Below are 72089 nucleotides of genomic sequence, written 5' to 3' on the forward strand. Positions count from 1 at the left end.
AGCCATACCCAAAAGTACATATATATATATATATATATATTTGTCTATCTTTACTTGTAAAATATTAAAAGTTCACATCGGGCGATATATTTTTAGTCTGGGATATCTATAAATAATTTTTAAGCACTTAAATATTATGATAGAAAGACTAAAGAAGTCGCAAAGTAGAACATGTAATATTTGGGTTCAGGCAAGAAATTCATGCCTCATGTATGCAAACTAGCTAATGTAATCTCACAAGAGCAGGTCCTGCCACGTGCCATGCTTGCTGAAAAAGCATTATTTTTTGGGGCCGTGCTAGCCGTCGGTCTGTCGAAATCCGGACAAAAATCGATCGTGGGTCCCACTCTATGTCGCATTCAACAGCACTGGCATGCTTAGTTCACGCGCGGGCACGGATGGTCCTATGCTCGCATCAATGAGCTTGCACTGCTGTGCGTTGGATGCACTCCCCATGTCCACGTGGGTGGAACCCACCAAAAACTGCTGTAATAATTCTATGCTATACCCATACACTAGTGTACACACTTGTTAAAACTGTGTAAGCTGAGCAAAAATGTAGTACTCCCCCAATTCATATTAACTGACTTAACTTTATCTAAATATAGATATATCTTGTCAACAAACATACTTAGATATCGTATCTAGATAAAGTTGAGTCAATTAAAGAAATGCATCAAAAAGTGGTTAAACAATAATTTTCTTGTAATCTGATTTACAACAAAAATTACCTACAATTTTAATAAAAATTGGAAAAGATTACAACAAGAACCGCAAAGTATCACAACAAAACATTAATATGATTGCAAACAATGCAAAAATGATGTAGCAACAATTAACTTTCTACATATTGAATTACAACAAAAATAACCAACTACTTTTTACGAAAGTCACGTACGATTACAACAAAATATCCATGTGTTTGCAAACAATGCAAAATGGTCAAGCAACAATTAGTTTGCTACGGATTGAATTACAACAAAAATCACCAACTATTGTTTACAAAAAATGCAAACAGTTACAATAAAAAAATCCATATGTTTGCAAACAATGCAAAAACGGTCAAGCAACAATCAATTTGCTACGGACTGAATTACAACAAAATTCACCAACTATTTTTTACAAAAGTCACAAATGATTACAATAATAACACATCACTAACATGAAACCATCGTCCATGGCAGCCCAGACTTGCCGATTCGAGACCACTGAACACGAACCCGGCTTGCCGTAGCCCCTAAGCACTAGATCGTGTGATTCTAGGCCATCCCCACAGGTCTTAGCATCTCCCCAAAATCATGGTAGTCACGGCTAGCGGAGGGATCGAACGACATCGCAAAAGTAGCTCGAAGGTCTCCATCTTCAGGTAGGATAAGTGCCGACTAGATCAGAATGGCCGCGAACGTGCTCGGACGAACCAACAAACAACATGGCGAGTGCTTAAGCTTTGCAAACTAAACAGCAGCTAGCCATGCGCCCATGCACCCATTTAGGTAGCACACATGACATCATCACCCAAATTAGACTACTCCCTCATGTATGGTGCTTCGGCTGGCTCGAAACAAATCCCACAAATCCTCCCATATATGCAGAGTCGACAATCCCGTTTATATTTTACTTCAACCGTCCAAATCCTCCTTACTCCTAAAATTTGTTTATTTTACTTTAAGCCCTCCAAATCCTCCTTCCTCCTTTTAATTTAGCTGTGCTGTGCACAATCCCGATTAATTTCGGCCGTACAAAGTACTTGCATGTCACAATGTAGGGGTGGCTCCCGTTGGCCCCAGTCCAAGCAATGGTGCTACAACTTGGCTTATTGATTTCCTTGGCTGCTTGTCCATCAGGCAACTTGCAAGACTATTTATACCGGTAGTACTCGGTTGAAGGGAGCAAGGTGGGACTATCAAGTATCAACCCACGTCCGATGTGGGACTATTCACGTGAGAAAATCGAAGCTTTGTTTTTTTGCGTGCAAGTACTGTCGTGAATATCTGTTAGGCCCAAGAGGGCAAGAGGAAGGCCCGTTGTGCATGGGCTGAGTACAATGCACGAACAAGGTTCTTCTGACGTCGCCTCAACATATCAATCGAACTGAACCGTTTTCGTGACTAAGCGGTGGCATTGCTCGTAAATTCGTGTGAAAAATATGGGTAAATCTAAAACGGACGAAAATTTTGGGGAGAAACCTTACTTCCTTTATTAGTAGGTATAGATTTTACCAATAAGAAATTTGACACCACTAGTGCCACATAGGGTGGAGCTACGTTGGAGCCTAACTGGATCGTGGCCCGCCCAGGATTTTGGCATTCCTTTGTTCCCCTTTCTGGGCCGGCCTACCAAGACTTCCTATTCTGAAGAAAAAAAACTCTTCCACCGCTGCATCTTTGGCCCGGCCAAAATTATCGTTGAAGCTCCGCCACTGGTGCCACACCAACAATAACAAATTGTCATACAATCTTATATTCCATTTTTCATACCTGCTCACAAATATTATGTTATTCTATTTTGTGCATGTGCCCACACTTGTACGCCAACATTGACCAATATACATGGCTTACAACTCATGAACCAGCAATTTTTCAACGACATCAACTCAGAAAACTTTGAGACCGGCGGTAAGTTAATTATGTGTCTTCTAATGTCTGATCAAACCATTCTCAAAGAACCTTAATCTACCATGCTAGCTAAGGCGATGAGGAACTGAATGATTTAATCATGGATTAGATACATATTAGATGATGAGTTAGCTAAGGCAACGAGGAGCTGAGTGAATGTATTGATATTGATTTGGTATTGTAAATATTTATATTTTTGTGTATAAACTTGATCAAGCTTTTAAAAAAGTTGACTTTTCGCTAATTCTTAGGCGCCTTACATTTTGGGACGGAGGGAGTACAAGGGAGAATGAAATGTTGGGCCCTCTCCTAGGCGTGGGCTCTAGGCCGCCGCCCAAGGTCGCCATGGGTCAGAGCCGGCCCTGGCGGCTAGAGATAGATGTCAGCAAGGGAGAGGTCAGATAGGGTTCAAAGTGAGCGGTGGTTTGGGGGAGGAAGACAGACACCGGAAAGACTTGTGGAGATGTCTCTGGAGGAGAAAGGCCAGAGGAAAGAAATATCTGGAGGGATCAGGATTCTAATCGGTGGATAATTAAGCGGTGGAAGGTTGAGAGAATACCGGGAGCCTAACAAGTAGCCAATCTGGAATGACCACATATTATGCACATGTTTGTATCTTGGGATGTCAAACAATGTTGATGTTGGAAGTTTTCATTTACTATGCATATTTATTTTCTAATCGCGAAAAATGGGCTTTCTAATGAAGCGTCCACCAAGAAAAAATTCCTATATTTGCCCTCCCAAATTTTCGAAAAATTATACAACCCTATTAAGTAAAATCTATGATTTTGGCCAATTTGAAAGTAATGATTCTAGGACTTTTTTATTTTGCCATAGAGATTACGGTTCGATTCAGAATCATGATTTTGAGAATGTATAATACAAGTTTGCTATTGGGTTCAGGCTAGAACTCGTGTAGGATCACCGACGCCTTTTGGAGCCAATGACAGGAGACTCAGGGAGCGTACCGGTTGTAGGTGTTCTCACAATTATTGTATCCTACCAAACAATTTCTAGCATGCAACAAATAAATGAGGCAAATACACTAGAGAAAAATATCTTAGATGGTGAAGCAGGGGCACCGAGGATGACGGTTGTCAGAAGGTCTTAGCGCCCTAGAACAACAAATACTAAAGTGATGCACGAGACGGGTGCAAGCTCGAGAAGCTAGAAAGTATGGAAAAAAAAAACTAGACCATTGTTTCACCGAACTTCTCCCAGTCTTTGTACTAAAAAGTTTAAATAACTTAGTTCGAGAGAGTGTTGAGCTTCATTGGTTAGTATGCACCAGACGTACAAAAGATGAGGTTTCTTTCCCATCCGATAAATTGAAACCGTTGTAGCTTGATACTGTGATAGATGTCACTAAGCTCGTGTAGGATCACCAACGCCTTTTGGAGCCAATGACATGAGACTCTCCTGGTAGACATGGTCCGTCCCATGAACATGAACGTGGAACGGCTTCTGCATAGCGCTCACCACCTGGCCCCTCCTTAGGTTGTAGACGCCGACTCGTTTCTGTCCAAAGGTCGTGAGTACGGCGTCACCCTCGTCGCTCACGTGGGCGAGGGATATAGAAAAAAAACGGGCCTCCTTGATTGAAGAAGCTAACGTTGATGGTGTACCTCAACCCCCACGCCTCCTCCTCGTAGCTCTCGAGCACCCACAGCTTGAGCACCCCCTCATCTGCCGCGAACAGCGACGCGCCCAGCGTCCCGTCTACTCCCACGAGCCGGCCGAACATCTTGTCCATGCGTGTGTCGCCGTCCACCGGGCCGCGCATACGGCGGAACTCCTCTGAGACCGTGTCGAACACCACCGTGCCCATGCTGCGGCGCCATAGCATCCAGTGGAGGCAGCCGCGGTGGGTCACCGGTTCGTCGACCAACGACCGGTCGGTGTCCGTCCACAAGTTGGAGGGCCCGAGTCGCCTCGCCGCGTGCTGGCCCGGCGCCGCCACCAGGTACTCGTAAATCTTGTAAGGATGGTCTACGTTGTGGCAGAGGACGCGGTACTCGGCCGTGGGCGCGTGCCGGTAGAAGCCCACGAATTCCACATTACCGAGGTCGGCAGGCAGTCGATCTGTCCAACTCTCGAGTCGCCGGATTGCATACGAAGTGGCTGAAGCTGTTTCCGTTTACACCGAAGCAGATGCATGACAAGAGGAGTAAGCCGTCGCAACACCCGGTGAGGTACGTATGCCGAGAAGCGATGCCACAGTAGAGAGGAGCTGCCGTCGATTCGTCGGTGTAGGGGAACGGCAGCGCCGATATGGCAGCGCCGTTGCTGACGCAGGTGCTGTTGAGGATGAGAGAAATGGGTGCACGCCGGTGGTGATCGTTGATGAAGCTAGGGTCGGAGAGGAGGCTACGCCACAGCTTGCAGACGGCGCGGAACCGGAGGACGGACTTGGCCGGCAGGTGGAGGAGGATCTCCACTAGGACGTCGTCGGGTAGCGCCGGTGCTGTAGCAGTGTCGTCCGTGGACTCCATTGACCGGCTGCTGCTTGTGCCGTCGCCGTTCTGATCCATGGTACGCGAGGTACCGTAGTTGTTACGGGTGTTCAAGGTGCGAGTGGTGTTCCATAGACCAGCGCGCCGAGTAGTCCTCGACGACGAAGCCACACGCACGTATCCGATATTCCGTCGCGAGTTGAACGTGTATGGTGTATAGCTAGCAAACCAGAGCTAAACATGCTAGCACCTAGCACCAAACGCGCACGCACACAAGAAGCGATGGATTGCCACAGATCGAGCCTGTCTTTGTAATTACTTATATAGTTATATATGTATATACCCGGGAAGCGAAACAGCCAATACGACACGGTATTGAACTCTAGTACTAATCGGTTCGATACACGGAACCTATTAGTACGTACGTGAACACTGTTTTTTTTTAGGGTGACCTGAACGCTGTTTTTTTTTTACGTGATGTGAACACTGTTAGTACACTCTGCGCCTAAACTGAGTTTCACAAGAAAGGAGTCACGGACAGACATCGCGGAAAAGGCCCAAAGAAGCACCGAGGGCATCTCCAGCGACGCGACGTATTTCGGACGTCTGAAATGTCCGTTTACGTCGCGCGGCGGACGCGAGACAGACCGTTTTTGTCCGCGCGTCCGTTTGCATCTTGGGGAGGCTCCAGCGGCGCGACGCATGAAATATGAAGTTTCGAAACAACAAAATAATATTCAACAAAGTCATAGTTATTACATTTAAATTTTAAAAAGTCTGCATGCAAATAAGATAGTACTCCTCTAGGCATGATCTGCATGGCCAGCCAATGTCTATTGATGCTCAATCAGATCCGTTTGCAGCTGTTTGGAGACGTTCTCGTCAGTGACTTCTACATTCCTATGTAGATAGTCCTGCCAAGATGAAGCTCCAGGAAGTGGCGCAACCAGCTCACCTTGGAATTCCCAGTGGTTCTCATTGCGGCCATCAGGACGCTCGTTCTCAACGATCATGTTGTGTATGATCACGCAGCATGTCATCACCTCATGCATGGTCTTCAGCGACCATGTTCTTGTCGGGTGACGGACAATTGCCCACCGAGCTTGGAGCACACCAAATCTACGCTCCACATCTTTCCTGCAAGCCTCTTGCATCTTCGCAAACCTTCTCGTCTTCTCGGAGTTTGGAGTACGGACAGTCTTCACCAATGTGGCCCGGTCGGGGTAGATGCCATCGACAAGATAATATGGCTTGTCATATGCATTTCCATTGATCTCATAGCTCACCCGGGAGCTTTGCCTTGCATGAGCTTTCGAAAACCGGTGATCGGTGCAACACATTGATATCATTGTTGGAACCGGCCATGCCAAAGAATGAATGCCAAATCCATAAATCTTGAGATATGACAGCTTCAAGAATGACAGTTTTTCCCTCCTCATGCCCACTGTACGCACCCTGCCATCCAAATGGACAGTTTTTCCACTGCCAGTGCATGCAATCTATGCTGCAAATCATTCCTGGGAAGCCTCTAGACTCGTTGATAGAAAGGAGGCGCCTTGTATCCTCAACAGTTGGCTCCCTACAGTAATACTCTCCGAACACGGCAATGACGGCTCGGCAAAACCTGTACATGGCCTCAAGACAGGTGCTCTCACCCATTCGAAGATACTCATCGAATATATCCGTAGCCATTCCATATGAGAGCATGCGAATAGCCGCGGAGCATTTTTGGTACGAGGTGAAGCCTAACGCACTCTGTTGCATCGCGCTCGCATTGAAAGTACGGGTCGTAGTTTCCGACGCCCGTAGAATGACCAAGAACAGTCCCTTGACATCCTGTGATCGGCGCCGGAACATTTTTTCCGGAAAGATCGGATTGGTGAGGTGGAAGTAGTCCTTGTGGAGGCGGGCCTGCCCTTCCACTCGTTGCGCGGCAGGTTTTTGGAGCGCCCCTTCACTGAGCCCCGGTGTTGCGGCCCCGGGTTAGAGGTGAACTCGTGGATCATGGAGGCCGCAGTAGGTTGCCAATGTCCGCGTGGACTCATCGGACTCCTCGTCGGAAGAGGAGTCGACAACCTCCGCGCGGAACTTGTCCAACATCTGCCACATGTCCATCTGCGTGGGTACAAACTGCGGATCAATGGCCGCGCACAATAGCGCCGAAAACACGAGTAGAAACCTACCGGCGCAATTGACCGAACAGGTCATGGGCGGCGCGGAAGGGCGGCGCAACCGGGAGCGTTTCGGCCGAAAACAGCCGGCACGTACGCGGCGGAGCACGCTCCCGCTCTCCCGCGCGGCAAGAACGGGAGCGCACGCCGACTACTGCGGCGCTACGGCCGTACGGCGGCGCTAGGGGTGGGGGTGGTGCCGTAGCACTAGGGCAGGAAAGAAGGGGAACAAGAAGCAAATCGAAGCGGTCGATTTCGCTGTCCCTGACATGCGGGACCGGGTAAGAAATGGAGGACGCTCGGCGCGAACGCCGGCGTCCGCGGAGACGCAAACCTGGCGCATATTTGGGCCAGGTTTGCGTCTCCGCGACGGCGCCTGGTCACTTTGCGTCGCCCGGCCGGAACAGGCCCCGGACGCATTTCCGGTCACGGCGAACGAAAACGGATGCTCATCGACCATTTGCGTCGCGCGTCTGGAGATGCCCCAACGGGGACAGACTTCGGCGAAAAAGGACCAAGTAAAATTGTAAAAAGCTTACCTAGCTGCTTTTTTTTTGTAATGTATACTAGGCCTATATCTGTGTGGGCCCCTAGTTTTCTGCCCCACTAGTCCACCCTCCCCCCTCCCCCGTCTATATATTACGTGTACATGTATTGTACACATTACATATATTGTGTACCCATATATATAAGATAGCCACGTCCTATATTAGGGTGTTGAGCAGTTGTCCAAACTTTTTTATTTTACATGGTATCAGATTAGGTTGATCTGTCATGTTTTCCGCCGCCGCCACAACGTCGTGCCACCCCACCGCTGTGTCTCGTCCTGTTGCAGGAGCGCTGTTCTTGGTGTCCCACCCGCTCTCTTGGACGCACGCAAGGACGCCTCCCATGGTCGCACCTACGGCCCAGCTGTTGCCCGTCCGCGACTCCTTTGACGTTTGCCGCTCCTGCATCCCCTGGAGCCTCGTTGGTACCCTATGGGATGCCATCTGCCTCCCCAGACTCGATCACGCCGCCTCCATATGGTGGCCCCGCACCCACGATCAACAAAAACATTAATGTTCTTCTAAATATTGCCCAACTATATAGGGTTTTAGGACTGCAAACGGGTAAGTCTAAAGAAAATTTTAGCTTGTGTTGTGTTGTGATGCAGCAAAAGGTCTATGCTAATTAACTGTGTTTTTGCTATACGTTCTACTTTTGAGATTCTAAAAAATATACCATGTTCAAGCCTCTAAAATGCAGTTGAAATGTCAATCCGAATACTGCATTTTGCTTACTGTAGAGGAGTATGTTGACATAATGAAAGCAGTTGGTATCATTGACCATGTGAAGGTAATCTGAACTGCACTTCAAGATGCAACAAGATGACTTCTAGAATGTCTTCGCTGGTGGTGTTTGGAGGAGAATTGAAGGTGCCGGTGCTAGAGAGGAGAAGTGTTGGTGGATGTGGAGGAGAAATTCCCGAGACAGAGGTATATATAGGGAGGACGAGTGCTGAAACGGCGGGAAAGAAACGACGGGAAAGAAGAGAGAAATGGCGGGGCAGAAGAGGGAAATGGACCTTTGCCATGTGCTTTTTAGAATTGCACACGGCAAATCTTTGCCGTATTCTTTTTGAAATGACACACGGTAAAGACATCTTTGCCGTGCTCCTTGCTCTTTTGCACACGGCTAAGGTTTGCGCCAAAATGCTGCCGACATGCTGCTTCACGTGGGAAAAGTTGGCGGGATGGGAGGGGCGTGCGTGAGACAAGGGCCTTTGTCGTGTGTCTATTAGGGGCACACGGCAAATCCATGCCGTTATGATGACGCCGTCTTGAGCGCTCGCCTGGGACACGTGGCGCCGCCTTTGCCGTGGCCTAGACCTTCGCTGTGTATCTTACTCGAGGTTCGCCGTGTTCTACTCTTTGCCGTGTTTTTTTTTGGACTTTTGCCGTGCTGGTTTTTTGCCGTGTTCTTTTCCCAGAGTTTGCCGTGTTTTTAATCTTTGCCGTGGAACCTGGCAAAGCTTGTAATTGCCGTGTTCCGAGATGTATGGCACACGGCAAAGGTTGGACAACACGGCAATTGCCGTTTTTCTGGTAGTGTCTGTGTGTTCAGAACTATTGTTCAATTTGTTGTGAGTATGTTACTATTGATCTGCTTTTGTGTACATCCGCTCGGCGCTTGGCAACCTCACCCAGCTTGAGTATCTTGACCTCGGTTACAATGGCCTCTCCGGGGCCGTTCCTCCAGAATTGCATGCGCTGCGCAAGCGCAAGTACATAAGCCTCAACTCCAACGACCTGAGTGGCACCATACCTCAAGGCCTCTTTAACAACACACCTGATTTGAGTGTCACATGGCTTGGCCGGAACAGATTTGCCGGAGGCATACCCGAAGGCCGAAGCGATCGGCTCTCCGACGAAGCTTGAAATCCTAGTCCTTGAGCTCAACCTTCTTACGGCACTCGTCCCCGCTGCCATCTTCAACATGTCCCCGATCCGAATCTTCGGTTTGGTGAACAACAATCTTTTCAGTACCCTCCCGAGCAACAAGAGCTTTAACCTCCCTATGCTGCAAAAATTAAGTCTTTCTCGGAATCATTTCACTGGCAGCATCCCGCCGGCACCGGCCAGATGCAAAAACCTTGAGGCTCTTTCCTTGTCCATAAATAACTTCACTGGTCCTGTACCAGGCATGGTTGGCGACAATGCCTCGGCTTTCTACCATCATACTTGCGGAAAACAACCTCGTCGGTAAGATCCCGGTTCAGCTAAGCAACCTCACCGACCTTGTCATGCTTGATCTTAGTGCCAACCAGCTGCAAGGAGAGATTCCACCCGAAATAGGCTATTTGAGAGACCTCAATTACTTCAGCTTTTCTATGAACCTCCTAACAAGTACCATTCCTGAATCCATCGGCAATATATCAACCATCGAGCACTCTCGATCTGACACTCAATGCCTTCACTGGATCAGTCCCAAGTTCCCAACCACGTTTGGGAATATCCGTAGTCTTACGGACCTCTATGTTAATGGAAACAATCTTAGCGGCAAGCTAAACTTTCTCCATGTACTCGCCAATTACAAGAACCTCACAACACTTGGAATTTCAATGAATTCGTTTACAGGAAGCATACCTGGATATCTCGGAAACCTTAGTTCACAGCTCCAGTACTTCATAGCAAGTTCTAACAGCCTAATGGGGTGCATTCCAGATACAATTGCAAATTTTAGCAACCTTAGGACAATTGATCTCGATGGAAACCAACTGAGCGGGGCAATTCCTGTATCCATAAGCACACTGGAAAATCTCCAAGAACTCAACCTTTTCAACAACACCATGACCAGTGCCATCCCAAAAGAAATTTCCAGATTAAAACGCCTAGTAACATTGCATCTTGATAAAAACAAGTTGCCTGGCTCAATACCAAGCAGTGTGGGCAAGATAAGCGAGCTGCAGTACATGACATCTTCTCTTAACTCGCTATCCTCAAACATACCCTTGAGCTTGTGGCGCCTTTCAAAGCTCATCACACTTGATCTGTCATACAACATGCTGAGCGGTCCACTGACTATGGATGTTAGCCAAGTAAAACAAATTTCTCAAATGGATCTTTCAAGCAATCTCATGATCGGTGGCTTACCGGATTCCTTGGGAAGGCTCCGGATGCTCGACCTATGTGAACTCGTCAAACAATTCATTCCATGAACAAATCCCAAGCTCATTTGGAGAGCTAGTCAGCATAGAGACCATGGACCTATCATACTATTCGCTTCGAGGTTCCATACCAAGGTCACTGGCCAATTTGACCTTTCCTCACTAGCTTGAATCTCTCCTTCAACAATCTAGATGGTCAGATACCGGATAGTTGAGTTTTCTCAAACATCACACTCCAGTCTTTGAGAGGAAACACTGCTCTTTATGGCCTCCCACGAGTAGGCATTCACCCTGCCAGAGCAATCATAGATCACGAAAATCATTGATGAAAATTATGGCTTCCTTTACGGTACCTTTTACCACACATGAGGTGAGGAGAGATATGATTTAAGTAACGGTCATGATTAACATAATTAGATTAGGACCAATAGCCCAACAAGACGTAGATAAGGAAATTTATTATTATTAGCAGTACTGAAAACGGCCCAACAATCGGCCCAGGCGACGCCACACCATCCCGTCATCCTAGAGCGCGACCATGGGATTTGCGATTTTAGCTACCTGCTTGGGCATACTAATCAGAAAAAAGATCAAGAAGCACAAAAATATTTCACTTCCCTCGAAGTCCAACATAATCAACTATCGGTTAATATCATTCCATGAGCCTGTTCGTGCGACAGCGAACTTCAGTGAGAGCAATCTGATTGGATCTGGGAACTTTGGCAAAGTCTTCAAGGGTCTGGGTTATTCAATGAAAAAATTATCACCTGAAAAATTAGGTATTTCAGTTGTTAGTTGTGGAGTACTAGTTTATTTTGGTCGCAGTACTCTGACTGAACTGAGAAGAAAATCATCATATCGAGTGAAATACCGCTCAATCCATTTAAATTCGTTTTGAATTTGGAATTGTTGGTTTGTTCAACATAAACCATATGTGTTTCCCCTCCACTATAACTTTTTTAGAGAAATAGGGGCATACCCCCGGCTCCAATATATTGAAACCAGATAACCAATTTACAATATTCAGAAGTTTTATCATAACAGCACCTAAACCTCTCTCTGGGCAAGCCAGCCAGCAGAATTCAAAGTATCTTACAAACCATATCAATGCACCAGAGAGAAAACATCTAACACCAAAACAGCATCAGAGAAAGAAAGCACAGCAGATTGAGCCCTCAGCACCCTTTTTTCAAGCTACTGACGATCCATGACTTGGAAACATGCTCCATCACCCACCAGGATCAAATCATTCGCCTCCAGGGTCCTTGCCAAATCCTCTGCAGTAATCATCATTGGCCCAAAACCTCTCGAGTTGTTCATGTTGCAAACTTCCAGTGTCGCTCTTGCCTTTTTCTGTGGGATCACCCGGGATCCGGCCACAATATCGGTGGTGGCAGCCTGGCCACTTCCTCCACCTTGTTCAACGAGACATCAGCCCTTCTTTTTCTTCTTCTTTGAGCAGAATTTTCCACTCGAGCACAGTACTGCGGACCAAGCGTCTCCACAAACCCCGCATACCAAACCATTGAGCTCTATTGAAAACATGATCATTTACGGTAATCCGAGATAGTTCTCAAGACAACGACAAAAATCATATTATATTTCTTATATTTTTTCCTATCATTCCATAAAGCAGCAACATCATGCATATTTGAGATTTGAAAGTCAACACCCAAAGCATTAACAATTTCTTTCCAAATGCTAGCAGCAACCACACAATCAAAAAACAGATGTTGACAAGATTCTATTTCATTACAAAAAACACAGGTTAAATCATCAACACTCTGTCTCTTGACCAGATTATCTCTAGTAAGGAGCCTGTTGTGGGAAAGCAACCAGAGGAAAAAGTGAATTTTTGGGGGTACTTTGATTTTCCAAACACAGTGGATATCAACAGTTTGAATTCCCCAAAGTTAACAACAGCATAAAGAGATTTCACACTATAAACCCCACTTGCTCCCCACTTCCAAATCAAACAATCTGGAGAATCATCAAAATGGATAGTTTGTGCAATTTGCTGAATTTCCAACCATTGCAACATCAAATTATGGTCAAAGCATCTCCTAAAAGTCATTTTCAAGGACACACCATCCCATAGATCAACAATAGTTTTATTTTGCTCATTCAAAAGGAAATATATTTCCCAGTATTGAATAGCCAAAGAGCAAGAACCAAACCAATGATCCTCCCAGAACTTAATATTCCTACCATTCCCAACTTTCCATTTATATCCCATCTTAGCAGCTTTAGCAGCCCAAAGCACCCCTTTCCAAAAGGGGAGGCTCCATTAGCGGAACAAGAGAAAATGTTAGGATTACACACATTATATTTATTATCTATTATCTGTTTCCGGACTTTGTTATCATCCAAGCGATACCTTTTGATCCAGGAAGCCAAAAGGCACATATTCATTTCGATAAATCGGGGATGCCCAAACCTCCATAGTCTTTTTCCTGGTGACCAAACCCCAATTAGCTAAATGATACTTATGATGCCCCTCATAATTATCCCACAGACAATGTGCCATCTGAGAGTTAATAAGAGAAATAGCCCATTTTGGGAATTTGATCACACTAAGAAGATAAATGGGAATACTGGCCAAAACACTCCTAACCAGCTCTAGTTTGGCAGCATGATTGAGGAGTTTCCCTCTCCAGCCAGCAGCCCTTTTGAGGATTTTATCAACAACAGGTTGAATGTCCTCTTTTTTAAGTTTGCAGTGATGCAGAGGAACCCCCAAATATTGCAGAGGAAACTCTCCCAGCTTGCAACTTAAAGATTGTGCAAAAAGCTGTGCATCACTTTCTAAAACATTAATGGGGACTAGATCACACTTATGAAAATTAATCCTCATACCAGACATATGTTCAAAACAGGCCAAAATCCACTTCAAGTTAATGGCAGAAGCTAATCTATTTTCAAGGAAAAGCAAAGTATCATCAGCATACTGCATACTAATGATCCCTCCCCTTCCCAGGTTTTGCATAAGTCCAGCTATCTGCCCTCCGAGCATGACTTTGTATAGAATCTTAGTGAAAACATCAGCCATAAAATTGAAAAGAATGGGGGAAATAGGACCCCCCTGTCTGACACCTCTGCTAGTAAGGAAAAAATGACTATTACAATCATTGATCCTAACACCAACAGAACCATTATGTAAGAGCCCTTCAATAATAGACATCCACTTGGGGCTAAAACCCCTCATTTTCATTACTCTTAAAAGGAAGTCTCTATCCACTCTATCATATGCTTTTTCATAATCTAACTTAAAAACAAAGCCACTATCCCCTCTGTGAACAACGATCATGAATTACCTCATGGGCGGATACCACACTCTCAAGAATGTATCTCCCTTTGATAAAAGCAGTTTGATTAGGAGAAATAAGCTTCTCACTAACCACACCCAACCTATTTGTGGCACATTTAGAAAAAATCTTAAAACTACAATTAGTCAAGGCAATAGGTCTGAATTTCTGTATAATTACAGCATCAGTCTCTTTTGGAATCAGAGTCAACAAAGAAAAATTAAGCCTAAATAAATAAAGTTTCCCCTCATTCCAATCTTTGACCATAGCCATGAAATCAGCTCTAATGAGCTCCCAAAAATGTTGATAAAAGAGAAAAGAAAAACCATCAGGTCCAGGAGCACCTTCAGCATAAGAGCCAAAGATAGCCTCCTTTACCTCTTTTTCAGAAAAAGGAGCATCAAGCATCTCATTATGACTTTGTGACACCAAATCCTCTGGGTCCCAAAAATCATATACTAGATCAATATCAAGACAAGGTTCTTTGCAGAAAAGGGATTTATAGTAGTTGACAGCAATATCCAACATACCTTTGTTGTCTTCCACCATCCCCACATCACCTTGTAGCTGGCAGATCTGTTTTTTTCTTCTCCTTTGGTTAGCTACAGAATGGAAGTAGGCAGTATTACGATCCCCTTCCAAAATATATCTTTCTCTAGACCTTTGCCTAGCCTTAATTTCTTCATTACCCCAAATTCTAGTGAGTTCAACAGAAATATCTTTCATTCTTTTTTTAGAAACAGGGGATAAACTTTGTGTTTTAGCAAGAATATCAAGCAAATCATATTCAAGCAACCAAACTTTGTTTATTTTTCCTTTGAGCAGATTCAATATTAGCAGCCCAACCTTTTAAACCTTTTCTAGTATTCCTAATCTTGAATTGCCATCTCGTCAATGGAATTTTGGAATTGACATGGGGATTGCCAGAACTTGGCAACCACCTGATCAAAACCCTCAACATTAAGCCACCATTTCTCAAAACGAAATTGTTTAGTACAAGGAATTTTCAGAGCCCCAGTGTCCACAATAAGGGGAGTATGGTCACTTCCCACCCTAGCTTTAGAGGCTAGACTACTAGCAGGAAAAAGGGAATCCCAACAGGTAGTCACAAAAACTCTGTCCAGTAAAGCCATAATCAACTTATCTTGATTATTAGCCCAAGAGAATTGCCTACTAGGATTTCTAAGCTCCATCAAATTAAATTTATTGATCCAGTCATTAAAAAGGTTAGCCCAATGCTGGTTGATGTTTCCAGTGTTTTTCTCACACTTTTCTCTAATGAGATTGAAATCACCACCAACAAGGGTAGGACCATTCCAACAAGCCATGATGTTATGCAATTCATTGATAAAATCTAGTTTATGTTCCTCATATGCAGAACCATACACACCAATAACTCTCCAAATGACATTATCCTTTTTTGCTTTAATGTGCACAGAGACACAATAAGAAAGGATATCCCACTTAATGACATCAAACATATCAATGCTAACCCCCACAAGAATCCCTCCAGCAGTTTTCACAGCAGGTAACCAATTCCAAGAAAACTTTTCTCTTGGATCTAATTCCTTAAGCTGCAAACTAGAGAAATCTTCTTTTTTAGATTCAGAAAAACATATAATATCAGGACATGTCTCTCTAATGAGGTCATGTACTCTAGTAAGCTTGTCGGTCTGTTAAGACCTCTAGGGTTCCATATTAAAGCTACTACCATTTTAAAAATCAGTTTTCTTCTACCCTTTTTCCTACTATGGACTAATGTCCAAGGTTCATCATCATCAGGTACATCACTAATGCAATCCTCATGATCAGAAACACCTTTTCTTTCCTCTTCAAAACCTACCCTCAGTTCTTCCAAAGAAAGACTAATGTCACTAGGAAGAAAACTATCAGGGTTGGAATTATGAAAATCAACAAGCCTTTTAGTTTCAGCTTCTTTAATTTCATCAATCACAGAATTAACATTAGAATTTCTATGTCCCAGGATAATGCCAGCATTCTTTGCATTATCATATAAAGTAGGATTATCAAGGGCAGCAAAAGAATTTGAAAAGCCATGAATTTTGTTACCTTTAGGTATTTCTAGGTTTTTGGCCTTCTTAATATCTTGAGCTTTCTCAATAGCTGTCTTACCATCCCTTGTAATCCTGGAACTCATTCTTGTAGCTTGCACAGGCCCCCACTTCTTCTTTTCCTTCCAAGCCATAGGAGGAATCACATGAACAGGATTGTTGGGCACCAACTTATCAGCATTCTGACCACCATCATCAGCCTCATCATCACTCTCCTCATCAAAGTGTTGAAGAAGGTTCTTCCCAATATTTTCCTCAGCTCCCCTCAGGACCAAAGCATTATTGACTTGAACACATGGTTCTTTGCCAAACACTTTGTCTTGAACAGATGATTCCAACTTTTGATGAATAGCAGGTTGAACATCACTTCTACCACCGGTGAGGGATGGAAGGTTCTGTTTCCATCTTACTATTAGTTCCACTATTTTTACCCTTTTCCAGGCTCTTGAAGTCATCCCCAATCTCATTATCATCATCAACTGCATCACCTACATTACCCTGTCCAGTATCTTCATCATCATCATCTACATCAATAGCTTCACCTTCACTTTCTACAATGAAATTGATCAGGAAAAAACACTGCTCCATCTCAAATAGCTTGTTTGCTGGGATCTTGGCTTTGTCTCTCACGGCTACTTTAACCCTGACCTCTTTGTAGAAGCTTCTGAAGATGCCCTGCCAGTCAATGTTCACAAGCACACCCAGGGAGGTGGAGATTTGACAGATAGTTTTCCAAGTCAACCACTTGGCAGGAATACCAAAGATTTTCACCCAGATTTCCTGGAATTCTTCAAATGGTTCAGCTTCCCCTTCCTGAGTTCACAAAGTAGATTACCACTCCATCTTTTTTTAGGTTAATGGAGGGGTACTCCACTAAGTCCTTAATCCTTTTGCTAGGAGGAAACCTAACTAAGAACTTCTTGGGACCAATCTGTCTAATCTGCCAAAACCAGTTTGCTTTCCACATATCATTGAAGCATTTCTCAAGTTCCTCAGCTGAAATTTCTCCTTCTTTAACCACCACCACTCCTACATTATCCATGTTCAACCACTGCACAGCTTCTGGACCTTCCACTTCCACATGAAAGAAACCCAAACCAGGATTTGCACTCCCAGTATTGAGCAGTTGGAAGAAGAGAGTACCACATGAGGCAGTTGTCCATATGGTGTCCAGTCTTGCTGCATATAAAGCACCTCTTGATCCTAGTGCATAGGCCAACATAGTGTCCCAATTCTCCACAGTTGTAGCAAGTTACAGTCTTGAACTTGGGATCCAGGATAGGCCCAGGACCACCAGAGACAGATAACTGAAGATTAGCACCACCCCTATCACCACTTTGTTTTGATCCATCTGAAGCAGCATTCTTCTGATTCTTCTTCTTGTTCTTCCCAACACCAGATCCTTGCGGTTGCTGTGAAGGAACCATGCTAGCACTGCTACCTTGACTGTTGGATTGTGGAAGACTAGGAGGGATCCCTTGAGGAATCATCATCGCCGGATTGAAACCAGTAGGCGGAATCTGCTGATTGCCGAAGAACTGCGACCACTGGCTCATTGGCATATTCCACATATTTGGCTGCATCATCGGAAACATACCTTGACCAGCTCCCAACTGCTGCATCATCGGCGGGGGAACTCCGACTTGACCCCAACAGGCTCATTGGTAGCTCCAAGCGATGTAGCCGCAGATGTTGTCGCCGCTGGGGGTGCACGCCCACCACCCGAACCACGACCAGCCCCCACACCACCAAATCTGCCCGCGCCACGACCACCTCCCGCCATTTTGACCACCTCCACGAACGATTACTTCCCCTCTCCCACACCCCACAGATCTGAGAACTTGATCACTTTTGGCTTGGGTAGAAATCCACTTCTAGCAGGAAAACAATCAGCCGGAGTAAACGATCTGTTTTGGACCAACTCCTTCCTGACCCAGACCAGGGTCGGAGAGCTAGGCGAAAACCTAGATCAGACCAGGAGTTTTTTCCTCGACACTGGCTGCGCAGCCACAGTTATATCCACTTCTGAAGACGCATTTTCAAAACCCGCCATCCCTGAAGCTCCACGAACGGCTCGATTTCGCTCTGGAGGGTCCAATCGACGGCCACCAATTGCCGCCACCAGAGAGCAGCTGCGCAACGGGGCCCGCCCCTGAGGACAATCTCCAGCTTTCCCCAACCTCTCCGGCGAGCAGTACCTCGTCGGAGATGGGTTTCCTCGCCTGATTTTCTCCCTCCGCCGCTGAGCATCAGCAGACACTCGAGGACCCTCAGAAATTCCAGGCCGCATACCTTCACCACCAAATAGCAACGGTGACGCCCTCAGCGGCGAGATCCGAGGCGTGGTCGTCACGGCGTCCAATTCTCTAGATCCTCCAGCCCTTGCTCCGCCATTTGACGCCGCGGGTCGTCGGGATCCTTCATTTTGATCATCGCCAGCGCCGCAGCTACCTGCTCCTCGAGCCCCTGCCCTGAGATTTGCGGTCTCCACCCCTTTACCATCTGCTCGACAGCCCACTCCGAGGCGAGGCTGATCTGAAGGATCAGGAGCTTTCGCCGCAGTAGAGCCATCCTTCGCTCCTCCGCCATCACCGCTTCCTTCTCCTTCCGCCTTATCTCTTCTCCCATCCGCATCTCCTCGGCGAACGACGGAAAACCCGCCGTCCACTTCGGAATGGACATGCTCCTCCGCCGCGCGTACCGGAGAATACCAGCCACGGCAAGCACTCAGGGAGAGGGAGGAGGCGGCGGAGATGGTGGTGGTGGTGGTGGGAAAGCGAGATCGCCGGGGAATCGCCAGATTGCCTGAGGAGTCTATTTTCACTGACCTCTGTTGTGTCCACTTGCCCTCTGCGCTTTCTTGTTTGCCGCCTGTGGAGGTTTGGCCCCTCCACTATAACTCCATGCCCCAATTTATTTGTCAGAGATTTTCGATTTCTTCTCCCCTAAATATTATACTTATAGAAAATGTTTAGACACAATCAAGTTTAAAATTTAAATTTTGTTCGAGAATCTTCGATCTCCAGTATTTGACTAGTTATCATCGGTGACCACGGTTACTGGAAATCTTTGGTACCAATAGGCGGATTCAGCATCCCTGCAGGGCATTTGCACGAGCTTGCTGGATGGGTACTACCTTATATCAATGCATTTTCATGGTCATTTGAAAAAAGAATTAGCATCTTAAGCCTTTAAAAAAATGTAGTTTGCCCAGGCTTCCAATTATTCTTGGGTCCGCCACTGCCCATACCCAAATCATTGAAATCATCCGATAAATTTCTGTGATTTCAGTGGTGGCCGAAATCTGATAGAAACTATATTTCACAATAATTTGATATTCAGTCTTATAGGTATCTTGAAAAAGAAAACCATTTTCCAGTAGAGGCAACTTATTACACTACACCGTTGTAACGCATCTAGTACTTTCTTGTTTGGCTCTTGTAGGTATTATTCATCCACCGGTATAGTGGAAACATGCCACTCAATACGGCTCTCACAATCTCCTCCAGCTACGTACTCAGCACCATCACATGATCTACGCACAACACCTGGCCGTCGGCCTCCCCGACCCTTCAACCAACCTACTCTACCCCAGCATGCTCCTCTTCGCGATAGGCATTGCCGGCAACTTCTACCACCAGTACCTCCTGTCGCAACCCAGAAAAGGAGGCGACGATGATAAGGGGTACAAGATCCCCAAGGGTGGCCTCTTCGAGCTTGTCACCTGCCCTCACTACCTCTTCGAGATCACTGGCTTCTTCGGATTCGCGATGATCTCACAGATGGTCTACACGGCTCGCCATGGCCTCTGGCACCGCAGGCTACCTCATCGGCCGAAGTTTCGCCACCAGGAGATGGTACGAACCCAAGTTCGAGGAGTTCCCGGCGAGTATCAAGGCTCTGGTGCCCTATATCTTGTAGTGAATTAGAATAGTAATTGTAGGTTCATCCATTCATAAGTAGTCTGAGATTTGCCAAAGAGATGAATTAGTTGCTTGGTGTAAGAATTGTGATCGGATGATGGAACTAATGGTATCGTCGCTGATGTTTTGATGTTCTAATTGTGTCACCTGACCAAAACTGCGGTTACCTGAAAACGTTCTGAAATCGATTAATCCCCTTAAAAAATCGGCAATGTCAGGGTCTTGCGATGAATAAACTGGTTTCAGAGATTACAACATGTATAGAACATTGAAATGCATTGATTTGCGTATAGAGATGGGTGTAGGCGTGTGGCATCATAGCTGGGAGAAAAGACCAAGTATTGTACTCCAACAATAGAGATTATACTAGTAGTATAAAAGAAACGCCTATTAGCTAGCTGGACTTTTACTTCCAACCGGGAGTTAAGTAATTATAGAACAGGCGTTGGAAGTTTTCAACTGGTCAGTCAAGGAAGAGGATCCTACGCCGTTGAACTGAATCGATGGTGACAAGTTTAGTTACTACCAAGTCATATGTTGCTTACACGGCAACAAAGCCGAAATGCTGGACGTGTTGAAATGAATAACCTTAATGTTTCATTAGATAGCACCTTCTTTTTTAGAAATATGGTCAAAAATAGCCTGGACCAGTAAAATTTAGATTATCCGTGAGTTAAACCTGATATATCATTTTTGCCTTATGCCGCACTAAAAGGAAGTAAAGAAAACATCATGACCCTAAGCAACTCCACCATCTAAAGAAACCTACAACAATGCAAAAGAGAGGTGTGGCACCCAGCATCCAAGCTTGCCGATCATGTGTTGAAGCTGTAGTTTGACATATCTAGTCTTTGTTAGGCCGACCCAATGTCGCTATATCGTTACTGCTCTTGCCGAACTACTCCAACTATTAGATACTTCTACCAAACAACTACCCCAAAAGAACGATCTCATGGAAAGCGGTGGTATAATATACTTAACATACTTAACAGCCCCTTTACGTCTGGCATGGATAACACATCCCATCACGCCCAATAGGGGCGTGGATAAATTTGGAATTAATGGTGCGGGGATTGAGACTTGAACTGAGTACCATTTAGATACTTCCACCAACCAACTATCTCAAAAGACTGGTCTAATAAAAAGTGGTGGTATGATATACTTAACACTAGCGAGCACCCTCCACTAGCCCTCCAAAGAGAGGTAGCCATGCAAAAGGGAGAACCGTTGGTGAGAGAGATCAACGACTCGATAACCTAGCTTTGGACTTGCAAGGGAACACACCATGGATATGCATGTGTTGGACACGAAGATCTCTGGTCCACATAATGTCGCCCATCCGCATCAGACCAGTCGAGCCTAACTATATGGTTACCACTCTTGTCAACACCATCCACCTGCTCGGTGGGGGGAGTAAGCCCCACAGAAGGGAATACCATAGCAAGATAACAAAGAGTTCAACTAAATGACTTATGCTTGCCCTCTGCTCACCCTTTGAGGGCAAGAAGATTTGAAGGAGAGAGTAAACTTCGTGAGATGAAAGACATCCAAAGAGATGAAATCAAGAACTCGTTAACCCGACATTAGAGGGGCGGATCTAGTAGATACGAAGAGGATGGAGCAGAGGCGCCTAGAGGAGATAGCTCATAGGAGCACAAAATGACCAAATAAGGGGAGCGGGGAGGCTAAAGAAAAGATAGACGAGAACGCCTTAGCCGAAATTACAATGAGCCACGAAAAATGCATTTTGGCCTTTTGGTCTTAATGATTTTGAATCCAAGCCAGACTCTGAGAGTTTGGAAATTTTTGTCAGATTTCATCAAACTTCAGTTCGAATTTCAGTCACATTCAAGCAGTAATATTTATCATGTGGCCTGGCATTGAAGACTGAAAATACTAAAGTTTTGATTATTTATTTAAGTGCTGCTAAAAATAATTACGTTTGGTCGAAATATTTTGGTGACTCATGAATCCAGGGAAAAATCTTATGAGAGATATCAAATTTCATCAAACGTCCAAGCGGAATTTTTTGTCATGTGGTCGGATATGGAAAACTAAAATTGCTGAAGTTTTGAAAACTTTTTTCAGTGCTGCCAGAAATATTCACACACTGATAGTTGAGACTATAAAATGATCATAGATCACTTGAGAACACAGTTTCTCCATGTCAGAATTCAGGCAAATTCAGTCTACTCCATGGCATGTGTGCCTTAAGTAGCAGAACAAGAATTTACAGTGGCGACAAAGAGGAACAGAGAAAAAAAAATATTAAAGAATAAATTCAATAAAACAAGACTCACATATGCACGCTACACATGAATTTGTTTTGCAAGATCATCACCCAAATCTTCAAATTTCCCAAGCCGATTTGAACAAATTAGCACTCGCTGATGAGCTCCCGTATGGCCCGCATGGTGGCCGGGGAGAAGATGAAGCTGCTTGGGGACAGGAGCGATGATGCAGCACTCGGAGAAGTAGAAGGCCCCGGATGATCATCACCACACGGCGTACGCTGCTGCTGCCCGAGCGCGAGAGCCAAAGCTTCCGCGGCCGCAGACGTTGAGGCCCCATCGTAGTCCCGAGCTCCGGACGCTGCCGTCGATGTCGACGAAAATGACTGCTGCTTACCCGTGAGCCGCTGCACCACAGACATGAACTCGTCCGGCGCAGCATGGATGATCCTCGGCGTGTGCTCATAGATAATCACCGGCCCAGCTGGTCCGCCGTCAGAGCTGCCAGCGACGACGCGGGGTTTCTTGGACGGCCGGGTCGTCAGGCTCAACGGCTGCGGCCTCCGGCCCTGGAGACCAGTTGATCTCTTCGCCTTGGAGTTGGACGAGGACGAGGACGACATGGCGGCGTGTGACTGTCTGATACTGTGATCTATGTGCTTACGCTGTCTTTGCAAGCGGATTCGACTTCCTCCGACGCATGGCGCCATTGAGGCTTATATATAGCGGGGGGCGTCGCCGTGTTAGAACACCATGCATGGCGCAAAAGAAATGGTGAGCCGAACTTGGACTTGTTAATTTCCATATCCGTGCATGGCTGCAATTCTGCGTGCACGCGAAAAGGTCAGAGGCTGGATAAACTAGTGTCGATCCCTCCGTATGGAACAAGTTGGTGGTTGCGTAATGCGTAGTATATCAAAATAACGCTTTAATTTGCTAATTCTTGGTCGACTCCTAGGCTAGCTATATGACTGTTGAGCTATTCGTGCTAGCATAAGTTGCAATATGAATTGTAACTGAGATTTTTTTAGTGTCGGGTTTAGGGTTACAACTGATAAAACGACCGAAATATTTGATTGCTTCGTGATTCGTGTTACTCATAAATTATAATGCTGGTTGCAAATACCCCCGGATCATTGGACTGCTTCGTGATTCATGATAGTCATGCGTTACGTCGTGGGTTGCAACTATGATTTGATGACACCACTGGCAATCAGCATAATTCTGAGTCGACTATGAATTAATCAAATGCTTCAAAATTTGTATGCGATCTCTCGTTAGATAAAAATATCCTTACATGTGTACAGTGCAACATTTGAACGTTACGTTTTGTATGATAATGCATGTAAAGAGTTTAGAATATATTTATGTCACATTTTTTATGGCAAATACACTATGATATTGTTTTCACCAACCCAACCAAAAAAAAGTGATTCACTATTCCCTCGTCATGTAATATAAGATGCTAATAACATCTTATATTGGCTTTAATATCATATACTTCCAACGTTCGGAATATGATTTCGTTGATTTATCTAAATTTGGGTGTATGTGTATATTAAATATTGTTAGGTACATTTAAATTTAGATAAATGGTTGGCATCTTTTTCGACCGGAGAGAGTATTATTGAACGGATAAAGTAGTTTTGAGCCACCACTCTTCTTTTCGGAAGTCCCCTCGAAAGGGAAGTGAGAAAAGAAAAACAGATGTTTGATTAATTAGAGGAATAAGTAAACCAGATAAAATAGCACTAGAGCACCATCGGATGCCGGTCACCACCACACCAACATGCCAAATGCCTCGTCTGCTTTTGGAGCGGAGCTAGTATGATATGCACTTAGCAGCCGGCAGACGTATGCATTACAATCGGTATGAGTAGTTAATTAAGTAATGTAAGGTTAAGATTGCATGACAATAGCTATTGAACACAGATGGAGTTCAATTATAAATAGTACGTATACGAGGTAGTCGGCCGGTTAGTTGACCCTGATGATGCTGCTTCTTCCTGGACGGAGCATGCTGGACGCATAGCTGCATTTAACACGCGAGTTCAATGTTAGAGGCTTAGCTAACCGGTGATTATTATCATACGTACAGGATAATGCATGGAAAGAAGGAACACCAACCAGGAAAATACTTCATTAGTTTAACTAGCTTGCTCCAGGCCAAGTATGTTGCAAGCATGCGTGAGGAGACAAGTATGAGACGCTTCGGTTGTGCAATATAATCTCCTTTTTTTTTTTTTGCGAGAGTGCAATATATATAATCTCCTTGCATGAATGAAGTCTAGTTTGAACCTTTTATGTCCCTATTTTCATTCATCGGACCCGCATATGTTTGAAATATTCACTCGGTTTATCAGAAATAAAACTTTGTCATGTCACCAACTGAAACAAAATAGATGCTCAACTGAAGCAAAAAAAAACTTTATCTTGCGTATGAGACGCTGATTTTATGATACTGTGTACTTCATGTAAAATATTAAATTATTAACTGAGATTTGGTTTCACATCTGTTTGTGACTGAGACCCGTACGTGGTCGTCGACCCCATATATCCAGAGCGTCAAGGGCAAGGTGGTCATGGACGCCTTCCGCTTCGCCGACCCGGCCTCGACGAGTATGCTGGGAGAGCCCAGGCGTGCAGACCACCTCCAACGTCAGCGGCGTGGTGCAGTCGTCGGCCGGGGCGCTCGTGAAGAAGCTCTGGATGCTCTACTACCCGCTCGCCATTGGGCACCGGATAGGCGAGGGAGAGGAGCTCATGCTCGCGCGCCTCAGCCGCAAGCGCTGGCCCAACGGCCTCGTGCTGCCAAGGTTCGATGACGAGAAGGACGCGGCGGTGGTGAGAGCGATGCTGGACCTCGCGGTGGAGTACGACGCGCAGGTCAGGAAGGAAGATGGGACGCCTTCTGAGAGGCTGGCCGTGGTCAGGGCGGGGAGGACGGATGCCAAGAACCAGCTCACGGAGAAAGCACAGGTGGCCATGTCCGCCAACATCGCCCACACGGTCGTGTTCTAGCTAGGTGGTACTTTGCGTGTCTCTTCTATCCAGACGCACTACTGCTGCTGATCGATGTCTTTCGAGTAAATTGAAAATGCCAAGAATACTTTCATGATAGACCTGACATGCATATGTGTTGCGCTTACTCAAGACGGTTTTTGTGAGCTGTTTGTGATAGATAAACTGCACAATCGAATAACTCTAATAGAACTCGGCTCTATTTCAACAAGTTATTTTCCTTGGTCAAATTTTAACAAAGCATTTACTCTCAAATAAGTTGGGTAGCCTAGAGGTGAAACCCATAAGATCTAGTAACCAACTTATAGTTCTGGCACATGGATAGCAAGCTTCTGCGCGGCTCTTTCCATTAATTACTAGTTCTTTGGTGATACTCCAGTCTTTCAGATCTCTCTTTACGGACTCCTCCCATGTTAAGTTTGGTTTACCCCGTCCTCTCTTGACATTATCAGCACGCTTTAGCCGTCCACTATGCACTGGAGCTACTGGAGACCTGCGCTGAATATGCCCAAACTACCTTAGATGATGTTGGACAAGCTTCTCTACAATCGGTGCTACCCCAACTCTATCTCGTATATCATTGTTCTGGACTCGGTCCTTCCTCGTGTGGCCACACATTCATCTCAACATGCGCATCTTCGCCACACCTAACTGTTGAACATGCCGCCTTTTAGTCGGCCAACACTAAGTGTCATACAACATTGCGTGTCGAACCACTGTCCTATAGAACTTGCCTTTTAGCTTTTGTGACACTCTCTTATCATAAAGAATGCCAGAAGCTTGGCGCCACTTCATTCATCCAGCTTTGATCCGGTGGTTCACATCTTCATGAATATTCCCATCCTTGTGCAGGATTGACCCCAAGTATCGAAAGGTGTCCTTCTGAGGCACCACCTGCTCATCTAGGCTAACCTCCTCCTCGTGCCTAGTAGTACTAAAACCGCACATCATGTACTCAGTTTTAGTTCTACTAAGTCTAAAACCTTTCGATTCCAAGGTTTATCTCCATGGTTCTAACTTCCCATTTACCTCCGTTCGACTATCATCGATTAGGACCACATCATCCGCAAAGAGCATACACCATGGGATATCTCCTTGTATATCCCTTGTGACCTCATCTATCACCAAATCAAATAGATAAGGGCTCAAAGCTGACCCATGGTGTAGTCCTATTTAATCGGGAAGTCGTCAGTATCGCTATCTCTTGTTCGAACACTTGTCACAACATTACCATACATGTCCTTAATGAGGGTAATCTACTTTGTTGGGACTTTGTGTTTCTCCACGGCCCACCACATGACCTGTCACGGTATCTTATCGTAGGCCTTCTCCAAGTCAATGAACACCATATGCTGGTCCTTCTTTGCTCCTTGTATCTCTCCATGAGTTGTCGTACCAAGAAGATAGCTTCCATGGTCGACCTCCCAGGCATGAAACAAAACTGATTTTTGGTCACGCTTGTCATTCTGCTTAAACGGTGCTCAATGACTCTCTCCCATAGCTTCATTGTATGGCTCATAAGCTTAATTCCACGGTAGTTAGTACAACTCTAGACATCCCGTTTGTTCTTGAAGATTGGTACTAATATACTGCGTCTCGATTCTTCTGGCATCTTGTTTGCCCGAAAATGGAGTTGAAGATCTTAGTTAGCCATACTATCGCTATGTCTCTGAGGCCTCTCCGCACCTCAATCGGGATACAATCAGGGCCCATTGCATTGCCTCCCTTCTTCCTTCTCAATGCCTCCTTGACCTCAAACTCCTGGATTCGCCGCACAAAATGCCTACTAGTATCATCAAAGGAGTTGTCCAGTTGAATGGTAGAGCTCTCAGTCTCCCCATTGAACAGCCTGTCGAAGTACTCCCACCATCTATTCTTAATCTCCTTGTCCTTCATAAGGAGCTGGTCTGCTCCATCCTTGATGCATTTGACTTGGTCAACATCCCTCGTTTTTATCTCTTGGATCTTGGCCATCCTATAGATGTCCTTTTCGCCTTCCTTCGTGCCTAACCGCTGGTAGAGGTCCTCATACACCTGACCTCTTGCTTCACCCATAGCTCGCTATACAGGTACTTCTCCATGCGGCCTTCTTTGCCATCTTGTACTTCTCCATGTGGTCTGCACTCCTATCTAGGTACAGGCGTCAGAAACAATCTTTATTCTCCTTAATAGCCTTCTAGACATCAATGTTTCACTACTAGGTATCCCTAACTTAACTTCTACTTCCTCTGGACACTCCAAACTCCTCTGAGGCCATCTTACGAATACAGGTCATCATCGTCATCCACATATTTTCTGCATCACCTCCTTCCACCCAAGGGCCCTCTTTAATGACCCTCTCCTTGAACGTCTGAGCTACCTCCCCCTTGAGCTTCCACCACTTAGTTCTAGCGACTTTCGCACGCTTATCCCGCTGGACACGGAGTCGAAAGCGGAAGTCAGCCACCACAAGCTTATGCTGATGGACAACACTCTCTCCAGGTAGCACCTTACAATCTAGGCACACACTCCTGTCTTCTCTCCTTGAGAGGATGAAGTCAATCTGGCTACTGTGGTGGCCACTACTAAAAGTCACTAGGTGTGATTCTCTCTTTTTAAAGAGGGTTTTTGCTACGATCATGTCGTACGCTAAAGCAAAGCTTAGGACATCTTCCCCTTCTTGATTCCTGATGCCATAGTGAAAGCCCCCATGCACCCCTTCAAAACCTATGTTAGATGTACCCACGTGGCCATTAAGATATCCTCCTATGAAGAGCTTTTCGCCACTGGGTACACCCCAAACCAAGTCCTCTAGGCCTCCCCTGAACTTCCTCTTGGTGTTCTTATTGTGGCCTATTTGCGGGGCATAAGCGTTAATAACATTGAGAACAAAGTCTCCAATTACCAGCTTGACCAGGATAATCCGGTCCCCACATCTCTTGACGTCTACCACTGCAAATTTGAGGCTCTTGTTGATCAAGATGCCTACTCCATTTCTGTTTGGAGTCATTCCCGTATACCACAGCTTGAAGCCGGTATCCTCTAATTTCTTCGCCTTCTGTCCCCTCCACTTGGTCTCCTGAACGCAAAAGATATCAACACCTCTCCTCACCGATGTGTCAACTAGCTCCCGAAGCTTACCTGTCATGGACCCTACGTTCCAGTTACCTAAGTGAAACCTTCTAGGCTCGGCTAGCTTACTTACCCTTCGTATTCGTCGAGTCAAATGCGAAGACTCTTGCTCATTTTCCACTACACCTGAGCGCCGATGTAGCGCGCCACTAAGGATGCGACGGCCCGATCCTTGCTCACTTGCCACCGTATCCAGATCAAGAGACGGCGCGCCACCTAAGGGGTGACGACCCGGCCCTTGCCCATTTGACACCACACCCGGGTTCCCGTATGGCGCGTCTCTAAGAGGGTTACGCCCCAATGAAAATATTTTGGGTTTCATCTCTATAAGAGTGGCTGAGTTTTTTACGTTGGCTCACCAAGCCTATCACAACCCTCCTCCTTTACCTGGGCTTGGGACCGGCTATGTTAGGACAACATAGGCGGAGTAAAAAAAAAAACCCGCTGATATATGCAACATCAAATTTATATTAGCATTAAATTTTATTTTACGATGAACGGAATGAAACTAAATTGATTTTTTAGATGTAATTTTTTTATAAACTTGGTAAATCTGAAGTAGGTTGACTTATCACAACCATAGAACTTCAGCTAATTTGGACCAGAGCCAGTATATGTAAAAAAAGAATAGAAGACACTAGTGTTGAAAACGTTCTTTTTTTCAAGGGCACGTATGAATCCTCATGATGTAAGCATTAAGTTTAAATTTAAAAAAGTTGTGGGCTACAAAACAAAGCCAAATATTTGGATCCGTGATGAAAGTGCTATTTACTAGTATTATAGATCCACACATTCGCTGTTTTTTAAACACACGAAGTAGTTGTTTGTTAATGAATTTCTACATCTACAAAGCTTACAAATGTTGCATGTGTGGGGTTTTTTATTTAGGCTATTAGGCTCTGAAGCAACCGACGACCGCAATTGAGTAGCAATTGACAATATTGGGTTGAGTTGGAGACACATTTTCATTCAAAGATCTATATGTTCAACTTTATAGATTTCTCATTGTCGTCGCCTCATAGACTTCGAATATTTTTATAGAGACAACCTGAATCAGCCAACCACCATTTAGATTGTCATTAGATTTTCTTTATTGTGGAAGTGTGTATCAGGATATTCATGGTTGTAAATATTACACATATACACTATAATACATCTAAGCGCCACAAATTTGTGTTGAAGGATTTAATTTTGTATTGTTTTATTTATTTGGTTTATTTTAGACGGAATTAAGTCACTGAAGTATCCGCAACTAAAAACTGGAAAGTGGCAAATTTTCTATATTTTTCATATTTGATGTATGAATTGTCTAATACTTAACATTGTCTTTCACTATAACAAAATAAAGGTATGTGGTTAATGGGGTTCCATAAATATAGTTGAGATAACTTGTTAAGAGTGTATGTTAACATTCTACTAGTGAAAATACTATGGGGGTGCATTGCACCCGAGAGCCAAAAGTCCGCTTCCTAGTTAAGATCTCCTATTAAAACTAGTTGTATGAATGTAAACAAGTTTAGTATAAAGAAACTCGCCATGCGTCGTCTAAGCGGTAGATCCCACATTCCACTATGGATCTTCATCAAAAGTATATTATTTCTGATTTTTGGTGCAACTTTGCGATCAGAAATTGATTTATGGAGGTTGATTTGTATGGCATTGATGGTTCTGTTGTAATGGACGTCAAAGAAAAAAGGCATAAGATTAACACATAATAGAGTGTTGAGTCGGAAATGGAAAACCTAATACAACATATTCAATGTAGTGTGGTGATACTTTATGACATTCAGCAGTGCTTGCAATCGATGAAGTAGTGGCTCAAGGTTGTCAAGGATGACTAGCTCAGAGAAACTAGATGTCAACCTAGAGGGGGTTGCATCACATCGCTTCTATCCTTTTATACGAATTTTTGCTTGTCGGTAACATTGTATGGCTTGCAAAACATAGCAATAACAAATTCTCCCTCTAGCCCCATTTAATTGTCGCAGCTTATACGATGTCCTTGTAATTTTGTTTGTATCGTCCACATCAATTATACGGAGCCATAGAGGGAGTAGCATGTTAACCTGGTAACAACGCACTACTATGGTATTCATTCGCTCTTAACGGCGTAGCCATATTATTAAATGGGCTCTTGTAAGTAGTGGTTATGGGGGGGGGGGGGACATCTAAGAGCATCTCCACCCGTCCCCTCCCCATTCAGCGTCTGGCAGAGCCGTTTTGTCGGCCGTACGGGGATCCATGTGGAATTTTGTATGGGGGGCGGTTTTCCTAGCCATTACCCCCACCCCCCACCCACCCCAAATGGCCTCCCAAATGGCTGGAAATGGCAAAATAAAATTCATAGTTTTACATGTAAAAGTTCAACAAAGCAAGCTCATAAATCGTTTTACAAGTTTCGAAACACATAAAACTAGACCCCTCCTTTTATCATCCACAAATGATCCACCATATCGTCTTACAGTTGGTGATGAGTAGACAAGTCTCGGATTTCCTGACGAATGGCGAGGAAAGCAGGAAATGCATCTGACACATGTTGATCAAATCCACAAAAGGAACCTGTCGGTACCATGGTTCATTGGCATGCAGTGGATGCTCCCACTCTCAATGACCATGTTGTGCATGATCATGCAAACAGTTTTCTCATCCATCAGTAGCACTTTCGACCAGGTAAGAGCGGGGTACCAGACAATAGCAATGGAGCATGGAGCACCAAATGCCTGCTCGACACCCTTCTTGCAAGCCTCCTGGCACTGAGCAAACCAAGCTTTTTTTCCTGGAGTATACATGAGATTGTCTTCACAAATGTTGATCATCTTGGATAGATTCCATCATCTAGGTACTATATCCCTTGGTGTACGCGTGGCCATTGATCATTGATCACATAGTTCACCAGAGGAGAATGGTCTTTAACAAGCTTGGCAAGCACATTGGATCAATGTAGCATGTTGATGTCACTGTGAGATCCATCTATGCCAAAGAAAGCATGCCAAATCCACACATCATGCTCTTCCACTGCCTCAAGTAGCACGCTGCAAGATCCTTTGTACCTTCGTACGTTACTTGCCAAGCAAACAAATAGTTCTTCCATGTGCAATGCATGCAATCGATGCTTCCAATCATCTCAGGAAATCCTCTTATTGCATTATGTGCCATGATTCAGGTAGTCTGCAGAGCAGTGACCATCTCGTCGTCGTCTGAATCCATGCCCATACAAAACGTCGAACACCTCGTGGGTAAGACGGCCGTGAGGGATACCAAGAACTGTTAGCGGATGCCTCAGGACGACGGAACTAGGGCTAGAGGACGAAGAGGTAGGTCAGAGGTGTTTGCTCAACCACCTGGCATTCTCCAACAGTGGGAAATGTCGGATGTGGAGACGGGTGGTGACGGCGTCCATTTGGCGAGGTGGGCGGTGTAACATCCCAAAAATTTCAAAAGAAAGAAAATGAATTTCCATATTTCCAAATTTTGGAACCAACAAAAACTTTTCTTGAATTAAGTTTGATACATAGTGATCTTGCTTAATTATTGTTTTATTGCCATTATTGCTTGTTATTAGTATTTGAAATGATCTTAAACCCTAAACCTCACCCCTCTTTTCACCACCCAAGTTAAAATAAAATAAAAGGAAATTAAATAAGAAAAAGGACATATGTGCCTATGGCTATTTTTGTGAAACTTTACCCTAAGACTTTCTAATTTGTTTAGAGGATTGGAACACCTTCATAAAACTTACCTAGTACTTATCAAACTAAATCCAAGTTGAAACCAAAGAAAATAAAAAGAAACTAAAAGTGCCATAGAGGCATATGAGAGCAAATAGCAATTTTACCCAAACCTTGACCTATGCATTTATACCTTGACCAAATGGTGTGGAACCCTCTCTAAACCTAATCTCACACTAATTTGACCCTAACCCATGCTCAAGTAGAGCAAGGGAAACAAAATAGAAGAATAAGCAAAATTGGAAAATCACCTCTTATGTGTTTATGGCCATTTTGCTATTCTTTGAACTAGACCTTTTGGAATGGTTTCAAGGGTTTTGAAATGTTCCTAAACTAATAAGAATCACTTTGGAGTCAAGAAAAATCAAGTCAAAAAGAGAGAAATCAAATAAGGAGAAAATCTCATTTTCACTCACATACACACTTAGCCAATTTTGCAAATCTTCAATCAAGGCCACTTTGGCTTGTGCCATTGTTTGTAAAACATTTATATATCAATAACACACCCTTTTGAATCAAAGAAACCCAATTCAAATCAAAGATGAATTCAAATGCAACTTACATATGATAATGGTCATATGGCCATTTTATAAAATCTTCACCACCTTACCCCCCTGGTTTGGACTTTTCTTAAAATAAACTTGGTCAACACTTGTCATGTCATCCAAGACCTTGTCAAAGTGAACAACTTTTCTGTTGACCACCAGTGCTGACTTTGACCAGGTTGACCAGAATAGATGAGACAAGTGGAGACATTGAAATAAAGAGAAGATAACCCCCATTTTTGAAATCTCACAAACTTTCACCAAATTGAACACAAACACCACCATTCTGTCTCTTTAATTATATGATTGAGATTCACCAAAAGGATTTCCAAAATTCAACAAAAACCTTCATGCGGCCATTTCATCAAATAATTGGCAGGCAGACTTTGGAATTGGAGATACATCCTTTTAACCTCTGGATTTTTGCCTAAATCCCTTTTGATCTTTGATCATTGTTGTTCCTGTACCTCCTCTGCATCATCCTATGCCCTGCAGCCCTGCTTAAAGTGAAGCCATGATCAAAAACCTCACCATGCCGAGCCCAAAGACATCACCATGCCACCCTACCCCATCACCTCTCTCCTATCCCTCTCACCATGTCAGCAAGCTACCCTGCACTCCCCTAAGCACGCCAGTACCTTTCCTAGCTCGAAGCTCTCACGGCATTGGCCACACGACGCACGCCCAGACACGCCAGAACCATGCCAGGCACGCGGTGAGCGCGCACGGGCACGTCCTGGACGCGCCAGAGCACGCGCGTGTGCCGTCGCTCTCGTCCCACCCCTGCACGCCTACCTCTGCATCAAGCTTGGCCACCATCTCCTCTACCCCGTAGACACGATCGCTAGCTCGCGGAGGACCCGTCGCCGTCGCCATGATCCAACCTCTGCCGCACCCGTACTGCCAGGACGGCAATGATGCCGCACGCCCTCGTTCTCCCCTAGCCGTGCCATCAAGCTCCCTAGCTCTGCCTAGCCATCACCTACCTCGCGCCCCCATCGCCCTGCCCCTTCGCGCCTCAGAACGCCGTCGCCATCGTCGACCTTCCCCGCACCCTCGGCCTCTCCTCGCTGCTATAAAAGGAGCACCCCGCGCCTCCAATCGATCACACCACCCGCTTCCTCTCCTCACACTGACTCGCCTCGACCACCACACCTGCTCGATTAGCCACCGGAGACCGCCAATTGCAAGATCACCGCCGATCTCCGTCGCCGAAGCTCGCCGGAGAAGGAGGCCGCCCCAGGAAACGCCACTGCTACCAGGAGGTTCCTCGTCATCGACAACGTCGCTGCGCACCACTCCGACGACCGCCGGAGCTCCGACGTGCTCTCCGACCCCCTACCGCCGCCGCCAGTGAGTCCCCTTCTCGCCGGAGATGACGACGCTCGTCGTTCGTCCGATCTGCCTCTAATCCAACGGCTCCCCTCTCACGTACCGTTTCGGTGTGTTAAAACACACTGACAGGTGGCCCCCACACTGTCAGCTGGCCTGCTGCGAAGCTGGGCCGGCCCAATCCTTTCTCTCTCTGCACAGCCCATCAGTTCCCGCCAGCCCACGTAATTCAAATTCGAAAATACAGAATAGAGAAAATTTGCAAACTGATGTCAACTTTAAATTTTAATAGGGACAAATCTACTTTGCCAAATTTTACAAATTTTATATATTTGGAAAGCTTAGAATTTTATCTACACAATGCCACTGGTTTGAACCCTAGATCGGTTATAGAATTAAAGTAGAAAAATAAACAAGACAAGGACTTTTCTGACTTAGAATAATTATTAAAAATCAACCAAAAATGCTTTTGAGTTGATTCCAACTCCTATAAATCACATTTCACTTGTACTAATTGTTTCTGCAAAAATATGCCATGCGTACTTTGAATGATCATGGCCTAGTTTAATTAAAGGACTATATGGCTATTTCTTGTCAAAGGTATTGTCCAAAACTATTAAGAAATCCTATGGTAGTTTTTCTCTCATCTAAATCTTGTCACAAACATTTCAAAATGAGGTAGAGACTCTGGTCATTTAGGTCTCATATGAATTGTTTGATGATATTAAATCTCTACCATGTTAGGATTAAATTGTATGAGGTGCTACACCTCATTTAAATCATTTTCTTAAATGATAAGTATGAAGAGGTTGACTTTGGTCAACCTAGGTCATATATTATTCATGAGAGAAATTAAATCTTAATAAAATAATGAGAGGAAATTATTTCTCCTAAACTAAATAGAAACCCTAATCCATATTTCAATGAGAGGAAATTATTTTCCTAATACTAAGTAAGAAACCCTAGCATAATTTGTGAACAAATGTTAAGTAGTGATGCTAGATCATTTGTGTGAGCCATTAAGGCTAATTAAGTTTACTTAAGGGTTGTTTGGTGATTGTATCCTCGTATTCGTTTTTAGACGCTAGTACCGGAGACTATCAAGAGGAGGAGGTATTCTACCAAGAGGAAGGAGAAGAGAACTTTGATCACCTCCCCAATCAAGGCAAGCTATTACCAATGAAAGCTAATAATCTTGAAAAAATGCAAAGCTCTACTAGAGCAAGGCATCCCCATAATTTACTTTATGCTTAATAGTCCTATCCCAAGTTTTTACCTTACAAGCTTTATTAATGTTGATTTATCAAAGTTACTTTTTGATTTATGATTCACTTGGTCTAGAGTAACACAAGAGCATCAAATTTAGCCTAGAGTAATCAAAGCTTGTTAGCACCCCTCATGACTAGTTGCTAGTGCTAAACAACTAAAATTGACTATTCTAGATGGGAACATGTGAAATGAAATGACTTTGAAAACCTTGGAATGATGAGTCATTCTATTGAAAGATTTTGAAGGTGAATATGATCGGTGAATGACTTGGTGAATTTTACAAAAACCGATGGTTGGGTTCGGATGCGATACCATTCCAATTTGAAAGTACCCCCACAATACCCAACATGGGTAAGGGCTTAACTAGAAATTTATGTGCTTTAGTATGGGTTCCCTCTGAACAAGCGTCATCGGGGTTAGGCCGAAAGCTGCCTCTACAACAAAAGAAGTGATGTGATATGACGTGAATGAGGTGAATGTCCGGCCCAAGCCCTGTGCAGTTCCCAGGCTGATAGTCTGTCTTCACTGGGAGGCCAAGCTCATGGGGAGAGGTGCCTATACTAGAGTATGTAAGTGAAAGGTTATGGTTGGTAGTCCGCATACGGAGTATGATAAATCAGGGCCAGTTAACCCTAACGGATTATTGCAAATGTTGTGGCACAAGTGTACGACCTCTGCAGAGTGTAGAACTATTCGAATAGCCGCGTCCACGGTTATGGACGGTTGGAAAGGCCATACTTGTTCCGTCATCAGACCATTTTCAAAAATGTGACATATGACTTGTGACTTGATTTTGAAAGGTGAATGGTGAATTTTGAATTGAATCGCAACAGAGTTGTGGGAATGACATTAAAGTTCCCACTTGAGTTAGTTAGCAAATGAATAGGCTTTTACTAAAGGTTTGTGAACTAAAATTGGCTTTATGGAAATAAACTTAGAGCTTAGTACCCCCTTACTAAAATTGATAAGTACTTACCTTAGTCTTAGTTTGCGAGTACTTTAAAAGTACTCATGGCTTTGTCCCTGGCTATTCAAATGGCCAGACTTTGAAGGTGAACAGCAGTACGAGGAAGATGGACAGCAGGACGTCTACGATAACTAGGACTACTCCTGACGTCAAGCGTTGGCATGTGGATTAGATAGCCACTACTACTTCGCTTCTGCTATTTGTGATGTTCGTTGATCAACAGATCAACTACTATTGTAATATTGGATCACGTGATCTACCTTTGTAAGACGATTATGTGTTGTAATAAATGATGACTCTATGATATTCAACTATTATGTCTCGCAACAACAATATTCCTGGGATTGCGATGTATGGCATAATAGGCATCTGGACTTAAAATCCGGGTGTTGACAAGTTGGTATCAGAGCCATTGTTTGACCTTAGGAGACCCTAGTTAGAATGGACGTCTGAAAAACTTAATTTCAAAAACCAATGAAGTGAATATTTATGAAAAAATTATTCCCACTCTTACCCTTGAGATCTTTTTCAAGCGAGAAATTCATGCTCTACTTTTCCTTGAAATTTCTACATAAAAGTTTGCACACTTGATCACCTCTCTAACTTACTCATCCTCATTGCTCACAGATGGAGTACCAATGGGAGTTCTATCAGCTTGTTCACGGAGGAGCCTGATGTTCGAAAAGGATTTGAAGCAACTAGTGGAATATCTAGGACACCCGTATCCCGAGTTCTTCGGAACACCCCTCAAAAATCCGTCGGGAGGACCACCCCGGTGGGAAGTTTCGGCAGATCTACGAAGAAATCTTGGAGCCCCAATATGGTAAACCATATGGTTTTCTGTAACAGGAAAGACCTGGAAAGAAGGACTAGTCAGAGCTATGCAGGAAGCAATTGCCCGTCTGTGTGGACAAAATGAGAACAAGATCAAGAACACTCGCTTCATCTACTACCCAAGACATGACCCAATGGGAAGACCGATGACCATGCCCCCGCACACGGAGATGAATCACTATGTAGCACACCTCGACTTCATGTTGTACAAAACCCGCAAGGATTTAGACAACGCCCTCGCCTCTCGCCAAGCATATTACCCCTGAAGAAGAAGAAACCACCTTACGAATGAAGAGTAGTATTACTAAGTCACTTGAGTAGGTGTGAGTTTGTATCAGGATCCCCTTGTATCGTAGAGCGATGAATGGTTCTTCAAACCAACGGTGTGTTAGCTTTGTAATATGTGATGCTTGGTATGAATGAAAAAGTGTTGCTGGTTTTTACCCCCTCAACACTACTCAAGTTTTCAAGTTTTGAGCTATTGAACTTTAAAACTCAAACAAAACATAGAAATTTCCCTCTTATCTTATCATCTACCTCAATGTTCAGATGGCCCCACCAACCCGCAGCAACACCCAGGACGCAATGCTGCAGATGCTCCAGATGATGATGGAAGACCGCGAAGCCGAGAGAGCTGAACACCAAGCCAACATAGCTGCGCTGTAGCAGCTAGCTCAGAACAATCAAGGCCATGGAAACCATGATCACCCTGGATCGAAGCTGAAGAACTTTCAGAACACCAACCCTCCAATGTTTAGCAAGACAGAAGAGCCCCTAGATGCTGATGACTGGCTCCAGACAATGGAGAACAACCTAGAAGTTGCGGGAGTTGAAGCCGCAGAGAAAGTACTGTTCGCCACCCACTACCTGTCAGGACCTGCCCGAGCCTGGTGGACAAGTGGCCGCGCAATGAATGCGGGACAGATGATGACCTGGGAAGACTTCAAGCTGAAGTTTAGCAAGTACCATGTGCCCCAAGGACTGATCAAGAAAATGAGAGACGAGTTCCGGGAACTCAAGCAAGGAAGGATGTCTGTGGTGGAATACCGCGACAGGTTTCTTACTCTGTCAAGGTACGCCCCGGATGAGACCGACACCAACGAGAAGAGGAAGGAAAGATTTCTGAACGGACTGCATGAGCTGATACGTCTCCGACGTATCGATAATTTCTTATGTTCTATGCCATATTATTGATGATACCTACATGTTTTATGCACACTTTATGTCATATTCGTGCATTTTCCGGAACTAACCTATTAACAAGATGCCGAAGTGCCGGTTCACGTTTTCTGCTGTTTTTGGTTTCAGAAATCCTAGTAACGAAATATTCTCGGAATTGGACGAAACGAAGACCCGGGGTCCTATTTTTCCACGGAGCTTCCGGAAGACCGAAGAACACACGAAGTGGGGCCACGAGGTGGCCAAACCACGGGGCCGCGCGGCCCGGGTGGGGCCCGCGCCGCCCTATGGTGTGGCCCCCTCGTCCGGCCCCCGACTCCGCCCTTCCGCCTACTTAAAGCCTCCGTCGCGAAACCCCCGAGGCGAAAAACCACGATACGGAAAACCTATGCGAGACGCCGCCGCCGCCGATCCCATCTCGGGGGATTACGGAGATCTCCTCCGGCACCTCGCCGGAGAGGGGATTCATCTCCCGGAGGACTCTACACCGCCATGGTCGCCTCCGGAGTGATGAGTGAGTAGTTCACCCCTGGACTATGGGTCCATAGCGGTAGCTAGATGGTTGTCTTCTCCTCATTGTGCTTCATTGTTGGATCTTGTGAGCTGCCTAACATGATCAAGATCATCTATCCGTAATTCCATATGTTGTGTTTGTCGGGATCCGATGGATAGAGAATACCATGTCATGTTAATTATCAAGTTATTACATATGTGTTGTTTATGATCTTGCATGCTCTCCGTTTCTAGTAGAGGCTCGGCCAAGTTTTTACTTTTAACTCCAAGAGGGAGTACTTATGCTCGATAGTGGGTTCATGCCGCATTGACACACAGGACGAGTGACGTAAAGTTCTAAGGTTGTGTTGTGTTGTTGCCACTAGGGATAAAACATTGGCGCTATGTCCGAGGATGTAGTTGTTGATTACATTACGCACCATACTTAATGCAATTGTCCGTTGTTAGCAACTTAATACTGGAAGGGGTTCGGATGATAACTCTGAAGGTGGACTTTTTAGGCATAGATGCGGTTGGATGGCGGTCTATGTACTTTGTCGTAATGCCCAATTAAATCTCACTATACTTATCATGTCATGTATGTGCATTGTTATGCCCTCTCTATTTGTCAATTGCCCGACTGTAATTTGTTCACCCAACATGCTTTTATCTTATGGGAGAGACACCTCTAGTGAACTGTGGACCCCGGTCCATTCTTTAATACTTGAAATACAAATCTGCTGCAATACTTGTTTTTACTTGTTTTCTCTGCAAACAATCATCTTCCACACAATACGGTTAATCCTTTGTTACAGCAAGCCGGTGAGATTGACAACCTCACTCTGTTTCGTTGGGGCAAAGTACTTTGGTTGTGTTGTGCAGGTTCCACGTTGGCGCCGGAATCTCCGGTGTTGCGCCGCACTACATCCCGCCGCCATCAACCTTCAACGTGCTTCTTGGCTCCTCCTGGTTCGATAAACCTTGGTTTCTTTCCGAGGGAAAACTTGCTGCTTGTGCGCATCATACCTTCCTCTTGGGGTGGCCCAACGAACGTGTGAAATACACGCCATCAAGCATATTTTCACGGCGCCGTTGCTGGGGAGATCAAGACACGCTTGCAAGGGGAGTCTCCACTTCTCAATCTATTTACTTTGTTTTTGTCTTGCTTTATTTTATTTACTACTTTGTTTGCTGCATTATATCAAAACACAAAAAAAAATTAGTTGCTAGCTTTACTTTATTTGCTATCTTGTTTGCTATATCAAAAACACAAAAAAATTAGTTTACTTGCATTTACTTTATCTAGTTTGCTTTATTTACTATTGCTAAAATGGCCAACCACTGAAAATACTAAGTTGTGTGACTTCACTAGCACAAATAATAATGATTTCTTATGCACACCTATTGCTCCACCTGCTACTACAGCAGAATTCTTTGAAATTAAACCTCGCTTTACTAAATCTTGGTATGCGAGAGCAATTTTCCAGTGTTAGTTACGATGATGCCGCTGCCCATCTCAATAATTTTGTTGAACTATGTGAAATGCAAAAATATAAAGATGTAGATGGTGACATTATAAAATTAAAATTGTTCCCTTTCTCATTAAGAGGAAGAGCTAAAGATTGGTTGCTATCTCTGCCTAAGAATAGTATTGATTCCTGGACTAAATGCAAGGATGCTTTTATTGGTAGATATTATCCCCCTGCTAAAATTATATCTTTGAGGAGTAGCATAATGAATTTTAAACAATTGGATAATGAACATGTTGCTCAAGCTTGGGAAAGAATGAAATCTCCGGTTAAAAATTGCCCAACCCATGGACTGACTACTTGGATGATCATCCAAACCTTCTATGCAGGACTAAATTTTTCTTCGCGGAATTTATTGGATTCAGCTGCTGGAGGTACCTTTATGTCCATCACTCTTGGTGAAGCAACAAAGCTCCTTGATAATATGATGGTTAATTACTCTGAATGGCACACGGAAAGAGCTCCACAAGGTAAGAAGGTAAATTCGTTGAAGAATCCTCTTCCTTGAATGATAAGGTTGATGCTATTATGTCTATGCTTGCGAATGATAGGACTAATGTTGATCCTAATAATGTTCCATTAGCTTCATTGGTTGCCCAAGAAGAACATGTTGATGTAAACTTCATTAAAAATAATAATTTCAACAACAATGCTTATCGGAATAATTCTAGTAATAACTATAGGCCATATCCTTATAATAATGGTAACGGTTATGCTAATTCTTATGGGAATTCTTACAACAATAATAGGAATACACCCCCTGGACTTGAAGCCATGCTTAAAGAATTTATTAGTACACAAACTGCCTTTAACAAATCTGTTGAGGAAAAGCTCAATAAAATTGATATTCTTGTTTCTAGAGTTGATAGTCTTGCCTCTCATGTTGATCTTTTGAAATCGAAAGTTATGCCTAATAGGGATATTGAAAATAAAATTGTTACTACAGCAAATGCCATCCAAGTTAGAATTAATGAGAATATAAGATTAATGGCTGAACTGCGTGCTAGGTGGGATAGAGAAGAAAATGAAAAACTAGCTAAAAAAGAAAATGTAGCTAAAGTTTGGACTATTACCACCACTAGCAATGTTAATGATTCATATGTTGCTGCACCTCCTACTATCAATGGTAAAATAATTGGTGTTAGCAATGCTTCTACTCCTAGTGCAAAGCGCGCAAAATTACCTGAAGCTGCTAAAGCTAGCTGAAGCTGCTTGTGATAAAACTGCTGAAATTTTTTCCAACCTTGGGGATGATAATCCCATTGCTTTAGATTGTAATGATTTAGATTTTGATGATTGCCATATCTCTGAAGTTATAAAGTTCTTGCAAAAACTTGCTAAAAGTCCCAATGCTAGTGCTATAAATTTGGCTTTCACAAAACATATTACAAATGCTCTCATAAAAGCTAGAGAAGAGAAACTAAAACTTGAAACTTCTATTCCTAGAAAGCTAGAGGATGGTTGGGAGCCCATCATTAAAATGAGAGTCAAAGATTTTGATTGTAATGCTTTATGTGATCTTGGTGCAAGTATTTCTGTTATGCCTAAAAAAGTCTATGATATGCTTGACTTGCCACCATTGAAAAATTGTTATTTGGATGTTAATCTCGCTGATAATGCTAAAAAGAAACCTTTGGGGAAAGTTGATAATGTTCATATTATGGTTAACAATAACCTTGTCCCCGTTGATTTTGTTGTCTTGGATATTGAATGCAATGCATCTTGCCCCATTATATTGGGAAGACCTTTTCTTCGAACCGTTGGTGCCACTATTGATATGAAGGAAGGTAATATTAAATATCAATTTCCTCTCAAGAAAGGTATGGAACACTTCCCTAGAAAGAGAATGAAGTTACCTTATGATTCTATCATTAGAACAAATTATGATGTTGATGCTTCTTCTCTCGATGTTACTTGAGATACACTTTCTGCGCCTAGCTGAAAGGCGTTAAAGAAAAGCGCTTATGGGAGACAACCCATGTTTTTACTCCAGTATTTTTGTTTTATATTTGTGTCTTGGAAGTTGTTTACTACTGTAGCAACCTCTCCTTATCTTAGTTTTGAGTTTTGTTGTGCCAAGTAAAGTCTTTGATAGAAAAGTAAGTACTAGATTTGGATTACTGCGCAGTTCCAGATTTCTTTGCTTGTCACGAATCTGGGTCTATCTCCCTGTAGGTAGCTCAGAAAATTACGCCAATTTACGAGCATGATCCTCAGATATGTACGCAACTTTCATTCAATTTGAGCATTTTCGTTTGAGCAAGTCTGGTGGCCTAATAAAATCCATCTTTACGGACTGTTCTGTTTTGACAGATTCTGTCTTTTATTTCGCATTGCCTCTTTTGCTATGTTGGATGAATTTCTTTGATCCACTAATGTCCAGTAGCTTTATGCAATGTCCAGAAGTGTTAAGAATGATTGTGTCACCTCTGAACATGTGAATTTTTATTATGCACTAACCCTCTAATGAGTTTTTTCGAGTTTGGTGTGGAGGAAGTTTTCAAGGATCAAGAGAGGAGTATGATGCAATATGATCAAGGAGAGTGAAAGCTCTAAGCTTGGGGATGCCCCGGTGGTTCACCCCTGCATATATTAAGAAGACTCAAGCGTCTAAGCTTGGGGATGCCCAAGGCATCCCCTTCTTCATCGACAACATTATCAGGTTCCTCCCCGAAACTATATTTTTATTCGGCCACATCTTATGTACTTTGCTTGGAGCGTCGGTTTGTTTTTGTTTTTTGTTTTGTTTGAATAAAATGGATCCTAGCATTCACTTTATGGGAGAGAGACACGCTCCGTTGTTGCATATGGACAAATATGTCCTTAGGCTCTACTCATAGTATTCATGGCGAAGTTTCTTCTTCGTTAAATTGTTATATGGTTGGAATTGGAAAATGCTACATGTAGTAACTCTAAAATGTCTTGGATAATTTGATACTTGGCAATTGTTGTGCTCATGTTTAAGCTCTTGCATCATATACTTTGCACCCATTAATGAAGAAATACTTAGAGCTTGCTAATTTGGTTTGCATATTTGGTTTCTCTAGAGTCTAGATAACATCTAGTATTGAGTTTTGAACAACAAGGAAGACGGTATGGAGTCTTATAATGTTTACCATATGTCTTTTATGTGAGTTTTGCTGTACCGTTCATCCTTGTGTTTGTTTCAAATAACCTTGCTAGCCTAAACCTTGTATCGAGAGGGAATACTTCTCATGCATCCAAAATCCTTGAGCCAACCACTATGCCATTTGTGTCCACCATACCTACCTACTACATGGTATTTATCCGCCATTCCAAAGTAAATTGCTTGAGTGCTACCTTTAAAATTCCATCATTCACCTTTGCAATATATAGCTCATGGGACAAATAGCTTAAAAACTATTGTAGTATTGAATATGTACTTATGCACTTTATCTCTTATTAAGTTGCTTGTTGAGCGATAACCATGTTTCAGGGACGCCATCAACTATTCTTTGTTGGATATCATGTGAGTTGCTATGCATGTCCGTCTTGTACGAAGCAAGAGAGATCTACCACCTTCATGGTTGGAGCATGCATATTGTTAGAGAAGAACTTTGGGCCGCTAACTAAAGCCATGATTCATGGTGGAAGTTTCAGTTTGGACACATATCCTCAATCTCATATGAGAATAATAATGGTTGCCACATGCTTATGCATTAAAGAGGAGTCCATTATCTATTGTCCATGTTGTCCCGGTATGGATGTCTAAGTTGAGAATAATCAAAAGCGAGAAATCCAAAATGCGAGCTTTCTCCTTAGACCTTTGTACAGGCGGCATGGAGGTACCCCATTGTGACACTTGGTCAAAACATGTGCATTGCAAAGATCCGGTAGTCCAAGTTAATTAGGACAAGGTGCGGGCACTATTAGTATACTATGCATGAGACTTGCAACTTGTAAGATATAATGTACATAACTCATATGCTTTATTACTACCGTTGACAAAATTGTTTCATGTTTTCAAAATAAAAGCTCTAGCACAAATATAGCAATCGATGCTTTCCTCTTTGAAGGACCATTCTCTTTACTTTTATGTTGAGTCAGTTCACCTATTTCTCTCCACCTCAAGAAGCAAACACTTGTGTGAACTGTGCATTGATTCCTACATACTTGCATATTGTACTTGTTATATTACTCTATGTTGACAATTATCCATGAGATATACATGTTACAAGTTGAAAGCAACCGCTGAAACTTAATCTTCCTTTGTGTTGCTTCAATGCCTTTACTTTGATTTATTGCTTTATGAGTTAACTCTTATGCAAGACTTATTAATACTTGTCTTGAAGTACTATTCATGAAAAGTCTTTGCCATATGATTCACTTGTTTACTCATGTCATCACCATTGTTTTGATCGCTGCATCCACTACATATGTTTACAAATAGTATGATCAAGGTTATGATGGCATATCACTTCAGAAATTATCTTTGTTATCATTTTACCTGCTCGGGACGAGCAGAACTAAGCTTGGGGATGCTTGATACGTCTCCGACGTATCGATAATTTCTTATGTTCTATGCCATATTATTGATGATACCTACATGTTTTATGCACACTTTATGTCATATTCGTGCATTTTCCGGAACTAACCTATTAACAAGATGCCGAAGTGCCGGTTCTGTTTTCTTCGTTTTTGGTTTCGAAATCCTAGTAACGAAATATTCTCGGAATTGGACGAAACGAAGACCCGGGGTCCTATTTTTCCACGGAGCTTCCGGAAGACCGAAGAACACACGAAGTGGGGCCACGAGGTGGCCAAACCACGGGGCCGCGCGGCCCGGGGGGCCCGCGTCGCCCTATGGTGTGGCCCCTCGTCCGGCCCCCGACTCCGCCCTTCCGCCTACTTAAAGCCTCCGTCGCGAAACCCCCGAGGCGAAAAACCACGATACGGAAAACCTTGCTGAGACGCCGCCGCCGCCGATCCCATCTCGGGGGATTCGGAGATCTCCTCCGGCACCCTGCCGGAGAGGGGATTCATCTCCCGGAGGACTCTACACCGCCATGGTCGCCTCCGGAGTGATGAGTGAGTAGTTCACCCCTGGACTATGGGTCCATAGCAGTAGCTAGATGGTTGTCTTCTCCTCATTGTGCTTCATTGTTGGATCTTGTGAGCTGCCTAACATGATCAAGATCATCTATCTGTAATTCCATATGTTGTGTTTGTCGGGATCCGATGGATAGAGAATACCATGTCATGTTAATTATCAAGTTATTACATATGTGTTGTTTATGATCTTGCATGCTCTCCGTTTCTAGTAGAGGCTCTGGCCAAGTTTTTACTTTTAACTCCAAGAGGGAGTACTTATGCTCGATAGTGGGTTCATGCCTGCATTGACACCAGGACGATGACGAAAAGTTCTAAGGTTGTGTTGTGCTTGTTGCCACTAGGGATAAAACATTGGCGCTATGTCCGAGGATGTAGTTGTTGATTACATTACGCACCATACTTAATGCAATTGTCACGTTGTTAGCAACTTAATACTGGAAGGGGTTCGGATGATAACCTCGAAGGTGGACTTTTTAGGCATAGATGCGGTTGGATGGCGGTCTATGTACTTTGTCGTAATGCCCAATTAAATCTCACTATACTTATCATGTCATGTATGTGCATTGTTATGCCCTCTCTATTTGTCAATTGCCCGACTGTAATTTGTTCACCCAACATGCTTTTATCTTATGGGAGAGACACCTCTAGTGAACTGTGGACCCCGGTCCATTCTTTAATACTCGAAATACAAATCTGTCGCAATACTTGTTTTTACTGTTTTCTCTGCAAACAATCATCTTCCACACAATACGGTTAATCCTTTGTTACAGCAAGCCGGTGAGATTGACAACCTCACTCGTTTCGTTGGGGCAAAGTACTTTGGTTGTGTTGTGCAGGTTCCACGTTGGCGCCGGAATCTTCGGTGTTGCGCCGCACTACATCCCGCCGCCATCAACCTTCAACGTGCTTCTTGGCTCCTCCTGGTTCGATAAACCTTGGTTTCTTTCTGAGGGAAAACTTGCTGCTGTGCGCATCATACCTTCCTCTTGGGGTTGCCCAACGAACGTGTGAAATACACGCCATCAATGACGAGATGCAAACTGTGTTAGTGAACATTCCGTTCGCTGACCTCGAAGCCCTGGTGGACTCAGCCATCCAGATGGAAGGAAAGCTGCATCAAGCCAATGAGAACCGCAAGCGCCGGATGATGAATCAGAATGGGCCCAACAACGCCCAGAAGCACCGCAACAACTCCTCTGGAGGATTCACCCCAAGAAACAACAGGCCACCTACTCAGACTTATCGCCCCAACTACGCCAACAACAACGGAGGACCCCCGAAGCCCGGAGGTAACAACAACCACAACCATCACAACAACAACAACCACAAAAGCAACAGCAACAATGGGAACAACAACAATACCAACACTGACCCGAGGACTGGAAGCAACGCCATCCCCGTCACCCCGAAGGACAAGTCCACCATCAACTGCTATGAATGTGGAGTTGTGGGTCACTACTCCAATGAGTGCCCCAAGAAGCTTGCCAAGATCGCCGCCAACACCGCTGCACCTGCCCAGCAACAGCGCCGCTTTGCAGGTAGAAGGAACCAGAACAACAACAACGGCCGTCTCTACCACATGAACGTCACTGAAGCTCAGGAAGCACCACAGACCATGCCAAGTATGTTTTCCTGTTAATCAAAACGCTCAATCTCTCTTAGGAACCTAAATTTTCTTAAAATCTCGGGACGTGATTTGTTTAAGGGGGAAGGGTTTGTAACATCCCAAAAATTTCAAAAGAAAGAAAATGAATTTCCATATTTCCAAATTTTGGAACAAACAAAAAAAATTCTTGAATTAAGTTTGATACATAGTGATCTTGCTTAATTATTGTTTTATTGCCATTATTGCTTGTTATTAGTATTTGAAATGATCTTAAACCCTAAACCTCACCCCTCTTTTCACCACCCAAGTTAAAATAAAATAAAAGGAAATTAAATAAGAAAAAGGGCATATGTGCCTATGGCTATTTTTGTGAAACTTTACCCTAAGCCTTTCTAATTTGTTTAGAGGATTGGAACACCTTCATAAAACTTACCTAGTACTTATCAAACTAAATCCAAGTTGAAACCAAAGAAAATAAAAAGAAACTAAAAGTGCCATAGAGGCATATGAGAGCAAATAGCAATTTTACCCAAACCTTGACCTATGCATTTATACCTTGACCAAATGGTGTGGAACCCTCTCTAAACCTAATCTCACACTAATTTGACCCTAACCCATGCTCAAGTAGAGCAAGGGAAACAAAATAGAAGAATAAGCAAAATTGGAAAATCACCTCTTATGTGTTTATGGCCATTTTTGCTAATCTTTGAACTAGACCTTTTGGAATGGTTTCAAGGGTTTTGAAATGTTCCTAAACTAATAAGAATCACTTTGGAGTCAAGAAAAATCAAGTCAAAAAGAGAGAAATCAAATAAGGAGAAAATCTCATTTTCACTCACATACACACTTAACCAATTTTGCAAATCTTCAATCAAGGCCACTTTGGCGTGTGCCATTGTTTGTAAAACATTTATATATCAATAACACACCCTTTTGAATCAAAGAAACCCAATTCAAATCAAAGATGAATTCAAATGCAACTTACATATGATAATGGTCATATGACCATTTTATAAAATCTTCACCACCTTACCCCCCTGGTTTGGACTTTTCTTAAAATAAACTTGGTCAACACTTGTCATGTCATCCAAGACCTTGTCAAAGTGAACAAATTTTCTGTTGACCACCAGTGCTGACTTTGACCAGGTTGACCAGAATAGATGAGACAAGTGGAGACATTGAAATAAAGAGAAGATAACCCCCATTTTTGAAATCTCACAAACTTTCACCAAATTGAACACAAACACCACCATTCTGTCTCTTTAATTATATGATTGAGATTCACCAAAAGGATTTCCAAAATTCAACAAAAACCTTCATGCGGCCATTTCATCAAACAATTGGCAGGCAGACTTTGGAATTGGAGATACATCCTTTTAACCTCTGGATTTTTGCCTAAATCCCTTTTGATCTTTGATCATTGTTGTTCCCGTACCTCCTCTCGCATCATCCTATGCCCTGCAGCCCTGCTTAAAGTGAAGCCATGATCAAAAACCTCACCATGCCGAGCCCAAAGACATCACCATGCCACCCTACCCCATCACCTCTCTCCTATCCCTCTCACCATGTCAGCAAGCTACCCTGCACTCCCCTAAGCACGCCAGTACCTTTCCTAGCTCGAAGCTCTCACGGCATTGGCCACACGACGCACGCCCAGACACGCCAGAACCATGCCAGGCACGCGGTGAGCGCGCATGGGCACGTCCTGGACGCGCCAGAGCACGCGCGTGTGCCGTCGCTCTCGTCCCACCCCTGCACGCCTACCTCTGCATCAAGCTTGGCCACCATCTCCTCTACGCCGTAGACACGATCGCTAGCTCGCGGAGGACCCGTCGCCGTCGCCATGATCCAACCTCTGCCGCACCCGTACTGCCAGGACGGCAATGATGCCGCACGCCCTCGTTCTCCCCTAGCCGTGCCATCAAGCTCCCTAGCTCCGCCTAGCCGTCGCCTACCTCGCGCCCCCATCGCCCTGCCCCTTCGCGCCTCAGAACGCCGTCGCCATCGTCGACCTTCCCCGCACCCTCGGCCTCTCCTCGCTGCTATAAAAGGAGCACCCCGCGCCTCCAATCGATCACACCACCCGCTTCCTCTCCTCACACTGACTCGCCTCGACCACCACACCTGCTCGATTATCCACCGGAGACCGCCAATTGCAAGATCACCGCCGATCTCCGTCGCCGAAGCTCGCCGGGAGAAGGAGGCCGCCCCAGGAAACGCCACCGCTACCGGGAGGTTCCTCGTCATCGACAACGTCGCTGCGCACCACTCCGACGACCGCCGGAGCTCCGACGTGCTCTCCGACCCCCTACCGCCGCCGCCAGTGAGTCCCCTTCTCGCCGGAGATGACGACGCTCGTCGTTCGTCCGATCTGCCTCTAATTCAATGGCTCCCCTCTCACGTACCGTTTCGGTGTGTTAAAACACACTGATAGGTGGCCCCCACGCTGTCAGCTGGCCTGCTGCGAAGCTGGGCCGGCCCAATCCTTTCTCTCTCTGCACAGCCCATCAGTTCCCGCCAACCCACGTAATTCAAATTCGAAAATACAGAATAGAGAAAATTTGCAAACTGATGTCAACTTTAAATTTTAATAGGGACAAATCTACTTGACCATATTTTACAAATTTTATATATTTGGAAAGCTTAGAATTTTATCTACACAATGCCACTGGTTTGAACCCTAGATCTGTTATAGAATTAAAGTAGAAAAATAAACAAGACAAGGACTTTTCTGACTTAGAATAATTATTAAAAATCAACCAAAAATGCTTTTGAGTTGATTCCAACTCCTATAAATCACATTTCACTTGTACTAATTGTTTCTGCAAAATATGCCATGCTTACTTTGAATGATCATGGCCTAGTTTAATTAAAGGACTATATGGCTATTTCTTGTCAAAGGTATTGTCCAAAACTATTAAGAAAACCTATGGGAGTTTTTCTCTCATCTAAATCTTGTCACAAACATTTCAAAATGAGGTAGAGACTCTGGTCATTTAGGTCTCATATGAATTGTTTGATGATATTAAATCTCTGCCATGTTAGGATTAAATTGTATGAGGTGCTACACCTCATTTAAATCATTTTCTTAAATGATAAGTATGAAGAGGTTGACTTTGGTCAACCTAGGTCATATATTTTTTTTTTTGAACCTTAACCTAGGTCATATATTATTCATGAGAGAAATTAAATCTTAATAAAATAATGAGAGGAAATTATTTCTCCTAAACTAAATAGAAACCCTAATCCATATTTCAATGAGAGGAAATTATTTTCCTAATACTAAGTAAGAAACCCTAGCATAATTTGTGAACAAATGTTAAGTAGTGATGCTAGATCATTTGTGTGAGCCATTAAGGCTAATTAAGTTTACTTAAGGGTTGTTTGGTGATTGTATCCTCGTATTCGTTTTTAGATGCTAGTACCGGAGACTATCAAGAGGAGGAGGTATTCTACCAAGAGGATGGAGAAGAGAACTTTGATCACCTCCCCAATCAAGGCAAGCTATTACCAATGAAAGCTAATAATCTTGAAAAAATGCAAAGCTCTACTAGAGCAAGGCATCCCCATAATTTACTTTATGCTTAATAGTCCTATCCCAAGTTTTTACCTTACAAGCTTTATTACTGTTGATTTATCAAAGTTACTTTTTGATTTATGATTCACTTGGTCTAGAGTAACACAAGAGCATCAAATTTAGCCTAGAGTAATCAAAGCTTGTTAGCACCCCTCATGACTAGTTGCTAGTGCTAAGCAACTAAAATTGACTATTCTAGATGGAAACATGTGAAATGAAATGACATTGAAAACCTTGGAATGATGAGTCATTCTATTGAAGGATTTTGAAGGTGAATATGACTGGTGAATGACTTGGTGAATTTTACAAAAACTGATGGTTGGGTTCGGATGCGATACCATTCCAATTTGAAAGTACCCCCACAATACCCAACATGGGTAAGGGCTTAACTAGAAATTTATGTGCTTTAGTATGGGTTCCCTCTGCAGAGTTAACCCTAACGGATTATTGCAAATATTGTGGCACAAGTGTACGACCTCTGCAGAGTGTAGAACTATTCGAATAGTCGCGTCCACGGTTATGGACGGTTGGAAAGGCCATACTGTTCCGTCATCAGACCATTTTCAAAAATGTGACATATGACTTGTGACTTGATTTTGAAAGGTGAATGGTGAATTTTGAATTGAATCGCAACAGAGTTGTGGGAATGACACTAAAGTTCCCACTTGAGTTAGTTAGCAAATGAAGAGGCTTTTACTAAAGGTTTGTGAACTAAAATTGGCTTTATGCAAATAAACTTAGAGCTTAGTGCCCCCTTACTAAAATTGATAAGTACTTACCTTAGTCTTAGTTTGCGAGTACTTTAAAAGTACTCATGGCTTTGTCCCTGGCTATTCAAATGGCCAGACTTTGAAGGAGAACAGCAGTACGAGGAAGATGGACAGCAGGACGTCTACGACAACTAGGACTACTCCTGACGTCAAGCGTTGGCCTGTGGATTAGATAGCCACTACTACTTCGCTTCTGCTATTTGTGATGTTCGTTGATCAATAGATCAACTACTATTGTAATATTGGATCATGTGATCTAGCTTTGTAAGACGATTATGTGTTGTAATAAATGATGACTCTATGATATTCAACTATTATGTCTCGCAACAACAATATTCCTGGGATTGCGATGTATGGCATAATAGGCATCTGGACTTAAAAATCCGGGTGTTGACAGGCGGGAAGAGGGACAAAATGGATTTTTTATGTACCGTGGCTGACAAGGCTAGCCCACCTACTTTTCAGCTCCATCCGGCGCCCCCGCTCCCCCCCCCCCGTGGGTTGGGTGTGGCCTAGGAGTGTCGGATGGGAAAACGGCATGTGCTTGACGAAAACGGGATTTCGGGCAACTGGGTGAAAATTTTGGTCTGGCACCTCCCAAAAACGTTTGGGGAGCCTTTGGGGGAGTGGAGATGCTCAGTGCAATGAAACGGCGCCACGTGACGTACACTACCGAAAAAGGCACCTTACCCGACAGATATTTCGGATGACACAAGATGTAGTCGCCAGCAAAAATATTTTCGTCGGCGGATGACATTCCTCACGCCCAACAAAACCGGCGCACAGATTTTCGATGTGGTTGATTGTATACCGGCAGATAAATATGCCAGGTTCGGTGGAAGGAAAGCCCGGCACCAAATAATGGCGTGGTTGAACAAGGGAGACACCAAATGAATTAGGTGTTTTTCCTTTTATTTGTAAGTTGTCTTATATTCTTTCAAGAGTTCGTAATAAACATTGTATTTGTCTATCTATTGAATAAAATGACATTTCCTTCTTTATGTCTGTGTTCGTACATTCATTTGAGTTAAATTGAATTCAATTTGAATATAGGATTCAAACTACATTTTGAGTTCAAATATTGCGATTGTGTTTATGTCTTGTCCATATTTTCCCTTTTGTGAAAATATTCACAAAGTACATCTCAAGATTAACACACTCTCCTGATGATTAAATGCGTTAATCATTAAGAGTGAAGTGTGATCTCGATCACTTTGAGGTTTTAAACAAAAAGCCAAATAATTCCCCTCAATTTCAGATGCTTGCAATGAGATTCGTAATTCTAAATCTACCCCTCCGTCCTATAACCCTTGGATGTTACAAAGAAACATCGACTTTCGTCATACAAACAATTTGAAAGTATATTTCTTTATTAAAACAGCATGTACTCTTTGAAACTGAGTGAGAACGCCGGTGATAGAAGTATCTTCTTTGAATGTGACGCGAAGCTGGATTGGATTTTCTGTATCTCCTCTTGATTCGTCTAGCTCCGTCCATCATTATGCTCTCGCGACTCAGGGGCGACGCTGCCCCGTGTCCGACCCAAGGTCCTGTTCATGGCGGGATCTCCTCGATCCGCGTCCATGGCGGGCCAGAGAGGTGGGGCGCGCCTCTACACGCGTCACGCGGGCATCTATCTCGGCCACTTGCCTCCTCCACAACGCCAGTCTCTTCCACTTCGAGCTCACCGCCCATAGCTAGATTCCTTCCCAAATCCAGAGCAAATCGACGACTAACGCTGGCGATCTGCGCGGATGAGGAAGGAGAGGAGGCGGGGGAGCGGCCGTGGTGGTGGGCGTGCGGTGCCGGAGGCGGGGAAGAGGAGATGGGACCTCGTGAAGGTGCTTCGAGTGCGGAAATTGGATCGTCAATGGCGGGGCAGAGGCCGTCGTGCGGGAGGCCAGGTGAGGACGGAGTTCAATCGCCTCGGTGCAGCGGCTTCAGCTTCTGCGTGGGTTCGTTTGGGCCAATCGCCGTTGGTCCCGAGCTCGCCTTCTTCGGGACGGCGGCGGGGTTCGATGCTTCTGACGGCGCCAGCATCAAAAGCCGTCACAGATGTGGTTCTGGCGCTGCAGGCGCCGTTACAGGGGCAGAAGCCTGGTCCGAGGTTAGTGCGGCTGCAGGAAGTGGTGCAGAGAGATCTAGAGCTCCAGGATACGGTGCGCAGATCGCCAGTGACCAAGCGAAGCCCGGTGGAGATGGATGTGTGTCCGACGAGGCAACCGTCCCCATTCGACATAGCAGTTCAGAGAGCTCGGGCGCAGCTTCCTTTGCATTGGAACAAGAGACCTCGGCCGTTGGGACTGGCGGTCTCAGAACTGAAGGCAGCGCTTGCGCTGTTGATTCTCAATCACCATGCGCAGCTGTTGGAGATAACTGCAGAAGAGTGCGAGGAATCCGAAGCTTGATAGGGACTGCTGCTCTGGATTTTGGCGGGAAAAAGGAGAGAGGAGCTGTGGTGGTGGGTTCCAGGTGCTTGTCCATGGCGCAGTGGACCGAGTCAAAAAGCAGGTGCCCTGTACCCGTGGTGGACATGGAGGAGGTGGAGATCGAGCTACTTTTTGAGCAGCTATGGAATATCCCACAGCATCTGGCTAAGCCATCCCAGAGGGGAGCAGCACATATAAAACCCCCTCTCCTCCCTAGGGTTCACAGTCCTCCCTCTCCGCCGCCATTGCCACCAGAAAGACCAGCCCTATGTTACTTGGGGGCTGAAGAGTGCGAGTTTGTAGATCTAGAGGTGGAGGATCTGACCATGGCTGACCGTGGCCGTGGTGGAAGAAACAGGGGAAGAGGATCTGGTGGGGGAAGAGGGGATAACTGGAATCGGCAGCAACATAATAATCAGTTCAACCAGCCCCAGCAGCAACAACAGCAGCCGTTCCAAGACTTCCAGCAGAATCAAGGTAGCTTCCCCTTCCCTCCTCAGCCTTATGGCTTTGTGCCTGGAGGGATGCCTCCTCCTTGGGCCTTCCAGGGAGCATACCCTCAATTCCCTCCTCAGCAGTTTGGATATCCATCCAACCAGTGGATAGCTTCCAATTCTGAAGATTTCTCTCAGAACAGTCAGAATTCAGAGGGTGTGAATGTTGCCAAGGGGAAAAGTGGAGAACACAAACAGATGCAGAAGAAGAAGAGTGGAGGGAATGGGGAATCAGCTCAAGTGATCCCAAACCAGATGTCCTATGTTGATACTATCTGTCTTGGCTGTGGAGAACCTGGGCACTTCAAACAATCTTGTGAGAAGAAAGCTTTCTGTTTCATTTGCAAGGCAACAAATCATGCTGTGGAAGGGTGTCCTGTTATTAAGAGGCCTCCTCAGGTAGCTAAGTATATTGGTAGTGCAGCTAATGGCCTGGGATTCTTCCATATTGAGATCCCTGATGTGGTGGTGAATCCTGTAACTACCACCAAGAATTGTGGTCTGGTGTTGATAGAAGAGGGCAACATAACCAAGGCAGAGCTAGCTAAGGAGTTTGCTGGAATTTACAGAACAAATTGGCCTTGGCAGATTAGAGAACTCACTCAATGGTCTTATCTGGTCAAATTTCCACCACATCTCCCAGTGGACCAGGTGATTGGCTACCCCAGGTTTGGTCTCACAAAACCTGGTGTCTGGGTAAAAGTGGAGGCTTGGGATGATGACCCAGATCCTGTGGCTATCATGCAAGAGACTTGGATGAAAATCCATGGCCTGCAACCTCCATGGTGTGAATGGAACTGTATTGCTCAAGCTGTGTCTGTGTGTGGCATTCTAGAAGAGATAGATTGGATGAGTGTGTTCAAGGATTGTGCTGAGGTGGTTAGGGTCAGGATAAAGTGCAGAGATACCTCTAGAATTCCTGCTGGCAGGTTGTTTCATTTTCAAGGCAAATTTCATCAATTGCTGTTTGAAGCAGAAGGAGAGCCTGCTATGGGGGTAGCTGAGGATCCTCCTCCTCCACCTCCACCTCCTTCAGATGGAAATGATGAACATGGAAATGAAGAGCAAACTGGTGAAAGACAAGATGGTATGGAAACTGACAGAAGTAATGCAGCTGGAGGTGCTAGTGCCAATCCTGCTGTGATGACACCTGATACGTCCAATTTGCATCACTATTTTATATCATAATTTGCTGTTATTCATTGATATATTTCATATTGGGACACAATACTTATGTTATTTCATCTATTTTGCATGTTTCATGATTATTTGGAGATCGAGCACCGGAGCCGGGATTCTCGCTGGAAAAAGCACCGTCAGATGCAATATTTCGGAAGATCAACTCGTGGAAGGAAGTTTTACCAAAAATCCTATTTTTCCGGATGACGAAGGAAGCCGAAGGGGGAGCCAGCTGGACCCAAGGTGGGCCCACACCATAGGGTGGCGCGGCCCATGGCTCCGGCCGCGCCACCATGTGGTGTGGGGCCCCCTCGGCCTCTTTCGCCTCCTTTTCTTCGCGAAACCCTTCGTCCCGAAGACCTAAGCCACAGAGGAATCCTCACGAAGGGTTACAGCCGCCTCTCGCGGGGCGGAGAACACCGAGAGAAAAGAGCTCTCCGGCGGGCAGGAATCCGCCGGGAAATTCCCTCCCGGAGGGGGAAATCGACGCCATCGTCACCGCCATCGAGCTGGACATCATCTCCATCACCATCATCATCATCTCCACCATCATCACCGCCATCTCCACCGCTGGACATCGTCACCGCTGTAGCAATTTGGGTTTGATCTTGATTGTTTGATAGGGGAAACTCTCCCGATATCGATTTCTACTTGTTATTGATGCTATTGAGTGAAACCATTGAACCAAGGTTTATGTTCAGATTGTTATTCATCATCATATCACCTCTGATCATGTTCCATATGATGTCTCGTGAGTAGTTCGTTTAGTTCTTGAGGACATGGGTGAAGTCTAAATGTTAGTAGTGAACTATGGTTGAGTAATATTCAATGTTATGATATTTAAGTTGTGGTGTTATTCTTCTAGTGGTGTCGTGTGAACGTCGACTACACGACACTTCACCATTTATGGGCCTAGGGGAATGCATCTTGTACTCGTTTGCCAATTGCGGGGTTGCCGGAGTGACAGAAACCTAAACCCCCGTTGGTATATCGATGCAGGAGGGATCGCAGGATCTCGCAGTTTAAGGCCGTGGTTAGATTTATCTTAATTACTTTCTTGTAGTTGCGGATGCTTGCAAGGGGTATAATCACAAGTATGTATTAGTCCTAGGAAGGGCGGTACATTAGCATAGGTTCACCCACACAACACTTATCAAAACAATGAAGATTAATCAACCGTATGTAGCGAAAGCACTAGACTAAAATCCCGTGTGTCCTCGAGAACGTTTGGTCATTATAAGTAAACAAACCGGCTTGTCCTTTGTGCTAAAAAGGATTGGGCCACTCGCTGCAATTATTTCTCTCGCATTTTACTTACTCGTACTTTATTCATCCGTTACATCAAAACCCCCGAATACTTGTCTCGTGAGCATTTACAAGTGAATCCTTCATCAAAACCGCTCGTCAACACCTTCTCGCTCCTCGTTGGGATCGACATTCTTACTTATCGAAGATACTACGATACACCCCCTATACTTGTGGGTCATCAAGACTATTTTCTCGGCGCCGTTGCCGGGGAGTGAAGCGCTATTGGTAAGCGGAATTGGTAAGGAAAACCTTTACCGTTTGTGCTGATTTTATTTCTGCTCGTCGCTATAAGTCATTATGGAGAGATCTTCTCTTCAATTTCTATTTGGGAAATCTACTACTACCGCAACGGTAGTGGATGAGGCGCCAGGTGAGGAAGTAATACCATATAAAATACCTACGAAAATTATTGAACATGTTATGGATAACCGCTATGAAGGGGATGGAACCGTCCATCCCGGTGATCATTTACTCGTTTTTGCATGAATTATGCGGGTTATTCAAATGTGCAGGTATTGCTATGAATGAAGTTAGGAAGAAACTATTCTCTATATCGTTGTCCGGTAAAGCGGCGCATTGGTATAAATTGTCGAAGAATGGTGATTCTCTTGATTGGGAGGACATTGTGCCTTTATTTTATTCCAAATTTTATCCTCCAAGTGAAATTCACAAAGATCGGAACCGCATATATAATTTCTGGCCTCATGATGGAGAGAGTATTGCCCAAGCTTGGGGGAGATTGAAGTCTTTAATGCTCAAATGCCCCATTCATGAGCTTCCCGGTAATGTTATTATTGATAATTTCTATGCAAGACTTTCTTTTCAAGACAAGACCTTGCCGGATACTTCTTGTTCTGGATCATTTACACGCAATAAAGAAGAGTTTAAAAGGGACCTTCTTGATCGGATCCAAGAAAATACCGAAGGTTGGGAGAACGACAAAGATAGAGAATCGGTATAATTTATGATTATAAATGCATTGAAGCTTTTATGGATACCGATACATTTCGTAATATGAGTGCTACATATGGTCTTGATTCTCAAGTTGCCGCAAACCTTTATAAAGCTTTTGCCTCTCATTATGAATTGCCTAAGAAGAATTTTGATAAGTATCATGAACCGTATAAAGATAAAATTGATTCATCTATTAATAAGTGTGTTGTAGTTGAAACTCGCTGATCGTGTTATTCCCGAAGCTTATATTGAAAAAACTCCTTTTCCCGCTAAAATGAAAGAGTACTCGTTATAAATAGTGCGGTTCATAAAAGTGAAAAGAAACCTATAGAACCCGAAGAACAAATAAAAGTTGAACTCCGCCGTTGCAATAGTTAAAGATCTTGTGACCGAAAATGTAGAGGATGGTCATATTATTTTCCGTGAAGATGCTTCTAATATTGTTTCACATCCTAATAAACCCAAACAAGCTAGTGTTCCTATGCTATCTCGTTAGAATTGGTGATCATTGCTATTATGGTTTATGTGATATTGGTGCAAGTGTTAGTGCTATACCTTATGAGCTTTACACGGAGATTATGCACGAAATTGATTCTTGTGAACTTGAAGATATTGATGTGGTTATTCAGCTGGCTAATAGAGAAACTATTTCTCCAATTGGTATTGTTCGAGATGTGGAAGTTCTATGTGGTAAGATTAAATATCCCGCCGACTTTTTGGTACTTGGTTCTCGCCGCTAGTGATTATTGTCCTATCATTTTTGGTAGACCTTTTCTAAATACTTGTGGAGCTATTATAGATTGCAAGAAAGAGAAAATTTTGACTAAATTTGCTGGTGAATCTTATGAGTTTAACTTCTCTAAATTTACCAAAACTCCTTATAAAGCTGATTTGCCTAGTAATGATTTTAAAATGGAGCAAGTGTGCATCTATTGTTCTTGTTCCTAATAATCCTTTGCAAGCAACATTTGGAGGATAGCGAGAGTGAAGTTTTTAGGAAAGAAAGAGATGAGCTTGAGGAGATTTTTCTTCGCCAACCTATTCTCAAGCATGATTTACCTAGTGGAAGACTTGGGTACAACACCGCCACCAAAGGAAGATCCCGTTTTTGATTTAAAGCCTTTGCCTCGATAATCTTAAATATGCTCATATTGATGATAAGAAAATATATCCTGTTATTATTAGTTCTAAGCTTACGTAGTTTGAAGAAGAAAGATTATTGCAAATATTGAAGAAACACCGAGGTGCTATTGGCTATACTCTTGATGACTTGAAGGGGATTTCTCCCTCTATTTGCCAACACGCCATTAATATGGAAGATGCTGCGAAGCCCGTTGTTGAACCTCGCCGTCGTCTAATTCCCAAGATGAAGGATGTGGTAAGAAATGAGGTATTACGACTTCTTGAAGCTGGTATTATATATCCTATTGCCGATAGTAGATGGGTTAGTCCCGTGCATTGCGTTCCTAAGAAAGGAGGAATGACCGTTGTGCCTAATGATAATGATGAGCTCATACCTCAAAGAGTAGTTGTAGGGTATAGAATGTGCATTGATTATCGAAAAGTTAATAAAGTTACTAAGAAAGATCATTACCCTTTACCATTTATTGATCAAATGCTAGAAAGGTTATCTAAAAATACTCATTTTTGCTTTCTTGATGGTTATTCCGGGTTTTCACAAATTGCTGTTAAAGCTAAAGATCAAGAGAAAACCACTTTTACTTGTCCCTATGGAACTTATGCTTATAGGCGTATGCCTTTTGGTTTATGTAATGCTCCCGCTACTTTTCAAAGATGCATGTCCGCTATTTTTCATGGCTTTTGTGAGAGTATTGTGGAAGTATTCATGGATGATTTTTCCGTCTATGGGAATTCTTTTGATAGTTGCTTGCGAAACCTTGATAAAGTTTTGCAGAGATGTGAAGAAACTAACCTTGTTCTTAATTGGGAGAAATGCCACTTTATGGTTAATGAAGGAATTGTATTGGGACATAAAATTTCTGAGAGAGGTATTGAAGTTGATAGAGCTAAAGTTGAAGCCATTGAGAAGATGCCCTATCCAAGGGATGTTAAAGGTATTCGTAGTGTTCTTGGTCATGCCGGGTTTTATAGGAGATTTATTAAAGATTTCTCCAAGATTTCAAAGCCTCTTACTAATCTTCTTCAAAAAGATGTACCTTTTGTTTTTGATGATGATTGTAAGGAAGCTTTTGAAACTCTAAAGAAAGCCTTAACAACTCGCTCCTATAGTTGAACCTCCCGATTGGAATTTACCATTTGAAATTATGTGTGATGCTAGTGATTTTGCCGTAGGCGCTGTTCTTGGACAACGAGTAGATAAAAAATTAAATGTTATTCATTATGCTAGTAAAACTCTTGATGCTGCTCAAAGAAATTATGCTACTACCGAAAAAGAATTGTTAGCCGTAGTCTTTGCTTGTGATAAATTTAGATCTTATATTGTTGATTCAAAAGTTACAATTCATACCGATCATGCCGCAATTAGATACCTTATGACAAAGAAAGATGCTAAGCCGAGGCTTATTAGATGGGTACTTCTTTTGCAAGAATTTGATTTACATATTGTAGATAGGAAAGGTGCCGATAATCCCGTTGCCGATAATTTGTCTAGATTGGAAAATATTGCTTATGATCCTGTTCCCGTTAATGATAGTTTTCCAAATGAACAATTGGCTGTAATAAAGGTGAGCTCGCGAGACAGATCCTTGGTATGCCGATTATGCTAACTTTATTGTTTCCAAGTACTTGCCTCCAACCTTTTCAGCTTCAAGCAGAGGAGGAAATTCTTTTATGACTTGAGGCATTATTTCCGGGATGACCCACACTTATATAAAGAAGGAGTGGATGGTATTCTGCGAAGGTGTGTTCCCGAATATGAACAACAAGAGATATTGAGTAAATGTCATGGCAGTGCTTATGGAGGACATCACGCCGGAGATAGAACCGCGCAAAAGGTTCTACAATCAGGTTTTTATTGGCCAACTCTCTTCAAAGATGCAAGGAAGTTTATTTTATCTTGTGATGAATGTCAAAGGGTTGGTAATATCTCCAGTACGCAATGAAATGCCTATGAATTATACTCTTGTTATTGAACCGTTTGATTGTTGGGGATTTGACTTCATGGGACCTTTTCCTCTTCGAAAGGTAACACTCATATACTTGTTGCCGTTGATTATGTTACTAAATGGGTGGAAGCCATACCTACAAAAAGTGCCGATGGTGAGACCTCTTTAAAAATGCTTTTAGATGTTATTTTTCCTAGATTTGGAGTACCTAGATATATTATGACCGATGGAGGTTCTCATTTTATTCATGGAGGTTTTAGAAAAACTCTTGCTAAGTATGGTATTAATCATAGAATTGCTTCCGCTTATCACCCTCAAAGTAGTGGTCAAGTAGAACTATCAAATAGAGAAATTAAATCTATCTTGCAGAAGACCGTTAATAAATCTAGAAAGAATTGGGCTAGTAAATTGAAAGATGCACTATGGGCTTATAGAACTGCTTATAAAAACCCCATGGGAATGTCACCTTATAAAATGGTTTACGGAAAAGCTTGTCATTTACCTTTAGAACTAGAACACAAAGCTTATCGGGTCGTTAGAGAATTAAATAAAGATCCTAAACTTGCCGGTAATAAGAGGTTGCTACAATTAAGTTCTCTAGATGAATGGAGAAGTGAAGCTTATGAAAATGCTAAACTCTTTAAAGAAAAAGTTAAAAAATGGCATGATAGAAGGATCATCAAAAGAGAGTTTAATATTGGGGATAAAGTCCTATTGTATCGGTCTCGTCTCACATTCTTTGCAGGGAAATTACTCTCGAAATGGGAAGGACCATATGTTGTTGAGGAGGTGTATCGTTCAGGAGCAATTAAAATTAGCTCTCTCCAAGGCAATGCTACGCAAGTGGTGAATGGACAAAGACTCAAGCATTATATCTCGGTGATTCTTATAATGTTGATGTTGATATTATTCAAGTGGAAACACCGGAGGCTTTCATCAAAGGACAAATTGACAATCCGCCGTAACTCGACTTTGAATAGGTAACAAGATCGGTAATGAAAAGTTCGCGATTTACTTTCCGAACAATATTTTTGCTGTTTTTGGAAAATATGAAAAATTACGAGATCGAAACGGAGTGGAAAAGACACACGAGGGCGTGACACCACAGGCCGGCGCGGCCCCAGCTCGGCCGCGCCGACCTATGGTGGCACCGCCTCGTCGCCCCTTTCCGACTCTGGTTCGACCTGGTACTTTCCGTTTGTTCTGAAAATTTTTATTATAAAATCCCCCGGACCCCTGGAGGTCCGTATATCGTTTTCTCGACGTGTTTTGTTTCGAGCTGTTTCTGCCAGGATCTGTTTTCAGCTTAGAAGCACCATGGTCTCCAAGAACAAGGGCAAGGAGCTTCCGGATGAAGATAATCAAGATCGTGAGTGGAAAGAAGAGGACAAGAGCGTCAAGGAAGAAGTAAAGGAGGATGAAGAGGAAGTCGAAGAAGTTCCGCAAGAGCACCCACGCACCACCATTGCAAGCATCGGAGTGGTGTCAAACTCGTTCAACGCCAAGAAGAGCGCACGGATTAGGACCGGAGGAGGACTTCCCCGCCATTACCTAGCTCCAAGGACATCTTCTTCAGGCATTCACCATCCTTTCCGCAATCTAATCTACAATAATCAAATTGAAAGGACTCCCAAGGCAGCATTGCCTAGCAATTGGGATATAGATCGTTCTAACAATGCAGAAGGACGAAGCCCGAAGCTGAAGGTTGGGGAAATAACTCCAAGAATTGGGACTCGCCGTCGGACATACTTCTTAATCGCGTCGAGCACAATTCGGAGATGATCCGCAACCTCATGTACAAGATTGACGAGCTTCAGGAGCTTGTGGAGAAGCTTGTGAGGAATTCATCACCACCATCACCAAAGGAGTAATCCATCATCGGTATTGGCATCCCCTTGGTTTGTTCCAAGCTTGGGGGAGTGCCGCGGTATCACATTATCATTACCTTTTACTTTTTACTATCAAGTAGTGTCATATCATGAGTAGGGAAGTTATCGTATGAGATGGGTTGCAGTATGGAAGTATCTCTCCTTTAGTTTGTCTATGTATCCCTTGGTGTGAGTTATCGTTATGGAATATTAATGAGAAGTCTTATCATTTACATATTGCACACCTTATTTTAGTTTGCAATTTCTACTATATGATTGATCTTGATTTTAGTATTGGTACCACTTTGGGAGCATTAAGTAAATCTATTTGGTTTTGGCAAACTTAGCAATGGTCAATAGCAACAACACTTTGAGTTTAAGAAGAATAGAGGAAACAAATGTAGAAGATGTTATTATCTTTCTTATCAGTCCTTAGCTTAGTATTCTAAAGTTAAAACTGTTTGTGCTTACAAGTAAGATGCATGATTGTTTCTATCACATGTATATTTGTTTGTTTCCCTCAACTCCTATGCTTGCTATTTAACCTTGCTAGCCAAAGACCCGTACCGAGAGGGAATACTTCTCGTGCATCCAAACCCGAACCCAAACCTATGCCATTTGTGTCCACCATATCTACCTACCGCATGGTATTTTCTCGCCATTCCAAGTAAATACTTCATGTGCTACCTTTAAACAATTCAAAACTTATTACTTCTTATTTGTGTCAATGTTTTATAGCTCATGAGGAAGTATGTGGTGTTTTATCTTTCAGCCTTGTTAGGCAGCCTCCACTAATGGACTAGTGGCTTCATCCACTTATCCTATAATTTTGCAATAAGAGCCGGCAACGGGGTTCCCAGCCCCAATTAATCAACTTTCATTAATAATTCTCTTCACATGTTTTGCCCCGATTCATCAGTAAGCAACTTAATTTTGCAATAGACACTCCTCCATGGTATGAGATTGTTGGAAGGCACCCGAGGATTCGGTTAGCCATGGCTTGTGTAAGCAAAGGTTGGGGGGAGTGTCATCCTTAAATAAACTAAAGTACATGTGTAAACAAAAGAGAAGAGGGATGATCTACCTTGCCGGTAGAGATAACGTCCTTCATGGGAGCCGCTCTTTGGAGGTCTGTTTGGCAAGGGGGTTAGAGTACCCGCTACCAGTCGTTGACAACAACAAACACCTCTCAAAACTTTACTTTTATTCTCTTTATATGATTTCAAAACTGAAAAGCTCTAGCACATGATTTAATCCCTGCTTCCCTTCGCGAAGGGCCTGTCTTTTACTTTATGTTGAGTCAGTAAACCTATTTCCCTCCATCTCAAGCAAGCATTTGAGTTGTTGTGATCAAACTATTATATTGTGATTTGCTTCATCATGTCTTTACTCTTTCTTGTTTAGTACAAGTTTTACCCGAATGAATATAGCTTTGAAAGTCATCAATGATTAATATGATTGAGTATGCAAGTTTACCATAAGTTTTAATATGAGAGCGCTGCTCAATAGATAAAGTATAATCTGTTAACTGTTCTCTGACCAAGAACAAAGTTTGCCATCACCAATTATGATTTCTTATGCACCTTTATTTGTGATTACCTTATACTTGTTTCAAGTTGAGTTATATGAGGAAGTTGTTTACTATAATGTCTTGTGTGAATGAATATGATGCTTCTTGTCCGTATTTTATTTATCGACTCTTCACTCCATAAACATGTGGTCCCGTTTATCGAGTTCGCTTCGCTTGGGGACAAGCGAAGTCTAAGCTTGGGGGGAGTTGATACGTCCAATTTGCATCACTATTTTATATCATAATTTGTTGTTATTCATTGATATATTTCATATTGGGACACAATACTTATGTTATTTCATCTATTTTGCATGTTTCATGATTATTTGGAGATCGAGCACCGGAGCCAGGATTCTCGCTGGAAAAAGCACCGTCAGATGCAATATTTCGGAAGATCAACCGTGGAAGGAAGTTTTACCAAAAATCCTATTTTTCCGTATGACGAAGGAAGCCGAAGGGGGAGCCAGCTGGACCCAAGGTGGGCCCACACCATAGGGTGGCGCGGCCCATGGCTCCGGCCGCGCCACCATGTGGTGTGGGGCCCCCTCGGCCTCTTTCGCCTCCTTTTCTTCGCGAAACCCTTCGTCCCGAAGACCTAAGCCACAGAGGAATCCTCACGAAGGGTTACAGCCCGCCTCGCGGGGCGGAGAACACCGAGAGAGAAAGAGCTCTCCGGCGGGCAGGAATCCGCCGGGGAAATTCCCTCCCGGAGGGGGAAATCGACGCCATCGTCACCGCCATCGAGCTGGACATCATCTCCATCACCATCATCATCATCTCCACCATCATCACCGCCATCTCCACCGCCGGACATCGTCACCGCTGTAGCAATTTGGGTTTGATCTTGATTGTTTGATAGGGGAAACTCTCCCGTATCGATTTCTACTTGTTATTGATGCTATTGAGTGAAACCATTGAACCAAGGTTTATGTTCAGATTGTTATTCATCATCATATCACCTCTGATCATGTTCCATATGATGTCTCGTGAGTAGTTCGTTTAGTTCTTGAGGACATGGGTGAAGTCTAAATGTTAGTAGTGAACTATGGTTGAGTAATATTCAATGTTATGATATTTAAGTTGTGGTGTTATTCTTCTAGTGGTGTCGTGTGAACGTCGACTACACGACACTTCACCATTTATGGGCCTAGGGGAATGCATCTTGTACTCGTTTGCCAATTGCGGGGTTGCCGGAGTGACAGAAACCTAAACCCCGTTGGTATATCGATGCAGGAGGGATCGCAGGATCTCGCAGTTTAAGGCCGTGGTTAGATTTATCTTAATTACTTTCTTGTAGTTGCGGATGCTTGCAAGGGGTATAATCACAAGTATGTATTAGTCCTAGGAAGGGCGGTACATTAGCATAGGTTCACCCACACAACACTTATCAAAACAATGAAGATTAATCAACCGTATGTAGCGAAAGCACTAGACTAAAATCCCGTGTGTCCTCGAGAACGTTTGGTCATTATAAGTAAACAAACCGGCTTGTCCTTTGTGCTAAAAAGGATTGGGCCACTCGCTGCAATTATTTCTCTCGCATTTTACTTACTCGTACTTTATTCATCTCGTTACATCAAAACCCCCGAATACTTGTCCGTGAGCATTTACGAGTGAATCCTTCATCAAAACCGCCTGTCAACACCTTCTGCTCCTCGTTGGGATCGACATTCTTACTTATCGAAGATACTACGATACACCCCCTATACTTGTGGGTCATCAACACCTGGTGCTTCTGGTTCTGGATCTGTGGTGAGAAGACTTGTGGCTGATGGTGAAGAAGTCAAGGAGTATGTTAGTGGTGCAGAGATATATGACTTGCTGATTAAGAATGGTTGTGTTGGTGATGATGGTAAGTTTATCTGGAAAAGTGGTGGTTGCTCTCAAGATGAAATGGGGGATGAAGTGCAGACTTTCCTCTTGGAGAATCAAGGAGTTCTTGCTGGTCAACAGGTTGGTGATATGGAGACTTTGGAGATGAAGGTGGATGACCTTGAAGCTGCTCTACCAGATGATCTCTTTTCCACTCTGGAGAAATCTGACAAGGAGGTGATTGTAGACAAAGTAGACAAGGACAATGGAAAGAAGAAGAAGGCTTGGGGACCTGTGCAAGCTATCGACAGAGCTCTAGGGTGGATACTTCCATTAATGTCATGAAGAAAGCAATTGAGTACAAGAAAAGGAGCAATCTGGAGGAGCCTAACAAGAAGATGAAAGGTATAATGCAGTCTAATGCTTTTCAGTCTCTTGATGTTGATTATCTTGAATCCTTAGCTAGAAAAGTTGGGGTGGATATTTATGCTATTAGTGAGAATGATAGGGTAGAAAACAAGCATTATAGTTACGGATCACCTAGGGGTGGTTTAGTAGATGATGAGATTCCTAGTGAGAACTTACCTCTTGAATCTCAAAAAATAGCTTTATGTTACGATAGTAATGCTTTAGTTGTTACTCCTGAAAAGTATGATAAGGAAGTTGATGAGAATTATGAGGATGAAGGGGATAGATGGATAGAAGTCATTAGAAAATCTCGGGGCAAGCACCCCAGGAAGAGGTTACAATGTTAGTTTCTTTTTTTAATATTAGAGGGATTACTGCTCCTGGTAGGAAGAAATGCCTGGAGGATACTGTTATCCCTTTGAAAGTTGACTATATTGGTTTTCAAGAGACAAAAAAAGAGAAATTCTCTAAGTCTTTCTTGAAATCTATACTAGGAGATAGGAATTTTGAGTGGAACTATATGCCGGCGGTAGGGACTGCTGGTGGTATTCTAGTTGGTCCGAACAATGATATCTTTGAGGTTATTTCTTGGGAAATTAAGTCCTTTTCTGTTAGTACAACTCGCTAGACTGAAAGTTCAGGTGTAGTGATTAGGTTAACTACAGTATATGGTTCTCCTTATGAGGAGGGTAAGGAGCTGTTTATTTCAGAGTTACATGACTTGTTTCTAAATTGGGATGGTCCTGCCATGATTGGAGGGGACTTTAATTTAGTTAGGTTTAAGAGTGATAAAAGTAATGGTGCTATAGATTTTAAATGGGCTGATAAGTTCAATGCTTGGATTGATATGTGGGCCTTAGTAGAAATAGGTTTGGCGAGGTAGATCTTTTACTTGGAGTAATAACCAAAACAATAGGATTATGAGTAGGATTGATAGAATTTTCTGCAATACTAGTTTTGAGGCTTTATTCCCTCTGGGAAATGCAAGAGCTTTACCTAAACTAGGGAGTGATCATACTCCAATAGTTTGGGATTCTGGGGAGGTAAATGTTCCTAGGAAAAGTAGTTTTAAATTTGAAAAATGGTGGAGTACTAGGGTAGACTTCCTTGATGTGGTAGTTAAAGCCTGGTCTATTCCAGTTCAAAGTAATAATCCTCTAGACATATGGCATGCTAAGGTAAGGAAGTTTAGGAGCTCTGCTAAAGGCTGGAGTGCTAATATAGATGCTGAAATTAGGAAAAAGAAAAAATCCCTTATGGAGGAGTATGATGCTTTAGATGTTAAGGCTGAAACTCATGAGCTATCTGAGGGTGAAGCTGGTAGATTTAATCAAATTCTTACTGAATTGAGCTCCTTTTGGATAATTGAGGAAATTAAAGCAAAACAAAGGTCTAGAGATAGGGATGTATGTGAGGGGGATAGAAATACTGCTTATTTTCATGCTTTAGCCAACCAGAGGAGAAGGAAGAAAATGATTCCTGTGCTGGAAGGACCTGAGGGCCCTCTAACTGAAACCAAAAAGATGCTAGAGATAGCTAAAGCTTTTTATAAGGATTTGTTTGGGGCTGAAGTGAGACCTGAGATTAGGCTGATAGATGACTTTTTCTTACCTGAGGAAAAAGTAACCACAGAAGAAAATGAGATTTTAGAAAAGAAATTTACTTTAGAGGAGATAAAAGATGCTGTGTTTGGGTCATATGCAAATGGAGCACCTGGGCCAGATGGTTTATCTTTTTACTTCTACCAGAAATATTGGGATATTATTGCTTTGGATTTACTACATCTCTTTGATGCTTGGTTTGATGATAAGCTAGATATTTTTAGACTGAATTTTGCTATGATTACTTTGATTCCTAAAGAGAATGATGCTAGGACTATGAAGAAGTTCAGACCTATAAGTCTGCTTAACTGTAGTTTTAAGATCTTCTGCAAAGTGCTGACAAATAGGTTGGCCAGAATTATTGGGAGATTAATTTCTCCAAATCAATCTGCTTTTATTAAAGGCAGATATATTTTGGAGAGTGTTGTTACTGCACATGAAATTGTACATGAGGTACATAGGAGGAAGAAAGAAGGTTTTGTCTTTAAAATTGATTATGAAAAAGCTTATGATAGGGTTAATCTAGATTTTTTGTATGAGGTACTGCATCTTAGAGGTTTTAGTCCCTTCGGATTAGACTTATAAAACAATTGACCACTCGGTGGTTCGAGTAGGTGTGAAGATAAATGAAGTAGAAAGTGATTTTTTATCACTGGCAAGGGTTTAAGACAGGGGGACCCTTTGTCACCTGGTCTGTTTAACTTTGTAGTGGATGTTTTCTCTAAAATGTTGATTAAAGGAGGAAATGTAGGGATGATTAGGGGGCTTTGTCCTGACTTTGTTCCAGGGGGTGTTATCTGTCTTCAGTATGCTGATGACACTTTACTTTTCCTTGAGAAAAGTAATGAGATAGCTACTAATATGAAATGGATCCTAACTTGTTTTGAACAGATATCTGGCATGAGGATTAATTATCATAAGAGTGAGTTAATACCTATCAATGTAGAAATAGGGGAATGTACTACTTTCCTGGAAACTTTTGGTTGTGTACTAGGGTCTTTTCCAATCAAATATCTAGGGATCCCTCTTCATTATGATAAATTGAAGAGAGAAGATCTTCAGCCTTTGATTGACTCCCTTTTAAGTAGGTTAGCTGGATGGAGAGGGAAGCTATTATCTTCTGCAGCTAAGAGGGAATTAGTGAGATCAGTCTTAGCCAGTATCCCAGTTTATTTGCTCTCTTTCTTTAAGTTCCCCAAATGGGCTTTGAAACTTATCAATACACAGCTAGCCAATTGCCTATGGAATGATGAGGAAGGGAACAATAAAATACATTTAGCAAATTGGTCATCTGTATGTATGAGAATAGAGTTTGGTGGCATGGGGGTCCCTAACCCGCAAGATTTAAATCTATGTCTCTTAGGGTCTTGGGTTAAGAGATATATTCAGGGAGAAGGGACCCTGTGGAGGAAAGTCATAGATTGTAAATATAATACTAAGGACCCCAACATTTTGTGTTGCCATGATGCACACCCATCTACCTTTTGGAAAGGAGTGATGGGTGCTGCAGAAGCTGTGAAGTTTGGATACAAATGGAAAATAGGAAATGGCAGAAGTGTTAGATTTTGGGAAGATATTTGGTTTGGTAATTCTAATTTGGCAACACAATTTTGGGACATATATTTTGTTTCTAACCAACAAACTAAAACTGTTAGGGAACTCTGGGATGGCACAAATTTAAGGTGTGATTTTAGGAGAAATTTCACTGATGATATGATGGTGCAATGGCTGGAATTAGTAGCTATTGCTGAAACTATAGTTTTCAATTCTGATGAGGATCAACTCATTTGGGTTTATGAAACAAATGGTGTGTACTCTTCAAAATCAATGTATGCTCTAGTGAATTTTAGAGGAGTAACTCCAATTTATTTACCTGCTGTGTGGGACTTAAAAATTCCACCTAGAATACAAATTTTTCTTTGGCTGCTGTCTCAAAACAAAATTATGACTAGAGACAACTTGAGGAAGAGGGGTATTCCAAAACCTATGGAATGCTCCTTTTGCAGAGAGTTTGAAAGTGTACACCACTTGTTTTTTGACTGTATTGTTGCTAAACAGATGTGGGGGATGGTTACAGATATTTGCAATTTAAAAGTAGAGAAATATATAGATATAGCTGGTAGATGGCTATGTAACAAGAGGTTTTTACAGTTTAATTTCATTTCCTCTGCTGTGTTGTGGGGGATTTGGAATTCTAGAAATAGCTTAGTGTTTAATAGACTTACCTGGTTGAATTTGAAGCAGGTGTGGAGGGTTATCCTTTCCTATCTGAGAAACTGGAAGGTTCCTTTCAAGGAACAGATTTGGGAGGAAGTAGACCTCTTCATGAAGCATCTGTCAAACAAGATCAGAGCACCGCTGGAGCTGGAACCACCTTGAAGTGTTCTTCCTTCGACTGGATCTCTTCCTGGGCGCCTGCGTCTAAAACTTCTCATGGAGGACGAGCGTCGCTGGAGTTTCTGAAAGAACATCCGGAGGAAGACGCTTCGGTGCATGTCGTGCTGTGAGAAAAAGACCAGCTCGAAAAAGTGGTGTGTAATAGCTTTAGTTTTCTCGTTTTGGCTGTGTTGCTATGTCCTGTGACGTGATGGGTTTTAGCTGTTAGACTTTGTTTTGGAACTGTTGGTTTTTGTGTTGCTTTTGGCTGGTGTCTGGGTGGTAGTCTTAGCCCTAGTTTGCAGTTGGACTGATGTTGGAAAAACACTGTGGTTTCATTTTATATGAAATGGAACCGGGAGATGTCTCCCTGTGAATCTAAAAAAAGAAAAAAAATGTGACGCGAAGCGCGTAGATGGCGTAGGCACTTTGCCCCTCCTCCGATGATGCACGGGGAGGATTGCGCGTCATCTCCCGCCATTTTCGTTGGCACGATGATGCCCTGGAGACCAACAGACGTGCGCGTGCGCGTGCGCGGGTCCCAAATTAAGGCAACCCCAATGGACGTACCGCGCTCTCCGACCATTCCTCCCGTCGCCTCTCTCCACATCTGTCCCGGCGCGTGGGCGGGCGGAGGCTGCCATTGGCCTCCGCCGCCACCGCCCGGACCCCTCGCCGGTCGATCACCCAATCAACCAACCTTCACAGTCGACGTACCCCGGTAAACGTGCACGCGGGGTTGTACCATCTCTTCCGAAGATGCATCGCTGGATCATCTCCAGCTGCGGCGACATGCGGCCGGTCCGCCGCCGCGTCCAGGACCAGCAAGGTACGTCGATCGATTGTCCGGATTGCTCTCCGACGTAAACACACCGTGAGCTTTGCCTTCGTTCAGACGAGCCGCGGCCGCGTCCGCGGCGCGCGGCGACGTCGTCCACGCCTCGGCTGCGGAAGACAAGCTCGGAGCCGATGATGCTGCTGGTGCCCAAGGACCTGGCGGAGTTCCGGGCGATGTCGGCGTACGGGCACCTCCGGCTGTTCACGCACGACCAGCTCCGGCAGGCCACGGGCGAGTTCAGCCCGACGCAGATCATCGGGGAGGGCGGCTTCGGGGTGGTCTACAAGGGGATGGTGGGCGGGGCCGAGGTCGCCGTGAAGAAGCTCAACCCGGATGGCATCCAGGGGGACCGGGAGTGGCTGGTCAGTTTCATATATTGGTCATTCCAATCGACCTGTCGACTTCCCCAATTCATCGATTGATGTGTCAAAGTTGTTTCGTGTGCGCGCTGCAGACGGAGGTGAGCTGCCTAGGGCAGTACAGCCACCCGAACCTGGTGGAGCTCATCGGGTGCTGCTGCGATGACGACCACCGGCTGCTGGTGTACGAGTACATGGCCAAGGGCAGCCTCGAGAACCACCTCTTCCGCCGTACGCATCGAGACGAATCAGCTTCATTTTCTTGCCAATTTCTGGTCCCTGACTAGACGAGCATCCCTTGCTGAATCTCTTTTATCAGGGGCGTGCAACCTGTCGTGGACGACCCGGGTGAAGA

At 43.7% G+C, this 72089-nt stretch overlaps 1 protein-coding gene and 3 pseudogenes across 1 annotated transcript in view; 3 read left to right on the forward strand and 1 right to left on the reverse strand.

Moving 5' to 3' along the window:
* The first annotated feature begins 19724 nt into the window (after nt 1-19724).
* LOC124684105 lies at nt 19725-20186 on the forward strand (annotated as a pseudogene).
* Nucleotides 20187-21952: 1766 nt separating this feature from the next.
* LOC124661257 lies at nt 21953-25440 on the forward strand (annotated as a pseudogene).
* A 1581-nt stretch (nt 25441-27021) lies between these two features.
* LOC124661267 lies at nt 27022-28873 on the reverse strand (annotated as a pseudogene).
* A 42423-nt stretch (nt 28874-71296) lies between these two features.
* Nucleotides 71297-72089, forward strand: part of LOC124661279 (probable serine/threonine-protein kinase PBL17) — a 1478-nt gene continuing 685 nt past the window's right edge. Inside the window, exons 1-4 of the mRNA XM_047199146.1 lie at nt 71297-71366; nt 71433-71737; nt 71830-71965; nt 72054-72089. The exon at nt 72054-72089 is cut by the window's right edge and continues 98 nt beyond it. Of these exons, the coding sequence (XP_047055102.1) occupies nt 71297-71366; nt 71433-71737; nt 71830-71965; nt 72054-72089 (547 nt within the window). The remainder of the gene's footprint in view (nt 71367-71432; nt 71738-71829; nt 71966-72053) is intronic.

Source organism: Lolium rigidum, chromosome 1, assembly GCF_022539505.1.
Source record: "Lolium rigidum isolate FL_2022 chromosome 1, APGP_CSIRO_Lrig_0.1, whole genome shotgun sequence".
NCBI classification, from domain to species: Eukaryota; Viridiplantae; Streptophyta; class Magnoliopsida; order Poales; family Poaceae; genus Lolium; species Lolium rigidum.